This window comes from Camelus bactrianus, chromosome 2 (assembly GCF_048773025.1).
Source record: "Camelus bactrianus isolate YW-2024 breed Bactrian camel chromosome 2, ASM4877302v1, whole genome shotgun sequence".
NCBI classification, from domain to species: Eukaryota; Metazoa; Chordata; class Mammalia; order Artiodactyla; family Camelidae; genus Camelus; species Camelus bactrianus.
In genome coordinates this window covers 102,946,743-103,018,831 of record NC_133540.1, presented here as the reverse complement: position 1 = coordinate 103,018,831, position 72,089 = coordinate 102,946,743, and positions in this window count along the sequence as shown.

Sequence of the window (72,089 nt, the reverse complement as noted above, 5' to 3'; positions counted from 1 at the left end):
GAAAAGTTCCTAGACATGACTCGGAACCACTGTGTCTGTTAGGAATTTCCTTTTCTAATACAATAAATCTGTAAATTTCTAAGTTACTTTCTGTATTAACTCCTTTCAGAAAAACCTCTTGTCCCAGTTAAGTTATTTGATGCATACAAATTTAAAACTATGTATATGCTCATTATGCTTATAGCTGCTGTAAAACTATAAAATAGAAACATTTTTACATTAAATGCAAAGAAAACTTTAGGCCCAGTTAAAATTATGCTGCAAATTATTAATTTAATGTGATAAACTCTGAGGATGGCACAATATGAAATGATCTATTGAAATGAGTTTGGTCTTGTTTCAGTGTGCCAGATGAAAATATAATTCTGCCAAAATACATTTTATACTATAAATCCTTTATGTGATGTAGCATGATGTCATTTTGTGTGAAGGTATAATTTGCACATTTTGTCTTTCTTTTTTTCTCATGGTTATAAGACTTTATTAATCAATAAAAATTAAGCCAAATTCAAACACAAGCACCCCACTTCTAATTAATTTCTCCTCTATATTGTGGTTATCCACTTGAAAACAAATTATTTATCAAACTATGCAACATCAGTTGTCTATATGTCTATATATATATTACATGTGTGTAGATATATGAACTATATAGTATAGATGAGCATATGTGTGTGTGCATGTATATGCACATATATATATATATGATATATTTTTGGACTTATCTATAAATATTCTTGAGATTTATTTCACAACACATTTAATTCAAAGAAGTTTGGTCATCTCAAATCTTGCTTTTAGTCTTTGTGTGGCAGGGCCAGAGAAGGATTTATTTTAAAGCTAATTTTGCCCCATTACTGAAGCAAAATTTGTCTGAGTTCACTACTCAATGATCCATAAATTATGAGGTTTTTCTACTCTAACTGCTAGGAAAATACACTTTTCCTGGCCCTCAGGAGTTCCTGGTAAAGTTCTCTTTTATTATTTTGAGTGTTTCCTTTTTTCCCAGCCTTAGGCAGTTTCTTCACATACATGTCCTGCTCAGTGCTCCAATGAAGACTCAAGAATCCCGGACCTTCAGCAGATCTCCAGGGCTCTCTCTGTGTGTGTCTCTCCTCACTACTACTCTGCCTTATGAATGCTACCTGCTCCCCATCAAATGAGTAAAACCAAACTTCCAGTCCCAAGTTCTCAATACAGGGAGCCCACTGGCCTCCTCCTGTTTTCCCCTTCCTCTACTGCAACTGGAAGACTCTCCAGGCATTAACCTGGGACAATTTTAGGTCTCACCATATTCAAGTATCGTTGTCCTTTGTTGCCTGATACATAATCAGGAAAATTATTATTTCATATATTTGGTCCAGCTTCTCAGTTGTTTCAAGTAAGAGGGTAAATCCAGTCCCCTGTTATTTTATCCCAGTGGATGGTAGAAGTCATGTAACATCAGTTTTTAGGTGAGATAGGCAGTGTAGCACTGGTGATGTAACATACACTGGTCATCTCCAATACTAAACCTTTGGTATTTGCCCCTCTTGAATTATTTAAACTCATCAAAGCCAGTAACTACAGTTAATTTTATACCAAGATTTTCCTTTAATGTTTTTTGATTATAATCTTTTGACTTCAATGTCTTTCATTTCACAATTTTTTAAATATTCGATTAAGTGAAGCTGAATTAAACTCTAGACTAACCACAAAGATTTTGAATGGTGTCATCATTAGCATATGCTAAAATTGGTGAGAACCACATACGGATATAATAGTGTTTAGATACACAGCATACCCAATGTCAATAAATCACTCTGTCCTTAGAAGTAGACCAGAGTTCACCCACAAAGACAGAACAATCAACCATTTGGCAATGAATTATACTCGATCCCAGAAATGTTAATTCAGATTATTAGGTAGGACTCATAGCATAAATGTATGCATGACAAGTGATTTTGCTGAAAACACCATATTCTAACTACAGAAATGGTTCCACCTTTTCTAGAGAGAAAATCTAGCCAGTAAAATATTCAATGGCTCACTGAATGTATTAATAGTATTAACGAAATAAATGAGTATTAACAATAAAATGCCCGACGGCATTTTTACACTTCTTTAAAATGTGACTTTTATAGTGCAGTGATTCTATTAATTGAAGAAAAGCTTCATTTTTAAAGTTTAAATTCTTATAATACTGTTGCCAGAGATTAGGTTCTTGTCTCATTGCAGAAAGAATTCAGAGATGAGAAATGGAGGTCGAAAAAGTAAAGTGAGCATTTCTGAGTGATAGACAGTACACTCTCAAGGGGAGAGTGGGCAGGCTCAGGTGAGTTTCTTTGTCAAGTTGGTTACATAGAGTGTAAAAATAAATGGGTGGAATGTTCACTGGGGAAGGTGGGGTTTGAGGTTGTATTCCCTGATTTTCATCCAGGTCCACCTTCCCAAGGGGAGGAGAGACTTCTGCCCTTATTCAGTCTGGATGGGAAGTGTCGTGGTGTCAGTGCATCATGGGTACTTCTAATCTGCAAGGCTAATTTTATTGCAATGAGGGCACAATGAGCAAAAGATTACATTTGGAGGCTGGAGATTCCTGCCTTTTCCCACCTTGCTTTGGACACCTGTCACCTCAAAATGTGTGATTTCTTATCCGTCCAAAGGTTCCTGCTTTTCTCTGTCTGCCCAAGGACCCCTGCTGTTCACAAGATGTATGGTTTCCTGCCATTTGGCCCATGTCCCCCTTTCCCTGTTCACAGCCAGCTCTCTTCCTGCTCTAATGAAGACTTGTTCAAAGACAGTTGAAGTGACTCCATACAATAATATGTTTATACACCTATTACAATATGGGCACTAACTTGGTTGAGAACAGTGTGAAAATTAAAAATATATATTATATATTAATAATCTGTTTCTAGATTTTCATATTATTGCTTTCATTTTCAAAGTGACAGAATCTTCCATTGCTTCCCTGGATACTTTTCCTTGATAGTGACGATTACCTTATAATTGTTCTTTTGGTTCAATGTCTAAAATTGGGGAAGGATAAAACATCTTCAATTCTAATGATTTTTTTTTAACTAAGGAGCTTGTTTACTTTAGGAGAAGCTATCTTTTAAACATCTTCTGAGTTTTAATGGTATAATGTTGGCCATCTTATATTACCATAAAATGTGACTTACCTTTGACCTAGAAATTTTATTTCCAGGAGTAAATCCAAATAATAAGAGCTATCATTTTTTAACAATATATATCAGGTACTTTTGCAAGTGGTTTGTTCTATTTAGTATTCACCAGAATCCCATGAGGTCAATTCTATTACTTGGACATTCAGGAGAAAACTGAGACATGGAAGGGCTAAATGACCAGACAAAACTCACGTACAGAGCAAGTGGTGGAGAAGAGATTCAGTTACAGGAAAACCGAGACCAAAACTCAAATACTTAACAATATACTATGTTCCCTTACAAAGGATATAATCAGACAGACAGGTAAATAAGAATATGGAGAAGATAGACACATAAATAGATGGAGAGATTGATTAAACTAGAAGTGTGTAGATGCTTACTGCTGTGTTGTTTATAGTAATCCAAAATTGGGAAAAACAGTCTCACTACAGAGGCTTAGTTAAATACATTATACTATTCTCATCAAAGACCCACTGTGCAATCAATAAAAATGATGATAAAACAAGATAGACTTGTTGATATATATCCTTCATATATTCTATAAGAAAAATTAAAAATTACAAACAGTTTACATCATGTTAATTTATTTTTGTAAATATGTGCCAAAAAAATTAAGGAGCCCTAGAGTCCCAGAAGCTGTTTGCCAAACAACTCACCAGAACTCTCGAGATTTCTAGTTGTCTAGGTGGAAAGATCATTTATTTTCTTAGTCCTTTGTTAAATTTCATTTTTCTGCAATAACGATGAATAACTCTGGAGAAAAAACTTCAAAAACTCAGTTACCAATTTTCTTAAAATAATGCTGAATTTCAATATTTTTGAGATATGGTAAAATTTATTCAGAAGCTGATTCTATATCTTATACACTTTTTGAAGAAAATAAGTGAGAATTCAACACCAGATGTTAGAGGACAAAATAATTTTTCAGAAAAAAAAGGGGAGAAAATTACAAACATGAAATGAGAAAACATTACATTTGAAAACAACATAAAAATAGCAAACAAAAATTATTGAATGTAATAGTCTTAAAAGATAGACATAAACTTGGTTTAAAAAGGAAAATACCACAACAAAATATTAGGAATTTGAAGGAAAATGTAAAAAAAAGAGATATATGGTAGGGTGGTTAAGTGTAAGCATGGGTGCCAATTATGTAGGTTTGCATTTAGTTTCAATATATACGAAGAATGTGACTTGAGGTAATTTACTTAACCTATTTTTTCTTCATCTATATAATAATAATAATAATAATACCTCCCTGATGAGATTATTTTGAGGATAATATGAGAAAACATAAATAATGCTATCATGTATGCAAACAACTTGACAAACCTTGATGAAATAATTGATTTTCTGGAAGTAAAATTGATTCAAGAGGCAGAAGAAAATATTAAGAAGCAGATAATCGAGTTTTTAAAGATCAGTCTACTCCCCACCTTCTTGAAAACTCTTCCCTTAGCGTCTTGCCCACATGATCTCTCTCTTCCATCTCTGAATCTTAATTTAAGCTTTATTTTTAAACTACTCTTTTAATAGTTACGGTAGGTAGAATAATGGCCCTCAAATATGTCCACAAACTAATCCTTGAAAACTGTGACCATGTTACCATACATAGCAAACAGGACTTTGCAATGATAATACCGGTTAAGAACATTGAGATAGATTATCATGGATTATCCAAGTGAGCCCCATCTTACCACATAAGTCCTTAAAAGTGAAGACCCTTTTTCTTCTGATGTCAGATGGAGATGCACTTATAGGGGGGAAGGGTCAGGGAGAAACGCAGCTAATTTTGAAGACAGAGTAATGGAGCTCCCAGCAGCTATTTGAATATAAACAGCTTTAGAAGCTGAAAACAAGCAAGGAAATGAATTCTACCCTACAGCTTCCTGAAAGGAATGCAGCCCTGGAGATATCTTTATTTTAGCCTGGCAAGACTTCAAAGCTGCAGGACTGTAAGATAATGAATTAGTGTTGTTTTAAGCCGTTGTTGGTGATAATTTGTCACAGCAGCAATAGAAAACAAATACAGTACTATACTGTGATGCTCAATTGAAGAGCATGTGCAAGAGTTTTGCCTCCTGGCTGATAAGGCTCTCGGAAGTCAGGCAGAGCATCCGATATCCAATGACCCAGAGCATCTAGCATGTTGTTTTGCACATAGTTGGAAGGTTCAGTATTTACCTGATTGATCCACTGCACCTCTTCCAGTAGCATACTCTACTTCCTTCTCTCTGTATCCAATGAGCCTCAAGTAGTCAGTGGGAAAAGTCATTCAGGTTCATATTGGATAAATATATTCAAGTTTTTAGTAATGGGACTTGAGATTAGCACAGGCATCGGAAAGGCAGAGTCCCAGAGTCCTTCCCGAAATAGCTTCCCTTCAGACAGGCTCTGCCACCTGAAGTATTAATATAACAGCCATCTTTTTTCCTAATCGCAAGCATTTCCCCCTAATAACCCATGATTACTCTAGCTGCTTGCTTTAATTACCACATAGACACTACACGCCACAAAGAGATAAGAGGCATTGCACATAAACTACATCATTTCCTTCAGAGAAAGGCAGGGCTGACTGTTGTCAGAGAGCCAGTATTAGATATCGTACTGGCTGGGCTCAAAAGATGGACTATTGATAGAAAAACAAATTACATATATTTTGAACAGGAAATGTAAGTGGCAAATAGAGACAATAGTCATAGAGCTTTATGGCGCCTTTATATTCATTTCAAAAAAGGTTTGACATTAACATTATGTATATTTGAATAGAATGATCACTATTGTAAAATCTTTTAAACGTTTTAAAATTACTTTTCAAGCTGCTTTTAAATAAGAAAACAATTTGAAGGTAGTTATAATGTTTCCTAGTATTGAATGTGAAAGGTAATTTTGAAGTTCCTTTGTCCAAACATTCAGTTCATTCAGGAATTCATTCTTTAATATCTTGATCCATTGACTTGTTACTTGTTATTTGCCTGTTTAGTTTCACAAAAATTCCAAAAACTTGGAAATATGAACACTCCATAGTAGTTCAGACTGTGAACATAGGAATTGAGGAAGTTCAGAAAACAATCACTGTTTTTTCACTTTCAAGAAATTGTATTAGAAAATGTAGGGAGGGGAGAGCGTAGTAACTAGACACAAACTTAAAGTTACAGAAGGTCTGGGGGAGGTGTGAGACACCTGAGAATATTACAGTAGTCACAAGAGTTTGAGGTCCATCTCTGTCACTTGTTTGCTGTGTGACACAGGAAAGTCACTTATCCTCCCTTAGTTATGAGGTTAGAATAAAATTTAACAATGGAAGTGAGATAAATTTATAAATATAATTCATCTAAATAGGAGTAATTTCTCCACGATCTTTTCTCAGTTGTCAGTGTATAAGATTTACCTTTCTTCAAGTCATATTGGTTTATTGTCAATACTTAATTTATTTTTGAATGATCAAAAATACTTTGCAGAAGTTATGCTGAGTCTGCATTTCTTATTAAAGGAACATAATTTTAAATTTGGCATTTAGAAATCCTATGTGTGATTTTTCGAGAGCTTTTCTGGAAAATAATCAGTGAAAATAAACCTTTATCCTTTTTTTCAGTTTTTAATTGTTTTATAGACCTACTACATTTGTGAAAAAAAGAGATTTCCATTTTAAAATAATCTATACAATTTTAAATTGATGACAAGTGTTATAGTAAATTCAAGGCATTCAGAACATTAGCCACCTTAAAAATGACCAAAACTTTATCAAAATGTTGTGGTAAAGGTGAACCCACTAAGTCATTCACTAAGGAAAATGAACAAATTTGGAGCAAAAAATAATCTGTTTGGTAAACCAAAGAGCTCCCATGGTGGAGACGAACTGCAAGTCTAGGATCTAGGACAGGAGGAAAGGAGGGACCATGGAGATAAATCCAGACTGTGGGACCATGTACCCCCCCCAGGGCAAGTGACAATTCTGGAGAGATTCCTGAGAGCCTGAGAAGCAAAGCAGAGCGTCTGACAGGTTCATGCACATTAAGGACAAAAATTGGAATCGAGAGCCCACAGGATGGGAGGCTGTGGTAAACACTCCAGGTTTTAGTTCAGGATCCAAAAGGACTACATTTTAGGAATGAGAGAGAAAAGGAAATAGACCTTCTGACATTAAAAAGGAAACTTGAAAGAATGTAGAAGAAAACCACTAATGATAAGATAAACTAATAAAATAGAAAATAAAGATGCATTGGAGATGGATTTACAGTGCCAAGATCCTGCAAACACAATGTTGAGCAACGGCAGCCCCAGCCCAAATAGAACCTAAGGGATGATTCCATCTATACATTGTTTTAAAACGGACAGACCTAATCTATGATTTTGGAAGTCAGGACAATAGTCCTTTGGGAGGAGGGAAGGAGTATGGTTGGGAGAAGTGACAAATGGAGTTTCTGAAAGTAATGGAAATACTTTATTTCCTGACTTAGATAATAGCTAAGCAGCTTTATTCACCGTGTGATAATTCATTAAGCAATAAATTTATGACTTGTGTACTTTTCTGTATTTATGTTACAGCCAATAAAATTGAAAGAAAAACCTTTAACAACAGAGCAACTAACAATGATGTGTACATAATTCTCTTTAAAGATAACACTAGCGTCTTTCTAAAGGGCGAGTGATGAGTCTATTTGTTTTCTTTTCACTTCAGAATTGTAGAGGCCTGATTTATACAGAGTACGTTCTGCTCTACTCAAGAACAATGTTTTTTAAACACAAATCAGATCTTCCTATACCCAACTCAAAACTCCCAGGGACTTCTTGTCACTCTTAGAACAAAATCCACGGTGTGTAAGGCTGTTCATAATCTGGCCCCTGGTCATTACTCTGACTTCATTCCTATTTCTTGCTTCGCTCCAGCACTTTAGGTTCCTCACCGGAACTTAAATATACTTAGCAGGGCTTCTCTTCGGGGAGTTTGTGGTTTTCTGGTTATCCTGGAATGTTCTTACCCCAGAGATGTGCTGCTTTACTCTTTAGCTTTATTCATGATGTTACTGAAATGCTACATCCTCAGCAAGACCATCCCTGAACACCTTATTTTGATTCACACCCCCAGCCTTCTAGATACACTCTCTTTCCTTTCCCAGGTTTAGTCATTCTCTCATCACTGATAACTGGTATGATATTTCATGTGTATTTGTTTACGCGTTTGCCAGAACAAGGAATTTTCCTGTTTGGACATCCCTTCCTTGCTAATGTGTAAAACATGCCTGGCATGGAGTAGGCAATCCACATGTTGTTCTGAAATGACTGAATGAATAGACGAATTCACGCCTGAATGCAACGTATTCAAAAAAGAGTTGGCAAGAAGATTTGAAGACTATAATACAACTCGCCAATGTCAAGGCACTCTTCTACCCTGGGACCACCAGCCTAAAGTTTAGTAACAGGAAGGAAATTTTTTTTTTTTCACAAGGGGGAATAAAAGATGTGAAATTTCTTTCTAATTGAATTGCTATGAATTACAAAATACAGCAGCTTTTGTTTACAGTGAGATTAGCTGACTGCTCACATGTGTGGATGCAGCTTATAGCACACCCCCCACCCCGGGGTTGGGGCAGTGGGGAGCCATTCTAGGGGAGGACTCTGCACAGGTTGTTTACTAAACTTTATCTTCTCTGGGCACCAAAATCTTTATCCCCTAACCTAAGTGTCTGTATTAGTCAAAGTTCTCCAGAGAAACAGAACCAAGAGAAGCTATATTTCTATATACTAACAGTATTTAAATAAGAGAGAGACAGAGACAGAGAGAGATGACAGATAGCTAGGTTTACTATGAGGAACTGGCTCACAGGATTACGTCGGTCTATAAGTCCCATGATCTGCAGTCCACAGGCTGGAGCCCTAGGAAACCCAGAGCCCCAGGAAAGCCCGTGGTGTATTCCAGTTCAAGTCCAACAGCCTGAAAAACAGGGGCGTCAATAATGTAAATCCCAGTCTGAGAGCAGAAGATGAAATGAGATGCCTCACTCTGGCAGTGAGGCAGAATAATAAAAGGGTGAATTCTTTCTTCCTCTGCCTTTCGGTCTATTCAAGCCATCAAGGGATTGGATGATGCCCATACACTTTGGGAAGGGTGATCTACTTTACTGAATTCATTGATTCAAATGCTAATTTTACTGGAAACACTTTCACCAGAAAAAAATGTTTAATCTGGGCATCCCTTGACAAGTCAAGTTGACAATAAAATTAGCCATCACAATGCCCTTATATGATAATAACTGGTAGGTCTCTTTTAACTCAGGAATCTATAAGGAGATATATATATATATATTTCGGAGATTGGCAGGACCTAAAGTGAGACACACTATAACTGAGTATGTCTAATTGAGGCAAACTATGCTTACATACGATTAGTGCAGGAGGATATACAATAATTCCTGATTCCTGATAGAAGTCTCCAATGCCACATTATTAAGAAACAAACATTGTCCCATCTGAATTCTCTCTGTAGTGCACAGTCTTGCTGCAGACCATCAAGGGCCACACTAAAATATCTGCTTCTTGCTTCAGGGATCATCCAGGTTAATAATTATGAATGTAGGGTTTGGAGTTAGAACTGGCTTCAAGTCTGTCAACTGAAATAAAAAGCACAAGGTAAGAGCTGTGAGTTTAGGTTTTATCTGAGGACTTACTGAGGACGATAGCCCAAGAGACAGCCTCTCAGAGAGCTTTGAGGAACTGCTTCAAAGAGTGAAGAGGGGAGGACAGCATATATCTGATTTTGGAGAAGGGGGTCCATGCAACCAAGCACATATCTCTGTAGAAGGTTACTGCCAGTCACCAAAAAACAGATGTCTCAGTTAACGGTCTTAGTGCTTTTCTAAGGATGAGAATATGCAAGAAATTGAGTTCTTCAGATTTGCTCCTGAAAATGTCTAACTACTTGAAAGCCTGTTCTGCCTGTTTCCACAGAGCATCACGTGCCTCATCCCTGAGTTCTGCCCTGAACTCTTTCCAGGGTACTTTGAAGTTAGCAAGTGCAGCGGCTAATGACTCAAACCTTGTAGAGCCAATGGCCAATGACATTCTTTAGTTACCAATTCTCAGTCTTGAGATTAGTACTTGCATGATCTTCAGCCATTTATTTAACTTCTCTAAGCTCCAATTTGCTATTTTAAAAAATAGAATTAATCATTGTACATATTTCCTGTGATTTTCAATAAGATTTAAAAGCAATAATATTGTGAAATATTCAGTTCAGTACTTGGCATATAGTAATCACTGAATAACTATAAACTAGAATCAAAAAACAGAAAGAAACAACTATATACTTACAGAACAAAATGATTTAATGTATCAATTTATGTGCTTTCTCAGCATACAACTTAACTATTTGATCTTTATCTATTAATTCCTACGAGAGACTTTATTTTCTCTAGTATGGTCTGCAATCTTCTTTTACCAGATTGCTCTATGTGTATCTCCAGCCACTCTGTGGGAATAAAGTTCTTTATACAATCGATAATAAGCAAGAGTATTAATCCCCTTCAAGAAAGAAGAGTCCTTTGTTGTGTTTGGCAAAGAGCCTTCCCATGGTTCAGAGGCATTCCTGTGTGACACCACTAACCTTTCCCCCAGGGACCAGAAGTCAGGGGGCTCCCGTTCCATCCCTTCGTGCTCCTTGTCCAGGCTGCATGGGCTCCTATACACACCAAACATACTGTCTTCTGCTTGGGATTTGGTACTGAATTGCCGCAGGCTGTCACTACTCCATCAGATTTTCCCAAAGTCTCATATATTTTGAGGCTTGGAAATGGAATGTCAGCTCTTCAGTGCTAAAGGCACCACCTGAGGCTGCTGTGTGATTCAAGCATTTTCATCTCCTCCTGCTCTTTTGCTTTGAAATCAGTAAGGTTATGTGTAATCAAAGAATAAATATGATCACTCAAAGGAATTAGTGGCTGGTAAATTTAGAACTAACCCCTCATATGCGACTTCACACAGAGATTGTTTTTCATCTTTCTCTGCATGTCACAGAGCTCATCTAAATGAGAAGCACAAATGTTTTCAAAGGCAACTCCACACACAGCTCAAAACAGTAAAAATAAGGAGGAAAAAAATCCTTTGATGTATTATCAGTTCCACCCACCTGACTTTTCATTGCACTCAAGATATATTAAAGATGTGACTGAGTTTTTAATGACTTTTTATTAATTGGACAGGGTTACCTCATTTAGGAAAGAATATTGAATATTCCTAACTTTAACTGGTAAACATGCAGAATTAAGAAGGACAAGTTAATCAGCAAAATATTAATTTACTCTCTACCATACAAAAAGTGTTGTGATGGGTTTGGGAGGAATGTAAGAATGATGTCTTAGTCTGCTTGGGCTGCTATAACAAAATACCATCAACTGGGGAGCTTATCAAAGATAGAAATACATGTCTGTAGTTCTGGAGGCTGTAAGTCAGAGCTCAGGGTGACAGCAGGGTTCTGGTGAGAGCCCTCTTGCAGATGCCTAACTTCTCCTTGTGTCCTCACACAGTGGGAAGAGACCAGACAGCTCTCTGACTTCTTACTGTAAGTGCACTAATCCTGTTTACACGGGTTCCACCCTGATGACCTAATTACTTCCCACAGGCCCCAGCTTTAAATACCATTGCATTGGGATTCGGGTTGAACATATGAATTTTGGAGGGACACAACTATTCAGTCCATAGGAGATGACTAAAAATAGTTGCTCATCTCAAGGGTCTCACTACTGAATTGTAGACAAATAAAGCATAATTATGTAATTATAACCCTCAAGTTTCTTGAGGAAAATCCTACTCATTTTCCTGAACCTGGGCCTGCTGTATTCAGTGTGTCTGAGAAATATCCCATATTGACCTTTTTGCAAATGGTCACAACATAAGGTAGAAGAAAGGTTAGGAGGAAAAAAAAATCAGAAATCAACTCAAGAGGTTACACATGTAGACAGAAAGCGCTGCTCAGTCTCAGTGCTTTACATGACTATTCCCGACACTTGCAGTCTCGGGGGACAGAGACCCTTCCCACCGGCCCCACTTCCAGAGTCACTAGTGCACTTGTGACCCTGTTACGTTGTTAGATTCACACTGAGGCTCGTTCTTGCCTCTCTGGGAGCCATTACACAGACTCCCTTCCCTTTATACAGTCTCAGCTCCGCGTGCTGCTCATGTGAACGCTGCCTTTACACGAGGTTTGAGTCTTCTCTAGAGCATACTTTTATTCTTTGCCTCTGTCTCTTTTCCTGCATTATTAATATTTTCTTCTTCCCTTTCCCCTTTGCTGCCCTAGTGAAAAATGTAAAGCCCATCACCACATGAAGCCTTAGAAAATGCCTTTCTGGAGCTACTACTCATGGCATAACCGTTGGCCCATAGCCGCGGCTCTTATTCAAAGACTAATATACATAGGAAGAAACCAATAAGCCCCAGTTTATACAGATTCAAGTGAAATACAGCAGTATTTAAAACAGAGTTCTATCGGTATCATAAGAATGTGCCTGGGGCATTTGCAAATAATCGAGTTTGATGGTAACTAGGAATGGCATAAGTTTAGAAAAGAAAGACCTGTCTGTGTGGGGATGGGTCTAGCACCATCTCATGGGTTGTAAAGAACTTCAGTTAGTTTCTGAAAATGGATAGGATTTAAAAAGTGAAAATGATCAGGAAGTTTGTCCTAGCTGAGAGAAATCTGTGACTGATGGTTGTTGCATAAATGTAAGCTGAACTCCACTGGGAATTGTGGTGTGTATGCTGCTGAGGTCTAATTCCTTCAAAATTCTGTGTCTGGATCTAATTCCTTCTTCTTTGTTTGCCAGGTGAACCCCTTGGTATATGGAAAATGTACGTGTGTGTGTGTGTCTGAACACAAGTTTCTGCATAAGGTAGACAGAAGCTGTTTCCTTGTGTGCCTCTGTGCTGACTGTGGGGATTGGATTCAATTGCCAAGTAATAAAAGTGTAAAGAAAAGAATGTTACTATATTAAAGGATGGGCTTTCAAATATATTTCAAAGAACACTCTTAGGGGCTTAAGGGATATCTCATTTCACTTGCTAACTTTTCTAATGCAGGTCAGGTACATAACCTGTCTCCTGAGAGGATACAGCAGGATATGCTGAATAAGGTTGAGTGAGAACAGCCAACAAGAAGGAGAAAATGATGACCCTTCTTTTACCTTTTCGCATTTAGCAAGGATGCGAAGGCTAAATAGTCAGGTGTTTGTTGATATCATTGGCACTGCAGGTATAAATATTAAATGATGTGCTCACCTAGACTGTCATTTCTAGTTATTTTATGGATGTATGAGTGGCGGCTAAGGGCTACTGGTGCTGCATTTTGCTGGGGATTTTTCAGTACTTTGGATTGATCTAACTGATTTATAACTTTGCAGGGGACAGATTTCTCTTCTTTCTACTACCCAGGCATTCCAGCTCTGCTTTCCCTGATTAGCTAGTTTTCAGGTAACTTTTTTCCTCACTTGCTTTCTCTCCATTCCACCTTATAGTCGCAGATTTATTCACTGATTCATTTATTATTTAGTCCTTGAGAAAAAAATGAGAGAAGACTTCACAGAGAGAGGGAAGATAGTGGCGTCAGGAGAAAGAAGATGGGAAAGAAAGAAGCAATGTGTTAAAGATCCCTCTCACCCCTTTCTCTGGGCTCTAGAAATCTTAAAGAGCATATGCTTTCTGCCAGGCCTTCTAGAAAAGAAGTTTGATAGAAAACAAATGAGCTACTAATCACGTCAACAAAAACGTCGTGATTGTTTTCCTTACATAAATAAGAAACATGGAGAGGCCAAGCATCAAAGGTGGTGAGTAACAGAAGCAGAGTCAGTGCCATCAGAGATGAGACCCATGCAAGGTGGCCTTCCTCTCTCAGGAGCGCCGTCTTCCTGCCTCCATCGCTGTCGGTACGATGGGGGAGGGGAGGAAAGCTCGCCCCATCAGGACCTCTGTCTTTTCACATGAGTAAGTAATAGCCCACAGCATTCTTTCACCTCGTTTGCAGTGACCCTTGAGATCACAGGTGGCCGTTTTACATCTTTCTGCAGTAATCAGGCTAAGCCATAGCTGCAGCTCTGCCTGTAAATGACACACACAGAAGAGTCAGTAGTCGTAGGTGAATGACATTCTCCTCTGTGATTCTGTGGAGTGCGAGTTAGGAATCCCAACCAGTGGCAGCCAGGGCTCACGTGTGAATCATGGAAGAGACATTCAAGTGCATCAGATGATTGTACTTCTAACCTCCTGTCATAAGCCAGCAAAACAGGACCCTAAGAGATGAAGTGCTATAATTTAATTTCACAGGTTTCTTCCTGATTGCTGAGCTGAGACTTGAACTCGTCTAATTTTAATTAAATCTCAAGTGCTAGGCATGTACAAGGTCCTGGGTTCAATCCCCAGTACCTGCATCAAAAATAAATAAATTAACCTAATGATTTCCCCCATCAAACAGACAAATAAAGACAAAAGGAATTCCCCAAATTTAAATAAATAAAAGTAAAATGGATGTGTATGAACACACTTTTTAAAGTCTTAGACATTATTATTATAAGATCAATATTTTAATCATATTTTTAAAAATTAAAGTTGATATACTTTGAATACTTTAAAAATCAGTGACTCCTAAAATAACTCTTGAATAAGGAATACTCTAATTGCAGATAATTTCAACCATTTTAAGACACTCACGTATGTTGCCCAAACCCCAGTGAACTGATTTTAATTATTAGTCCATGATATGAGCAAAAGCACATAATAAAAATTTAAATGGATAATTCTGCCTTTCAACTTAAAATTTGCCAGTGGCCTCAGAGCAAAAAGCGTTAACAGGAAATGAAGTAAACTTAGCAAGTCATTTCTTGAGATATAAATAGATACAGAGAATTTCACACTTGAAATGTAATCTCATAACCACAATAATGACAACTAATAATTCCAATAAGGTTTATAAGTCTGAGTTGTCAATTTACCAGCAGACAAAGACAGCAGATTGTCCTAAAAGCGGTAGGAGTCTTAGACCCAGGCATCCGTGGCTTCCTTATGCGAGTTCTAGGATTAGGGCGTGTTACTGACTTTTCTGGCCAGGAGGGGAATGACGTTTCCACCCCAGGTTTCCAAGAACAGCTGTGTGTCCCTTAGGACACTTGGCCCTTCACCGCCTCTCCATTCTCTCCACCCAGTGGACGCGACGTGGCACAGCTGGTCACTTTGGGAGAGAGAGTCGCAGACTTGGTTCAGTTTCACTCTTTTATGCTCGCAAGCCTGTCCTCAAAGCCCACACTTTTTCCTCTATCCCTCTATGTTGTCCTTGATGGGAGGGTAAATCTTCTCATTTCTGAGATTTGAGATTAGGGGGAGTATTTGGCTGGCCAGTTGAGAGCCATACTTGTCAACCTGGTCTCTGGTATTATGTTGGCCTCCATTTTTATTTTTTTCTCGTCCTTCGGACCATACCAGGGTGCGGGGGGCAACAGTAACTGTGTAGTTTTCTGTCAATACCATGACAGTAAATATATCAGCCTGAAATACTGAAAATTAAAACCCAGTACAGCAGAGATGAACACAACATTGTAAACTAATTACACTTCAACAAAAAAATTTAAACAAAGAAGTGAAAGAAGAGAAAATTAAGACCAAAATGATGGAATCTACAAGGACCTACTCTATGGCACAAAAAAAAAAATAATATCCAATATCTTGGAATAACCTATGATAGAAAATAATCTGAAAATAATATATATATACACATATATATGCATGTCTATGTGTGTATGTGCGTGTATAACTGAATCACTTCTCTGTACACCTGAAGCTAACACAATATTGTAAATCAACTATACTTCAATTTAAAAAATGGTGGAATACATGGAGGAGCAAAGGGGTTTAAGGGTGTGTGGGTGGGCCTTGGTATTCTCACCCTGATGATTTGAAGAAGCCAATTTTAAGTCCAGATGAATTTTTACATTCCATCGTAGAGTAAATTGAAATATTTTAACCCAACCTCATAGTAGTTTTGGCTGTAGCAGATTATTGTAGCTGGTGTTTTTTGTTTTTTGTTTTTTGGGTTTTTTTTTGTCCAAAAGCAAATGGCTATATTCCCAGAAGCAGAGATTTAACCAAAGGTCCCTGGACTTCAGGAAAGGTTCTCAAGGAGGGATGTCAATGAGAGGGGGGCTGTGAGTGATGATTTGAAATGAGGGGCAGAATGCAGGCACCTCAGCAAAGCGGGGTGGGGCCACTCTGCTCTCAGCAGAGGTGCAGCTTTTGGCAAAGAACCAAAGCGCTGGGGCCGAGAAAGAACAGGGATCCAGCTTCAGGACACTGCAGCCTGTCTCCCTGGCAGACACAGCTTTTTCTTAGGCGAGATGACTGAGGCAAATGCTCCATTGCAAGGAATAGAGTCCTGGCCTCTTAGATCTTTGTGGGCCAAACAGTATTGGCTGCTTCTCAATTGCCAGGTAGTAAAGTTCTGCTTATGCCTCTAAGCACAAGTGAGATTTAGGTTTAAATCACTGTCGCCAGACACCTCTGGACCAGATGTGCTAAATTCCATTCTAGGTGTTGGGCCAAGAAAATAAGTGTGGGAGAGCCAATCCTGAAGATTGTCTATAAACTCAAAACCATTTCCCATTTCCAACAGTTTCCAGGTGGTATTAGATTGGCTCACCCCAGGCTGAGGGAGAAAACCTCACTAGGGAGGCAGGTTTCTTGGCAAGAAGCGCTGGAAATATCCACAAGGGCTCAGGACTGAAAACGCATATTTACAGGAGAATGTGCACCTGGAGCCTGAGCAGCCACCTTTGCAAACTTCTAAACTTCGTAAGCAGGCCAAGTGTCACTCTCAAGACAGGAGGCCAGGCGCGTAAATGGATTATCCCCTCAGAAATGTGATTGCTGAGAACCAGTTAACTTCTTGCTGGAAGAGGTCTCCCAGTTGAGTTTTTGTTTGTTTTTGGTTTTGTTTCTGATGGAAGTACTAGGGATAAAACCCAGGATCTCAGGCATGCTGGGCATGCACTCTACCACTGAGTTTTTACCCTCCCCCTTAGTTGGGTTTAAATCCACAAATCATGGATTTAGAGCATCTAGAACAGACTGAGTGGTGTCCTGGCAAGGCTGCTGTCAAGAACATTTTCTCCTTCACTCAAAAGGATTTTCTTCTCTGGTCTTTGGCATCATTAAATATCAAGTTCTAGGAATAATCTTTTTTTCTGGAATAACTGTTTTTAGAAGTAAGGATTGGCTTGTTACCTTAATTTGAGGAATATGATCATTTTGGTATCTTATTAACTCTTTGAACTCTTTACAAAGTGAGGCATTACAAATTGTGGTTGAACTAACAGCTTCTCAGATCATTAAAAGGCTTTGACTTGTTCCAGAAAGTAACAGCACAAGCTGTAGCTGTTGATAGAACCCAGGTCCGCCAAAGCATGAAGAGTCATTGTAGCCAGAACTGAACTGAAGAAGTTGGAGACAATGAATTCTGCACTTGTATTCCTTTAATTTTTATGAAAAGTGTAAGAGAACTGAATGTCTTGGGTATGAAAGTGGGCTGTATGTTGTGTTTTGATTTCTTTCTGAGAAGTTAATAGTTTGCATTCAAATGTTAGCATCTTGACATTGGCATCTTGGAATACCTTAACTCACTTAATCTCACTGAAGTCTCTCTAATATAGTATGTTATATAGCTGGGCATATTATTGGATAAGAAATCAAATACGAAGTGAATATGAGCTTTGGGAACTGAGTGGACTTGGAGTAAGTTTAATTAATGCATGATTTTAATCCATTTCAGAATTTTGGAGGCAAAATGCTTATGGTCCACACTGATCCTAACCAAATTCTTTAAAGAGAAGTAGTTAGTATACAGGAGAGACATCTTGAAAATGCGAGACCGTCCAAATACAATGGGGATCACTTCTCTTGGGAGACGATAGACAGACAAACCCTCATTTTGTTAAACACCACATGTTCATAGGAATAAAAAACAGGATGACTATTTTCCCCACTTCTGATTTCTATGAGGAGTAATTTCCCTTGATTTCTCCCCTCGTGCCCCCCATCCCTCCCCTGTTCTTCCTCAGAAGGAATGAGCCAAACTGCCTGTGATCAAGTCCTGCCAGCTCCTCTTGGTAACTGTTTGACGGTGGGCAAATTGCTTAACTTCCTTGTGACTCCCCTTCCTTATTACAGAATGTGGACATAGTATCCAATACATGAAGCCAGTATGTGGATTAAACCAAATACCGTATATAAAGTTTTGAGAACAGTGCTTGTCCGTACAAAGTGTTGGGTTTAAGTGTTAGCTATTATTTGTCAAATCTGTCTTCAAAAAATTTTAATGATGCTTGTTTAAACCTTTGAAAGTCGCTCTGCTCGTTTGAAATTATGGAAAAAGAGAGACCATTTTTTCTTCTGTTTGTATGCATCACTTTTCCTTAAACCACATCCTAGTATAATGGCCCTTTGTTCATAATCTGAATATGAGAAAAAGCAACCCAGAAAGTATCCTAGAACATTTGTAAGCATGAAACTATGGGAATGTTGTGGTCTCAATGTAACTACTCCTCTTTCAATTATCAAATATAAACCACTTAAGATCAGTATTTGGGAGCTGGTTCTAGATTTGGAAATACAGAACTGGATATGAAATAGATAACCAGTAGAGTGGTAAAATGTTGAATGGATTAAGAAACTCTAGTAGGATTTCCAGGTAGCCCTAAAGGCCTCCTTGAGATTAGTGTTCACAATAAAAAATGACAAAGAGGGTCAGAGGAGGTGCAGACCAGGTGAAGAGTTGTGTTTATCCAGGGCATGCATTTTGACAGGCAAGTGTAGTGGCCTCCACACCACCACAGGCGGGATGGAGAGTGGCCGCCAGAGCCTGGTGAGATTCTGGAAAACTCCCTGGTGTTCCTGGTTAATGCTGCTAGTAAGACTCCCACAGCTTCCTTCCAAATGTCGTAAATTAAATACCAGCAAATAGAAAACTATTAATATATCAAAATATTATTACACCATGACCAAGTAGGGTTAATCTCAAGAATGCTATCATAAAACCATCAACATAGTTCACTACATCAACATGGTTAGGGGTAAAATTAATATGACCATGTGACAAATACATATACATTCATTTTTAAGAAACTTCTAATAAAAATTATAATTACATGGAGCTAAAGAAAATTACATAAATAAAATAAAGACTTTACCAAAATCAACAATTATTGCCATAGATAAAGATACCAAAACCATTTCATTTAAATTTAGGAACTATCCACGGATGCTCACCATCACCATTATTAGTCAGTACTGCCTCAGATTTTGTAGCAAATGCAACCATACAATAGAATAACTAATATTTCTAATATTCATAAAATGAAATATTAGAAATAAGACTTGTGCATGATTTGATTTTTTTAAATAGATAAAAACAAAGAACTCTTGTTAAGAAATAAACTGATAGAATAAACAAGATAATTAATGGCCTACACATTTGATAAACAAAAATTAGCAATTCAATATTGTGTCTAATTTAGCAACAAACACCTAGCAAAAAAGAAGAAAAAAATTTTTCATTTATATTAGCAACAAAAATTGTAAAATGCATATGAATGAATTTAATAGTAAAGGCATAGCATCTACATGTGTAAAATCTTATTGTAGGACATAAAACACAATGAACCAATTAAAGCCCTATCACAGTCTTGAACAAAAGTCTTAATATCATGAATATGTTAGTGGTTCCAATATTAACAATAAATCTTAATATAATTATAATAGAACCCCAACAGAGCTGAACTTCTGGGGAAGGAAGGGTGGTGTTTTGAAGGAAATTGAAAAATAAAAATAAAAGACCTTATAGTTTGTATGGAAAAATAAATGTCTAAGAATCACCAAGAACATTTTGAAAAAGAATAGTGAACAGAAACTTTCATATCAGATATCATAACTCATTAAAAAGCCTATGTACTTAACATATCATTGGCCTTCATATGGAAAAATAAATCATTAAAACAAACTAGAGAATCCAGAAACAAATTCTAGTTAGTATATATGAGAACACAGCACCTGGAAACTGTTTAATAAATGCTACAGCCAGCATTACCATCTTTGTGATCATTATTATATGATCCGGGTTATCAGTATCATCATCCCACCCTCCCAGTACTTAGTTCCTGGCATTGAGTAAGCTCATATCAATATAGTTTGAATGGAACTGACACAGGAGTAAGGCATCAATAATTACATTATATAAGAAAAATGAATCTGGATAACTATGCGATGGTTTCTGACCAGTTATGATATGTTTATAGGCAAGCTGAGCAATGCATGTGAAAGCTCTTTGCAGATGCTAGTTATGTAAGTGTTATTTCTGACATGAGCATTGTTTTATATCCTGCAAGGTCAGAGGTCTAAGAAACAGTGATTTACAGCACATATGACACATGCATGTTGGTAAACGTACTAAATCAGTGTTCTGTCCCTAGGAATAGATAAGATAATCTTGCATTTCTGCATGTTCAGCCAAGCTTTTGTGGATCAGGGATGAGGAAAGGGGCACTGCTAACATTCTCAAGACCAAATCTCTTCTGGTAAAGCTCTATGGCCACCTACCTCCTATGAGAAGAGTCCTGAGAAGAGGTTTACGTTTACATATTTGACGTCAAGGAACATGCACGTTCGCACAAAGGGAGCCTGTAACGTGAGTGACGTGCTTTGGTTCCGTTTCATGTTTCTCATTTCACATGCATTTTCTCAGAGGTAACAAAACAAAGTGGAATCTGTTTTACTGCTGGTGCTAAATTACCCATTGTTGACTTCGTATAAGCCCTGGGATATTGTTTACAAGCTATGTTGAGCTTTTTCTTCCTGTCTTAATGGTCCAAAGTGTTCAAACATTTCATAGTCTAATTTACTTTGGTTGTTATTCTATTCCTTCAGAAGTCAGAGCATTAGGTTCATCATTTTATGTTTTGATGGGCAGCATCCACTATGGTGGTAAGGAGTGAGAAGTGGGGAAGAAGTTCGCTAGTGGTTCTCTAAGTGTCTTTAAAGTTTGTAAATTCCATATCTATATGCACTTACCATCGCACACTTTGGGGCATAACAAGAGCTTTGCTTTCCTCTTTTGCTTCTTTCAATGACGTGCAAAGACCTAATGGATCTATCATTTTGATGCCTGTCTGTCATCCTACAGGGGCAATACCATGGCTGCCGCTAAACATTCTGTGCCCTTCACCTTTGTACATAGACGTGCTCTGTGCAGTTGGCAATTGGGAAAAAAAGTCTTTTTATTAACAATTGTGACCCAGACATTAACTATACATTTTTTAAAAAACACATTGTTCTTTTATTGTGTACCTCTGCTTTAGATTGGCCCTGAGCTCAAAGAACCACAAGAGTTGAAATATAATTGAGTGGCTTCTATGTGTCAGGTGCACAATTGTGCCCACAAGTGTTGTGTCATTTAATTAATCCCAACTCCCTATCTTTAGATACTATTATCATCCATTTAACCTATGATAAAAACAGAGAGAATCAGAGGACTTTACATAAAGGTTCACAAATATTATCTACAATAAAGTCTCTGAAGTTTTTCCTTCATAAAAAGTAGAACTACAATCTGAGTTGAGACATCTAAAAAAATTTAGTGCTCTTTTGACATTCTCTACTTGAACTTTAAGAATTAACAGCCATACGTTCATGTGCTGAAGATACCCCTGCGGTGGGAGAATTGAACATGCTGTACAATATTCTACACAGTAGAATGTTTAATTGTTTGTGGGGGCTCATTGGCAATGTCTCTGCAAACCTAGCTTAGGAAAAAATGATTCAAATAAAACATAAGTTTAAAAATTTCTGTAAATCTTATTTTTATAACAAGGGAAGAAAAATAATTCCTTAAGCTCATGTTTATCATTTTGTTGCTTTTTTTATATCATCACGTTCATCATCATCATCCATTAGAGTAACTGAAATCATTAAAATATTAACTACAAGTGACAGAAACATAACAAAAATTCATTTGAACAACAACAACAAAGAGTTGTTTGGCTTATATAACTGAAAAGTTCAAGAATAGTTTTCAAGTAAAGCTGAATCCAGAGTTTCAAAAGCCATCAGCCAGGTCTTAAAATTTTCTGTCCATTTTTCAGTTCTACTTTGTTGGCATCATTCTCCATCTGACTCTGTCCATGGAGTAGCTAAGTTATCTCCTGGAAACTGAGACTTAAGTGGTCCTTGGCACTTTCATCTCAGAAGAACATTTCTTACACATTTCTTACCACGTCGGTCTCCATAATATGATCTGAGCATGAGCCAAGGACTTGAGTTTCTCTGATGAGGCACCCTAAACTTCATGGCCACTTGAGTGGAAAGTTATCCGGTCTGTTCCTGAAACAAAAAGAAGAGAAATAGATCTTAGACAGAAAAAGCAATGTTCCAAAAAATTATGAAAGATGCAATACATTTGAGAAAAAAAGGAATATTTGATCTATTTTTATAATGTAAAATTTAAGATACAGGTGCAAGATTAAATCCTCAAACATTATAATTTTGCATTCCAAATACCTATGCCGCATTTCGTTTCCATGTGTAAATATATTTTAGATCTAACAATGCAGGACGTAATGAGTAAATCTGGTGAACCATGTGTTGGGAGGGAGGGAGGAGGAGTTGGGAGACAAAGGTCCAGGTAGTTAGTCACCAGTGAAAATATATTTAAGTTAAGTGGTCCATTATAGAAAGTTGAAGTCAGAACTGAAACACCCACTCAGTTCCATTTCAGAAGTGTGCAAGGAAATAAATGTGAATCTGGAAAATCATACTGCGCTATCTAGGAAAAAAAAAAACAACTATCGGAAAATTCAGTGGAGTTTAGTAAGATGGTAGAGGTTTAGTGAGAAAAATTATGTGTCAAAGAAAGCCATTTAGAAGGATCTGATTAAAAGAGATGCGAAGTCTAACTTTGGACTTCTCTTATCAAAAAGAGAACATAAACTTATTTAATATTCATAAATAGAAAAAACATACTGGGGTATAATCAGAGGTGCAGTGCTTAAATGCTATTATTAAAATAAGTTTCTTGTCATTATAATAAACACAGGAAAGAGATCTCTAAAAGAAAATATGAGGGCTCATTCTCCAATATTGACCTCTTTTTACCTTGGGGCTTTCTTAAAGACAGAATTAAATTTTCAGTATCCTTAAAGTTTTTAATGCATCTTAAAAGTAGAATAATATTTTTCTGAAGTAATATCTTTTTTTCAAAACTTTTTATGATATCATGTAAACACAATAACACTAATCACTCAAAGAGAGATCATTTTACTATTGTACAGAATTTGGTAGGAAACTTTCTATATAATGGAGATGCCTTCACAAGAATTTGGATTTTAAGACAAATCTGAATTCTCTGAAGAGTGCCAAAGCCTCTATTTATTTGTGATCCAAAACTTAATTTTGTGGCATAAGTGGGGTATAGTTAAAATGCAAAAATTAGCCATAAAACTTTGGATTTTTAGCACATTGCCTAGCATATGTGCCTTGTTTTTCATGTTTAGGAAAAAGTGCCAGAATTTTGATAATATAATTATCTCAGATATTTCAGCACATGATTTTAATGAGCAAGCCCATGGACCTAGTGGAATTATCAACCCTTATCACAAGTAATGGAGCTATTAATATTCAGGGGTTTTTTTAATCCAAAATTTTGTCTGTTTAAGAGATTGGCAGTTGTTATCACAGTTTTAATGATAGAAAGAATCTCTGAAACTTTACTTTTAATTTACAGGTCAACAGCTTTGTAATTTACAAAGCCCTCTATTTGCAAATTGAAAATAATAGGAACTGTTTACATCCTTGATCGTAAAGAAAGAATAACATGTCTTAAGCCTTCTGGTCCTTCTGGTCTAGATTTATCAATTCCTTCATTTCAAAAAGGTTTTTTTTTTAAAAAAAAAAACTACTATATTCCCAATACAGATGCCTACAAGTGTTACTTCAATAGACCAAACTAAGGGAAATTCCAAGGCAAATTTAAAAGGGAGGATGCTCAGACTAACTTCCTTTCCTCTCTTCTGTCTTCCAGGTGAGAAGAATCCTTCCTAATAGCCAATTTCTTCTTAAACATTTTCATTTCCTTATCTTAAGAGTAAGACCATTGGTAGCACTTTGCATGTTCTTTTGACCCAAAGGATTTTGGTAACTTTCTATATGATGCAAATCAAGTGTATATAATTTTTTGTTCAAGTTGTGAATTTTTACCTTTCTTCAATTGGCTATGAAGGATTTACATGAGTACACACTCATATTTTGATACTTGTTCCCATGATATGGGAAATACCTGGTCCCCTGGGAGCACTTATAAGTTGCAGAATCTCCAGGAGTTGCCTGTAATAAGAAGCCAAGATCCCGCAAAATAAAAACCAGAAAATAAGATGAAATTCCCAAAGACAAATGTCAAAAGCTCTTCCTATCTGTCTTTTATGACACTCATCCTAAGAGTCTGTTTCAGGGACTGGTGGAAGGATGAGATAGGAAGGTGACGTACAAGACACTTTTCTCTGCAGAGGAACACAGCCTGTGTAAGTGGAGAAAAGGTCTCCTCTTATAAATTGGGCTTGAGGTGTGCAATTTTCTGTCCCTTGGATGCTTAGTTGCCATTCAGGTATCTATCTTTATCACATTAAACCTACTAGCATCACAAATCTTAATGTGGATGGACTCTGGGAAATAATAGTGCCTGTAACAGAATTATGTGCACAAGTAACTACAAAATAACTGATTCTTTGGGAATTAGGAAGGCTTATAAGAGGAAGTACCATGTTGTTTAGTGATCAGAAATTTACCAAGAAGAAATAGCAAGGAGGTCCAAAGACCTCATCTGCTAAGTGCATTAAACATATAATAAAGTCAAATTAAAAGATAGTAAGTTTCTAGATGAGCAAATTATCTACATTTTCTCCCATGAATGCAAACTGAAACTTCACTTTCAATACAATTTTTACCAACATACCAATGGAAATTGAGTGGGGAAAGTTTGGATGTTTTCATGCAGTGCATTGCAATTGTTAAGGGAAAAAAATCAAGCAAGCAGTGGGGTAATTTGGTAGTCAGGTATCTCACGTCAGGGTCTCAAAAAGGAGGACTTAGTTTTTCCAGTTTTCTTAATAAAGTCCAGTGGAAAGGTGAATTGGGGGGGAGGGGGGCTTATTCGCTTAAGAACTGTGTTCACCACTCTCACATTCTCTGGTAATTAAGACCCTCTTGCCTTCCATGCCATCCTGTAGCCTTGAACTTCATTTGCCTGACTTGTCTGACTTCATTTATACTGTGTTCACAGTTGTGTCTAAGCCCTGGCCCCAGTCACCTATCTGCCCTGATACACACCACTGCTTTTTACTTACCTGTGGAGAGTTTTTCCACTTCATCGCTTTGCCTTTGCATTACGTCTGCTGTGACACTTACCTTTAGGACCCAGTGTTTTCTATGGATCACTGTTTAACTAGGACAATAATCTAGAGAAAGGCATCCCATACGATTCAGCAATTATCCTCCACAGAGTATAACTAACGGCTGCCTGTAGATAAGATCCTCCTCCTGTAAAGGCAACTATTTTTCAGGCTTATTACAGATTATTAAAATGATTAAAATGCGATACTATACTGACCTCTTAGGGAATGACAGTTCAAACCATCCACAGGAATGCAAAGCATATCGGACTATAAATTTCTATAAGAATCTCTCACTTACTTGTCTCTTGTGTTTCCCCTGCTGTGATTCTCACTCCCTTCATGATAGGAGAATGTGTAATCATAAATCTGTGTTGGCTTCAGTGTCAGAGCACGATTACACTGAGGAAGAAGCAAGTCCCTGCTCTATTGGAGCCGACAAAGACGATCGCATCAATCTGACCCTTTTATAACCTCATCCTCCAGGCCTCGCTTCTCTCATCTCTCATGGAAAGTGTGTGCACATCCACCTATCATGTTTTTGCCTAGGAAAGTGGTATGTGTTTGCAGAACATCTTGTTTTTCTCTTATTCATATTTTGACTTGGCATTTATAGCAGTTGGGTGAAAAAAAAAAAAAGAAGCCACAGTCTGATTTGTCTGCAACAGACAGTCTAATTAAATTGGAGGGGAGGGACAGATGCACAAAGCTGCTGAACTACTCATAATACAAAACATGGCAGCTTCAGTTTGGAAAAATGTAGCAAGATGGTGCCAACAATTTCTGCTCACTGAACTAGCTGAAGTATGTAATTATGTTAAGTTCTCTTATTTCCATTCCAATTTCACGTATATCACTGATGCATTTGAAAAGAGCTTACAAGGCCATTATTTGGGCTGTGATAAAAGAACGATATACATCCGATTCACACATGCTGTAATTTTTTTCCGAGTCAGATTTTTCAATACTAAAAGTGTAATTTTTACCAAATAAATATTTATGCATATGGCTTTTCTCATCTTTAATTTTTTTCCCTATACGATTCAAATCAGCATCCGTTTTTTGATACTTACGAACTGCATGCAATCCAGAGCGCCGACTGCTGTCTGTAATACTGAAAACCTGAAGCCAACATTTATGAACATGAACTCTCATGAACAGAAACACAAACTGTCTGCATCACTAATGGCAAATCCTCTCTGTCAAGCTGTTTTACAATCTGTACTTCCAGGACAATGTCATTCTTTCAAATTGCTGTGGGCATTCCTGTTGCTACTGTGGGATGCTGATCTCACACTGATCTGCTTGTCTCTTTTATCCCATCCCACCTCAAAAGATACAAAGGCTGCAGGCATCACCACCTTTCAGTGTGAAAATATGTTTACATATCTGCAGATAATACATGTTGCATTCAAAATCTATTTTTTTCAGAATAATTTACAACATCCATGCACCTATTTGAATGCTGAAAGTTTCAAGATACAAGTGTTACAAAATCATCATTTTAAAAATTCACTGAAGAGCTGGCAACACAAAGAAACTTGACTGAAATAAAGTCCAAAAAGCACCAAGCCCTTTACTAGAGAGAGATGTTATTTACGTCTGTTCCATCCTTAACAAAATCAAGCAAAGAGCAGCAACAACAACAAAAGGTAAGAAAATGTGTTTCATGATCAAGAGAGGAAATAGCCAATGAAAGCAGACATAGAGATGGACCAGATGGACTCTAAATTCACCATGATAAAAATCTAAATTCTAATGAAAAAGTATACAACATGCATGAAGAAAGGGAAAAGTTCAAGAGAGATCCAGAAGCTATAAAAAAGGAAATGCTATATATGATAAAATCAAAATAACTTATATGAATAATACTTATAATACTTTTAATACAGTTTTAACATATAATAAAAAATATATCCTCAGTTAAGAAAATGGAAATAAGGCAAACTGGCATGATTTATCTTAAGCTGTTATTCAAATATAGTAAATTTAAAAAATAGAATTATGTGACTCTTGGTTCAAGATGACGAATGTTAACACAAGAAGTGTCTCCCCTACTTCTTGAAATCTCATTTTTAAAAAGCTATTTTTAAAAGAGAAAGTAAACCCAGAGAACAAAGACAGAAACATATTGGAAGCTGAAAGCAATTTGGAAAAGCAATAAGTGATTTAGTAGATTCAAGAGAGCCGAATCCTAATCCAATGATGAAATGTGAGAATTTCTAGGATGACCCAATGCATTCCAAAGAACCAGTGACTCAGGAACTGGCAGTATTGGGTACATATGGAGGTTGGAATAAAGGTGGTAGAATAAAATCAGGAAAAGCAGTTCAAAGTCCATTTAAACCCCCAGATTACCTCCCTTCCTCTGCATAGCTAAGTAAGCAACTGCTAACTTCCTTACTCACTGGGCAGGTGAATTTTGACATATTAACATGAGAAGGCAAATTGGAATATCTATGATCTGAGCTGAAGATCAGAGTACTAAACTTTAACAAGAAAACTGGAGAAATTTAGATTCTGAATATATTATCTCACCAGGAGCCCAGAAATGAAAGCCGTAATTGTGTCCTATAAGCCACCTGAAAGTTTTCCCAGGAGTCTGACCAGCTCACAGAAAAGTACTGAAACTAGTAACATCAAGGGTTTCCCCACTAAGCAGCATCGCTATATTGCCCCAAAGGGAAGCCCACAGTCTTTTCCATGTACATGGAAAACCCACTCAAATTTTTAGTGCTCCTCTTTTAAATATGAGTCTAGAGTCACAAGTGAACAGACATTTGAAGCACATCTCTACCAAGAAAGACAAAAGCCAAGAGAAACAGAAACACGTGGCAGAGAAAAGAGATGACAAAGAGAGGTGAAAATCACACACACACACACAAGTATACACACTCACACAAACTTAAATAAATACCTTCAGAGAAGTAAGAGAAATAAGAATATATTGGGGAAAAAAGGGACATTCAGCAAACGAAGAAATGAGTCCTTGGAAAATAAATCTATTATATTAGATATGAAGACATCAGTAGAATAAATGGAAGATAAAGTTGAGAGAATTTCCCAGCGAGTAGAACAATGAGATAAAATATAGGAAAGGAAAAAAAAAGCTAGAGGATCAACATAGGGTTTTTAACATCCACACAACAGTGATTCAAAAAGAGATGACAGAGAAGTGGAAAGAGAGGAAGAAGAAAAGGCAAAACAATTCAAGAAAATGTTCTAGATCACGGAGTCATAAGACTCCACATTGAATCCAGTGCCAGTGCCATAGAGGAAAATAGTCCCACTCAATGTGATTGTTTTATATAGTAACACAGGTTGTCAACTGCACAACTTTAGGGGCAGCATTGTCATCGGCAATGTGAATGAATTTTCTTTGACATGTGCCTTTTGCAAGTGTGCCCTGGATTTTTGTAGTGCAGTGGCCCTTCTCAACAATCCATGCCACTGGGAAACTTTCAAAAGCAGGATAAAGAGAAGATCCCATGACATTTCTGAAAAGGGGAGGAGGTCTCATGTGAAGATATTTAATTTTTCAACAACAATACTGAAAAGCTAGAAAACAACGAAGGAACATCTTAAAAACTCTGAGGGAAACATGCTTTTCTACTTAGAATCCTATAAGAAGCCAAGCAAATTAAGTGTGAGTGTAAAACAGAAACAAACACACAAAGATATTTTCATATGTCAAGTCTGTTAGCAGGTGTGCCTCGACCCGGGTGCTTGGGGAGCTCCTGAGTATCTGATCCAGCAAAATTGGGAAGGAAAACAGAAATATGGAAATCATGGGATCCAGGAACTGGGCCATCCAAGGTAAGAGAGAGATTAACAGAATTTGTAATGTGACAGTGTCAGGAGACATCAGACCTAGGGATAAACCAATCTAGATGGGAACAAGAAACTTCCGGAAAGGATTTCTTCAAAAATGTGAAACCAATAGGATAACGTGTTTAGAGAACTAAGCAAACATTTAAAAGGGTAATTATTAACTCTAAGGGAGACAAAAATGCACGGGAATGAAAAGTAATCATGGCATACCACATGGCTCAGTTGAGAAGGCAGTCACATAATCATAATAGTTACAATAACAGGAATATTAAATATTGATCTTACCAAAATTATGATAGAAGGATAATGGCAAGATGGGGAGCTAGAGAGGGGAGATATGATGGGGTTATGCATGAAAAAGAGTAAATCTTTCTCTCCCATACTATGAAATTGATTGATAAAGTCAAAAAGGAAAAATGTTAAAGTAGTAAGAATATATACATGGTATCACTGAATCACTTTGCTGTACATCAGAAACTAACACAACACTGTAAATCAACTGTACTTCAATTAAAGAATAAAAGAAAAAATCCCACTAAACAGTAAAAAAAATAAAAAAGGTGATAGATCGAGATGTAGAGGGAATACTAAAAGAATAGTAAGAGTTGCACATGGTTGCATCTGTGAAGTGGGACTGTGATACTGCTGCTTCTAAGAGGTCTGTGGAACTGTTTTTCTCTTTAAATTGTATGCACAATATATGAAAACCTACACTAGAGATAGTATGTGAGGTCTTCTAATTGGTCATCTGTTGCACACCTTGTATCAGTATTTATGGTAGCTATATATATGTGCAAAGACTGCTTCCTCAGTTCTTGATAAGCACTTTTGTTTCCTCCTGAAAACTGTCAACTAGCTGGTCAGTCAACTTGCTTAGTCCTTACTAGTCCCAGTGCCTGGGGTTAGATACTGTACCTTCAATACACACAAATCTCTGGGCCCTATTTGCCATTGGTCTATCAGGAACCACAGTAATGATACTTTAACTGATTTCAAGTATCGCCCCTGCCTAGAATTACATAGTTTTCTGAACCCTGTAATTTGGACGATGGTGGTATAATTTCGTAGATCAGATCTATGGAGTGGATTAGAATCTGCAACGGAGCTGCCTGGATTTGAGCTTTGGCTCCAGAACTAATATTTTCTATGACATTAGGTCATTGCTTAACCAAGCTGAACCAAGTTTATTGATTTATAAAGTGAGATTAATAGTACTACCTACCTCAAATGATTAAAAGTTAAATGAAATAACACGGAATATAGTTTATTGCAGTACTTGGCATTTAGTTAGTTCAAAAGAAGTATTACCTATTATTTATTATCTTCTTAGCTCCAAGCTTAAAAATCTATCATTCCCCCTAAACTCCTTTGCTTTTTCAGTACCCGAGGCAACTTAGTTTCCAGTACTGCCAATTCCCCAGCAGCTTGGAGCTTTGAGGCTTTTATGCAAATGAAACTAGCAGGGCTGTCTGTGGCTTTTTAGACATCTTTGAAACAAGTATGCAAATTGCATTTAAACAGCCAGCTTGGATTACATATGAGCAAATGATTTCAACACTCACAAACATCTTCTGTAAAAAATAACAAAAAGACAAGACCATGAGCAAATATAATGAAAACAAAACAAAATTCCAAAGGTATAACTTTGACTTTCAATTTTTTAATTCCAAAGGTATAACTTTTTGCTTTTATAGAAAAGCAATGTCAAAATAAATATATTTTAAAGATGTATTTTGGTCCTGTGTAACATTCAGAGAAAAACAAACAAACAAACAAAAACTGAAAAGAAAGTAAATATAGAAAGAAAGTGAGAATAAAAATTCTGCACTAATCTGGAAAATGGGAATGAAAATAAACATAAGATTTTAAGAATAAACATAAAGTTTTCTATCTATTAGGACAGCATAAGTCCACATAGATAATTAAAACACTCACTAATAATCTAAGATGTGGCTGCAATTGGATTGGACCTGGATCTTCAGAATCTTAAAGTTCCTAAAAAATTAAAAAATATCTGTGTTTTGCTTCTAATTTCATTTGATCATTGCTTTATTTAAAACAGACACTTGAGGGCAAGCAGTGAGGAACTGCATAAAGGAAAGGATGCTATGGATCTTACAAACACAATTTTAACTTTTGTCAAGGTGTCTCAAAGGGTATTTTGGCTTCAAGATGCAATTGCAATTCTGGATGATGTACCAGTAAAAGATGCATTATGTCATTTCAAAGTTGAATTGCAACTCATTTGTTTAGTCATTTAAGCCCTATGCTTATGTAATAATAAAAGCATTTATTTGATAAAATAATGAATAATACTTTCTCTTCTCCCCTACTCATTGATTGGAATCCAAAAATCAGCCTGAGATGAAAAGGGTACTTAGACTGCCATCTAGTATACATTTTTCTGTATAGCATAATTTCCAAAGCTGTTTGAGTAACATCCCTAGCATTGGAATAAATGCATGCTTAAGCACAATTGCTTTTATATGTATTGAAAATTGTATATGAACCATCCTTTCACTCTTTGACCTAAATTCTTCTCCTAAATATTAATCTGTGAGTGTTTCAATCTGTATGTCAATTTATTAGTACTTTATTCACTTGGCCCAGATATAGAATTTTAATCTTTTAGGGATTTCCTTCAAAGGCCTCATTTGAAATATTCTTAATAACCTGTTATTTTCCTTCTCTAGAAAATATACAAGGATTTGAGCCAGGAGTCTCTCAGAATTCCACATGCTGTATAAAAATATTTACCTTGTTCAAGGAGAAAGCATTATTTCACTGGCACAAGAATAGTCATGCTGGTGATTAAAATTAAATGGAAATATTTCTAATAATAGTTCTCCTAGACTATGTTCTGATATCTAATTGCAAGCCTCCCGCCACTAACCATATAGGTCCACGTCCACCCTAACTGTAACAGAAGGGGGATACACAAACTACCAGGGGCTGGAAAACACACAGGGTGCCCAAAACTGGGTCTGAAATGAGCAAAACAAAGCAGTATCTCAAAACTTACATTGACAACCTTTAAGATTAGCATTAAAGCTTGATTGGCAAATGTTATAACTTGACATCAACTATGAGTAGGCTAGAATCCCAAGGACATTTAAGAATAGATCAGAAACCCAAGCCTTTTCCACATCCCTGGAACTCCTGCAGAAAATATTCATCTTTGCTCCAGTATAAAAAATTTGACTGAACTGTCGACAGGTAAATCTCAGGATATTGAATTCAATTTACTTGCACACATTTTTATTGCATTCCCACTGTGGGCCTAGAAGTAGACTTTGGAGTTACAAAATCAAATAAATCATAGTATAGCTCATGAGCAGTTTACCATATGTTGATGATAAAAATGTTAGGATTTAGGAAACTTTCAAAAGGCTAAGTTGTGGTGTAGTGAAAAACCTGTCCTTGAAGATTTTTTATTGGAGGTTGAATAATCACACATCAGTTACACAGTAGAAAAGATTCCTCTATTGGGAGGAAAGTTAGATATCTTAGCTTTCATTTTAATGTATAATTCTCTATTTTGTTATAAATTGGACATTCTGATACTAAATAAATAGTCCAAGAAAATAGAACACTGTATTTCATTTGGAGATGCAATAGTCCACTCCATGGCAAAGCTTAATTATAAAGCACCTTAAAATATTAATGAATCAGGAAATTAACTTAAATTATTTTCAGTAATCTCTGCATTATAGAAAAGCATTGTAAAAATAATGCCAAAATTATAACTTAAATAATTGTGAGATAACTTAAGAATACTTAACCATTAATCCACTTCATCCCTTAATGTGTTAGGTTTCTTTTTTATAATTTTTAGCTGATCTAAAATTTAATTTGGGAAGACAAGTTCAAGATAATCATCCTGTTCTATGCTGCCAAAATGATTCTAAGCAAAGCCCATTCCATTTCTGCAGGACCATCATTAGCAACTTTCATTCAGTTATAGCTCACCTCATGACTTATTTTAATCTAAAGAGTTTATGAGGATTTGAATCTTAAAAGAAACAAAACCAATTATTTATGCATGTTTCAAAATGTAGAAAATCAGCTAAAGCTAAATTCCCTCCCAAAACCCACAATGGTTTAAGTGTGTTTCTTAGCACAAAGAAAAATGGGAGTAAAACATTCAATTTAATAAATATAAATTGAATTGTCCTATTATTCAATTCCTCTATAGTGTACATTTTTATGAAATTTAGCTTCCTTGTCTGCAAATTAGGTGCTCTTTTACATTGATGTAGACAATTTCTCGTCTTGAGAAAGAAAATATTCTTTGTCTTCTTCTGCTTCGTCTCCTCTATGAAGTCCTCTTTCCAGGTGAAAATCTCTTAATGGCAGAACACTCAGGTCAGGCCTCTTTGGACTGTGTTTCCAGTTGTCTGCTGTATTAGTTTGCTCTGGGTTCCATAACAAAGTACCAAACACTAAGTGGCTTAAAAAATAAAAATTTATTTCCTCAAAATCCTGGAGGCTAGACATCCAAGATCAAGGGATCAACATGGTTGGTTTTTTCACAGTGCCTCTCTCCTTGGCTTGTAGATTGCTGTCTTACTGTGATATTTTCACATGGTCTTCCCTCTGTATCTGTGTCCTAATTTCTCCTTGTTAGGACACCGGCCGTATTGGAATAAAGTCCACTTAGATGATCTCATTTTACCAAGTTACCTCTTTAAAGGCCCTGTCTCCAAATACAGCCACATTCTGAAGTACTAGGGGTAAGGACTTCACTATATGAATTTGGGGGGACCTAATGAAGCTTATAACATTTGCTTAGATGTAGTCATGACACTAACATTTCCCTTTTTACTCGTATTGTTTATTTCTGAATTTCTTATATTGTTATTCAACTTTCTTTACGTTATCTCTTACCCAATATATGGTAAACCTCTTGAGAACAAATGTTTAGCTCCTTCTCTATAATCAACAGTGTGCCACGCTGCGCTTTATGGAAAGTAAATGCTCAGTAAATAGCAGTTGATTGGATTTTCTGTGACTGCTAATGCTTTAAGATCTTCAGTCCTCTTCCTCACTGTCCAGTAATCCAGAATCTTAAGGTAAATGTTCAACTTCAAGGGAGAAAGTCATTTATAAAAGAAATGTGCATAGGTGGTTAGCTTTATAAAAAGAAAGGAGTTTTCTGAAAACTAAATAGTAATTCTTTATCTGTTTTTCTGATCTGTACATTCTCATTTCATGCTTTCTTAAGGATATTGAGAATCATATCTAAAGTGATTGCTCCCTTCAACAAAAGCACTTCTCTGCAAGTAAAATCTGTGGACTACTATGAAATGTGAACCAATTTGTTGACTATGGCTGTAAAACAATTTATCTTGCTTACTCATTTACACGTCCTATAATTAACTTGAGCCTTGTGAACTATACATTTCATTGCAAATACACATGTAGAAACATTCATTATTCCATCTTTCTGAAGAAGATAATAGAATCACTCCTTGTCCACCATGCATAATAGACCAAGAAAGTGAACAATTAATTTCAGCAAATGATTTCATTGTAGAGCCTGCTCACCTGCTCTACTTAGATTCCAAAGTTCCCTGTTCTGTGTATTCTTCTAATTTTGACAACACGTGGGTGCATTAAAAACAATAATAATATTTTTAAATAATAATAAATTTTAAATTTTATCTGTGTTTAAATTATTTTTAGCAAAGGATTTATTCAAGCACCTGGTAGTCCAATAGAAATTTCTTATTTGAAGCATGTTTAAATCTTATGCTATTGAGCATATCATGGTTAACGACTCAAATAATTTGATGGCACAAGGGGTAAAGTTAAAATTTAACATTATTATTAAGATTCTTGAAACTTACTATGGCCTTACTGTTCTTCATTTTTTAAATCTGAAACATAGTTATGCACAATCGGTCAAAATGAGAAAGTGGTTTGCACTAATTCTCGGAGATTGACAAATATGACATGACTAATTTAGTTCCAGTAATTTCCAAGCTAGAATTATTCAGACTACAGAACATCCATGTTCAATAAATAATTGAATATATGTGGTTTCATTTTTATAGAGTTATATATGCAATAAATAGTTGAGGTTATTATAGCCATGACTGCTTGGTTCATCCCATTACCTACATGTCATCATAAGACATAGAATCTAATCTAAAGATACTAGAATGCTGAGCAAGTATATGTGAGTGTGGGTGTGAAATAGCTGTCTCAGACTGGTGGTTGGATTTGCCTTAAATGTGTTTCTTTTATTTTGAACTAAGATAAAAAAAGAGAAATATTAGAGGCCAATATTTATTATTTGAGATTTTACACAAAATTTTATATCTGTGGTTTCTTTTGAAAAATTGATTATCTTTGCAACCAAAGGCCCACTTTCCCACATGGTGACTGTCATACGTCACTGCCTTGTTTAGGCAGGACAAGCAAGCACCCATGTCACCACCACCTCCACCACTCCCTGTTACATTACCCCTAACGCATTCTCTCACCTTCATGGCCATGGGGGCATTTATATTTGCCACACTTCATATTAAAGGAGAAAGATGGAAAAGATTCAGAATTTGAGGTATTGAGGCTTGGGTCAATTCTTGAAGAAGTGGAGAATATTGTAAGACACATCAATATTGAAAAGGAAGACTAGGAGAAAAAATATCCACATTCATGGTCAAACTATAGAAACTCATTTTTCAAAGATATAAAGAACTAGAACGAAAAAGAATGAATTTATATGGAACTTTTTAATGTTAATTGTAAGGTCCTTCTGGTGTGTTTTGATGTCAAAAACATTCAGAATCTTTTACTATTAAGTGTGTTTTATTGATTTGTAAGTCTTTGAAATGATGGTCCTTTTAGTTAAAATAAAGCAACTTATTATTGAGTAAAATATACATTTAATTTGGAAAAAACATTCCTTTCAAGATTTGTTTACAAAGAATACAGTTTAAAATGGTTTACACATCCCCAGTGACGTGGGGTCTTCACAACTTACATCTACATTTGTAACCTTTACTAGTGTTAAATTCCCATCCACTCTCTAAAAATTAAAATAAAATTTTTTAAAATAAAATGGTTTACACAGTTTTTAAAAATCCTTTAAATTATTCTTTTCCTAAGCTGCTTATGAGTTGTTTATATGATAAAAGTGTCACAGGGAAGGATAATAAACTGTATCTTATGCTGTGGTTAAATTATAGTGATCAAGTCCATGATGTTATCAAGTCCACTGGACAATATTATGATTCAAGGTGAAAGCCATCTTGTCAAAACATTGTTTTCTTTAGCCTTGAAGTGAAGACCCATCTAGTATTGTCAAAACAATAAGATAAGACATGAAACTTCTCTTGCTATTCATGTTTATTCATTTAAAAAACTTAGATAGAATTATTATTCAATGACTAAATGTTAATGTTAAGAAACTGGAAACTTAAAATAGATTTCTAAAAGTAATTATTTAAGGGGAAAATTCCTTTGTACAGCTGATAAGGAAGAAATGAGAAAAGCTTAATATCTAAGCAAAAGATTCTTTGTAGACCACATTCTTAAGAATCTGATTAAAATATACCAAAATGACAGGTACATTTAGAGGAGAGAGAAATTTATTTTCATCTGTGTTTTAACTTTTGTTGATCAAAAAAGAGTCCATAAGAGAAAAGAGGGCAGGAAGGCGAAAAGAAAGAAAAGAAAAGAAAAGAAAAGAACAGAAAAAGAAGGAAAGAAGGAAGAAAAAGAAAGAAAAGAAGGAAGGAAGAAAGGAATGAAGGAAGGAAGGAACGGAGGGAGGGAGGAAGGAAGGAAGGGAAAGAGAGAGGAGGCAGGGAGAGAGGAAAGTAGAAGGAAGAAAAAAACAAAGAGACAAATTATGAGACATAGAATTTCAGTAGTAAAAGTTGTCAAGAAGTCATCACCCTCAGTGACCTATCCAGTTAATTTGTTTTTTTATTTATTTTTCATTGAAGTAGAGTCAGTTTAAATGTGTCAATTTCTTGTGTACAACATGCTTCAGTCATACATATACATACATATATTCATTTTCATATACTTTTTCATTATAGGTTATTACAAGATATTGAATATAGTTCCCTGTGCTATACAGAAGAAACTTGTTGTTTACCTGTTTTATGTATAGTAGTTAGTATTTGTACATCTCGAACTCCCAATTTATCCCTTCCCATTTTCTTTTCCCCTGGTAACCATAAGTTAGTTTACTATGTCTGTGAGTCTGCTTCTGTTTTGTAGATAAGTTCATTCTACGCAGTTAACTTTTTTAAAATGCTTTTTTTTAATGCTTCTTAAAATGCTTTCTTGAAATAGTAAGGGCATTCCTAATGAAGAAGAACATACAATTGTAACATAGGTTAATAAATTAGCAAATGCTAACATTAAGCCAAAATCTGCCTTTCTTCGCTTTCTACAGGTCAGCTTTACTTTGATCTTTGCACCTGCGAAAATAGTGATTTTTCAATTTGCACTTTATAATGTAGACATAACTTCAAAAAGAATGCAGTAAGCTTTGTTTACTTACTGTTGGAGTAAGTAAACCATGTAGGAGATATGACGTGGTACCTACCAGGCACTCTTTGTCTTCTGGAAGTGTTAAACCTTTCACTCTAGCTATGACTTCTACCAATAGGAATCACTGCTACTAAGTCTCCAAATTATTCAACTACCTTTTGTTTGTTTGTTTGATTTTTTGTCCACTCCTCCTTTCCCAGCTCTGCATATAATCATTCCATTCCTCCTTTCAGAGAGGATATGATTTTTAAAAAAAAGTTTGGCAAGCTTTGAAGTTAGTGAAAATTGGTTTAAACCAAGTTTTGTTAGATCACACTAACCTTCTAACTAGTACACCACCCTTTCATGTTGACCAGAAAGACAACGTGATAAATATATTCACAACTCACTTTCAAAGATTAAATTATCATTGCTACTCAAGAATTTTCAAATACATCCAATTATCAGGAATTTCCTTACTGTACATCTAGATATGTCATTCAAAGAACCAGTATTTTCCATGGAAGTGTTCACAAATGCAGCAATTCAGTAAGGCAGCAAGTTGTAAGGGAAAAATTTTCTTTTTTGGAATGTCCTAGCTTATGTAATTTTTTTCAAGACTATTTGCCAAACGTGTTGAACTATTCTAAAAGAAAAATATTACTTTGTTTTTTGGCTATTTGCCCAGGAAACATAATCTATGGGTTGGAACCCCTAGAAATTTTCAATATTTCCTTGCAGTTATGTTTTCCAGTGGAAATAGTTGTAGAGTGAATTATCATTCCCAGTATGTAAAGCCTCACCCCCCATTCATAATAGTTGGTTAACACCTACCCAATGTGATAGGACTTGCTAATGAATAATGTGGGAAGAATATATATCTCAGCCTTATTGATTTTGGGCTTAGCCATGTGATATACTCTTGACAATTGGATGTCAGTAGATGTGCTGTTGATCATGTTAAGCAGAAGCTTTAAAATTATTTTAGAGTCTGTTTCAGGCTCTCATATTACTATCTTATTCTATGAGAATAGCATGTCTCAAATAGGGGCAGATCTTTCAGCCTGGTCCTGAAATGAGAGGACATGTTGGTGCAAACTTTCTACTGGTCACCAGCCTGGATTATAATCACAGTATCCTTACAGACTTCATGACACTTGAGCAAGAAATAAATTGTGTGTGTGTGTGTGTTGTAAATCCTTAAAATCTGGGAGTTGTTTGTTACATAGCATTATCTTGCAAAAACTGATTAATGTACTGGTCAGTAACTTTGATCTCAGTCTCAAAGGAGGTTGTTATCCCAAAAAAGGCCAATAGTTACCGTTACATAATGTGCCATGATGGCACAAAACTTTGGCAATTCTCTGCTATACTTCTTCATAATATATTGTCAAAGTAGATCATTCAGCCTGCAGGTTCATCTTAGGAAAAGATTTTCACATGAATCCATGATTATCATTTAGTTTACCCTCATGCTATAGACAAGAAAATTACTCTGGTTCTTAGCCTCTGATTTCTTCATCTAAGTCTTACTTGTTCCTTCCTGAAATCCTCTTTTACATCTCTGGAGTTCTAATTAACAAAAGTTAAGAACTAAAATGCTGTTATTATAAAAATTACATTCCAGTCTTTTCCAAGCACTTTAAAATATGAGTTGTCCTTTAAATATTTGAAGAGTACATTTGTTTCATTTTCTTCAATTAGACATTTTTGAAAGATGTCACATATGCTGCTTACCTGTCCTATTACTCAATATCCAGATTCCTGAAATTTCTGAATTTATATGATTTGTGTGAGATATGAAGGTTCATAGAGCAACTCTTAACTTCAATGACATATTGAGGTTCAGAGACGTTAATGGATATAACTAAGCTCACACAGCTTGTCAATGGGAGAACTGGAACTTTAACCTAGGACTTTTGTCTCTTAATCTGCTCATCATTGTTGTGGAAATGTGCTGCAATTTAAAAGAATATAAATAAGTAACCAATAGACTGATTGATTTAAGCATTGAAAAGTAGGCAAAATTTGCAAACATCCAGGAATATTGTCATTCTTGATAGAACCATACAAAAACTTAAGATCAGGATTGTCTGAAGGCTTGAAAGGTAAAACTCTTTAGAGTACTAAGAAGTTTCCCAATGACTTAATCTCCACTAATTGCTCTTTAATAATTCTGCTAAACGTGTCCTAATTCACTTCTGGATATGCATTTGATATATGATAAGTAAGTATAAATATATGGCTCAAAAATATAATTCTCCTGCCCCCAAATCAAATATATGCATAGAAATTTCTAGGAATATATTTTGGAGATCAATCACCGCTTATATCTACCTTTGTGCATCGTTTAGTAATAAAAAAAAAAAAAAACCTAGTCAGTCAAGTTAATTCAACAAACAGTTTTTAACTACTTAATATATAACAAGCCCTCCATTTTATATGAGAGATATCAAGATAAATATAGTCTGGCATTTGTTCTCAAAGCATTCACAGTCAAAAAGAAGCATCTATCGGTCTGGGAGATAGTGCAGCCCTTTCACTGTGAAAGCATATAATCTAAATTTTTAATTTATATAAATGTCATCATGAATATTATAATACGTCATTTTCCCTTCATGAAACTCGTACGCATGACCACTGCTTCTCTTTTATTCTGAAAGGTCTGCAGTTAGCGCTAACCCCGAGCAAGTCCTATCAGAGGCCGTGGCCTTAGTTGCCAAGGGTTGCATCTTTGTATTGCTCTGAGAAGTTGAACGTGATTTTCATGTAAAACATACTTAAATGTTATAGTAGCATTCCCCCAATGCTTCCCCTTTTCCTCTGTGTTGATAAGCATTCAAATATGTTCACTGAAGAGATTTTTACATTATTTCTTCAAATGGGAGAAATTTTCATTTAGCAGGCAATTATTTGGAGTGAATGGAAGCTAAATAAAGTGCCTTTTACCTAATTTCCTCTGGTTAATATTACTTTCTAGCTAGTAACTGCTTCAGCAACTGCCAAAACAAAGGAACTCACGGCTCCCCATGCCTCCCTACCACACACACTGGCAGTGGTGCTGAACTTGAACTGCCATCCTCCGGGAGAAGGAGAGCAGAGACATCAATGAAACATTCTGTTCCCTTCATGTAAAATATGTCTTGTTTCCTCATAGGACTCTCAAGAATAAAGGCAAACAGCAGGATTGAAACGATTGATGGCTGAAAATTTCAGGAAATGATAAAAGATGCATGTCAAAATGCCAGATCTGTGATTCACTTCTGTTACTTCTTTTAAGACATGGCCCACAACTCACCTTTTTAAGGAAGGTTTCCTTTTAGCCCATCTGTGAGTAAGGTGACCTTATAGTTTATTGCCTGACTGGAACACTGTTGAGAATGAAATGGAGCAATAAATAATAGGGCTGAGACAAAAGGCATCAACTGTACTGTCCCTGTGAAACTGGGGTGAATGGCCACCATCTCCATGAAGCCAGAAATATCCCCTCAAGATTCTAATAGTATTTACTGCAGGTTTTACTTATTTGACATTCAGCATGTGCTACAGGGGCTTTCTTCTATTTTATGTGTATGTTCTGTGGCCTTGACTTGGTTAATAATATCTTTTGAGAGCAGAGAGGATAACCTTTATTTTTTTTTTCTCTAGATCCTAACACAAATCCTACACACAGCATGCACGCATGAGGTATGTTTAAGGCAGTGCACGAACAGAGTCGGTGCTTAATTGTTTGTTGAAGCAATGTACATTAGTCAGCGTTCTCCAGAGACACATAGCCAGTAAGGTTCTGATATATTTATGTGTGTGTGTATTTATATATGTGTGTGTGTAAATATATATATATGTATATATAGATTTATTATATGGGAATGGCTCATGTGATTACAGAGGCTGAGAAGACCTGTAGTTGGCAAGTTGGAGCTCCAGGAGGACGATGTGTAGTTATAGACCAAGTACAAAGGCCTGAGAACCAAGAGAACTGGTGTAAGTTCAAGTCTGAAAGCCAGCAGTTTCAAGACCCAAGGAAAGCTGAATTTTCAGTTGAGTCCAAAACCAGAAAAAGACTGATGTCTCAGCTCTACAGTCGGGAATCTCCTCCTACTCGAGGAATAGTCCCCCTTTTGGTTTTATTCAAGCCTTCAGATGATTGGAGAGGGCCACCCACCTTGGGGAGGCCAGTCTGCTCAGTCTACTGATTCAAATGTTAATGTCATTTACACACACCACAGACACACCCAGAATAAAGTTTGATCAAACCTCTGGGCATTTTGTGGCCCAGTCAAGTTGACACATTAAATTAAACATCATAGACTATACTCAATTAAAATAAAAATTAAACATCACAGAATTCAGGGCATGATATTTGTAGTGATAGTGACTTTTGTTAATATTATCATATCTTTACCTGTACAACTTGATTTTAGCTAAGTGTATAATGGTTTATTTCTACTACGAGATGATAAGATCTTTGCTTCCACTAGATTTTCCCCAAGTGCCTAGAATCATACTTGTTAACTCTATTAATGACAACAACTTAGGAACTGGGAAGATACAAAGGTGAATAGGGCATGGTCGCTGCCTTCAGAGACCTGAAGTTCTTATTTCAAGGAGGAGATGAATACACATAAAAGATGATTCACAGTAGAGTCAATAAATCATGTATGTCTGCAGTACAAATGGAAAATATAGAAGAGTGTAGTGGAAAGTGTAAAAATTTGCAGTCAGAAACCTGTGTTTGAGTAACTTCTGTATCATTTCAGAAAGACCTGTATTTGAATCCAGCTTTATGAGTTTATAGCTGTGTGAGCTTTGACATTCAGAACTTCATTTACTCCACTGTAAACTATGAACAGTAATAAACTTTTGTCATATAATTGTTAGAATTAAATGAGTTGAGGGACTAGTACGTAGTACTCAAATCCCTATTGTAATAACATCGCCATTATGAACACTATCTTTGTTATTACATCAACAGCTCTGATTTTGAGCCTTTCTTTTCATTGTTATCATTAAATATGAAGAATACTAAGCCCAGATGATTATTATAAAGGGTAAATGATATGATATATGTTTAAGGTTTTAGTTAATTTAAAACAATAATACAATTACTAACTGGAAGTATCATTGGCATTTCTATGACACAGAGTGGAAATGTGTCACAGATGGTATAGCCGTGTCTATTATTCTACAACTATTTACAATTGAAAATTAATTGGGCCAACAAACAATTCAAAGAACTGTTCTCTAAAATGTTTTCATTGTTCTGCTCTATTCCTTTCCTATATTCTTTTTATAAGAGCACATAATTGGATATGAAACAGAAAATTTCAAAATCTGAGGTAGCAACATCCGGGAGAACGTGGAAAAATATAAAAAGTAAACATAAACTTAGGGAGATATTTTCAAATGGCTCTCAAATAGGAAGATTTTCTCTTTTGGCCAAAAATCAGAAAGGTCGGTATAAGCCTTACTCTCACCACATGACTTTCAGAAAAGTCATTCTTTCTCATGGTAGAAAATAAAATAGGAAAAGGCACAAATGCAAGAACTGAGTTTGTAAAGACCATGCTTTAGCTAAAAAGAAATAGAAATGCAAAAACCACAGGTATTTAGTTGAAATTTCCTCCCTGTAAAACTGAACTCTGAGCAGATCCAGACAAAGAGGCTAAGCATGTGAATTAAAACATCAGGCCCAATACACACATGGGATAACTTAAAGGCAGACTCCAGACGCGAGCAATGTAGAACTAGGACATGAAAAAAAAGGATCCAAAGATGACCTGAGTGTCTCAATGTGAAAGTCCAATTCAATCAAGATCCAAAGTATAATTAGAACTGTAGGTAAATTATAATTCGGTGTGTTCATATTTATACTTAAGTGTACCTGAAAAGATGCTTTAGAAATCATGAGAGCGAAAAAAGAACAAAATCTTATGGGCTTTTCAAATGTATGAATCTTATTTCATTTGTATTTTATTTTAGGTGCACGTAGGAAAGGCATGTGACTGATCGATAGCATCTAGTGATGGGTTATCATCGCTCATATTTCCCTTTACACATCTTGTTTTTCAGAGTTGCTAACATTTTATTTCAATTAATTTTAATTAATTAATATCAATTCCATATCAAATAGTTTAGAGTCAGAAAGATCTAATTTATCTAAATTTATAAATTTAAATTTATAATTCAATATCATACTTCTCATATTTGTTTTTGATCTTGAGCAAGTAATTTGGAAAGAAAACAGTGCCTGCTTTGTAGAGTATCATGGGTTTAAATGACATATAAAGAGTTTAGCAGAGCAAGTATGATTTCATAATAAGGATTAGTCATGAGCAATTTTTATAATAACAGATCCTCAATTCAAAGAAAAACAATAAGGAAGACTTTCATCCTTCCAGAATGTTTTTCTCCCTTTTTTTAATCTTTTCATTATGTTGTCTTGTTTTCTTCTCTGTCCTTTACTTCTTAGCACTATTAGAAAAAAAATAAAGGAAGAGGAAGAGGATGATTAAAAAAGAGCTTTATCTAAGATTGTTCAACCTTCACATTATGCAGTGGTGCCAGAGAAAGAGAAGAAAGCACAAGAGAAGTGTATGAAACAGCTGAGTGGGTAGAAGGTAAGGGCTGTAAGTTGGGTCAACAGAAAGGTGTGATAGAAAGAAACAGTAGCTAACTGACAAACCATTCTTTGCCATAATATCCAGGGTTGACTTAGCCCTTAGCTGGGAGCCAAATATCTTTAAAGTACCACCTGGCCCTATAAACGTCACAATATGTCTTCACTTCTAGTTCTTGGGATTCAGGTAATGGAAGCTTCTGTAGTAGAAAAGAACATCTTCAACTTTCCATGGAAAATGATTTGGCAAAACCACAATGGTTTCTTTGGACAAAGATCATCATCTGGAAAGGCATATACATGTAAATGTGTTCTGTCATATTTTTTGTTATTTTTAACCATTAGAATGTAATAGTTGAATTCAATGTGGAGGAAAAAAAGTATACATAGTATTATATTTGTTCAGCTATCAACTATCAATGGAGACGTGGTCTAGTCATTTCAATTTCAGGGCCTTGGTTTCTTCATTTGCATAATGTAAAATTGTAACATTTTTCCATATTTCTATGATTTTTCTAATAGCAATCCAAAACTCATCCGTATGAGATATGAAAATTTGTAAAGGGTTTGGTCACTCAGTCTATGGCCAGGTACTCAACAGTAGCTAAAACACCATGCTGCTTTAGTCCTGAATTAACAAAATGAACAATTGTAAACCTTTACATTCGCTTGCTGAAAGCCTCCTTAGAATCATTCTGCTAGAATAGTCTTCATTAACACTCATCTGTTAATTAGAGTAAATTCCTTGTGCACTTCAATGCTTAGGAAATAGATGGGCAAGAGAGAGTGAAATGATGGATATGATTTGCTGTTTATACTTAGAAAATCCTTTTGGTTTCTACCACTTCCAGAAATCAAAAAATTATTTGTTCCTTAAGTTAAAGCTATACTCAAACAAACAATTTTAATGTATCCAGATTCTTACTTTAAAAGTATATACAAAAAAAAAAGAAGTAAAATCTTTGTAGTGGGAAGTTATTGTTGCCTGAGAGCCATTATTTAGAAGATGAACTTTCATTGTGCAGTTCATGTAGCTATGGTAGAAAATCAAGCTGACACTGCTTTGATGCTGAAGATATTTTCTAGACATAACTTTTAAATACATTCCTGTTATGCTTGGCTGTCAGATTTGTTTCTTCAAAAGCAGAGAACAGGAAAAAAAATTCAGATTCATTGAGAAGCGATGGTTTCATCTTCAATTCGTTCACACTTTCAGCCGCACTCCTTTCAAGATCTCCTTGCATCATAGCAGCACTCACTGGTGAAAAAGAATGCAGTTTCCTGATACACCCTATTCCAAGTAATAAACTTAGCATCTAGTCTCTAGTCTTCATCTTCAAAGCACTTGGTAAACATTAAATAATTAATCCCCACAACACATTTGGGAAGAAGGCATACATTATTATCACCACGACAAAACTGGAGGCTCCCTGAATTTAAATGAGTTGCCTGAGGCTGCACATCAAGTTATTATCAGAGTTGAAATTACTTGCTGATTCCCATTCTCATTTTAAGACTTCTTTGGTCTCCTGTCCTAAGAAGAACCCATGCCCACTGTCTGCGTAATTTTCATAAAGGATCAACAGTGTGTTGCAAATATAATTTGTGTATTTGCATTAATAAGTTTGGACATGGTCATTCTAAGTGAAGTAAGCCAGAAAGAGAAACAAAAATACCATGTGATATCACTCATATGGGGATTCTAAAAAAAGAAAAAAAGAAGACACTAATGTACTCATCTACAAAACAGAAACAGTCTTGCAGACATAGTAAACAATCTTATGGTTACCGGGGGAAATGGGGTGGGAAGGGATAAATCTGGGAGTTTGAGATTTGCAAATATTAACTACTATATACAAAAATAGATGAAAACAAATTTTTTCTGTATAGCACAGGGAACTATATTCAATATCTTATAATAACCTTTAATGAAAAACAATATGAAATCAAATATATAACTATATTTATATATATAACTGGGACACTTATTTATATATAATATATAACGGGGACATTATGCTGTACACCAGAAATTGACATATTATAACTGAATATACTTCGAAAAAAAAGAATTATTACTTACAATAAACTATATATATGTGGTTTCATCTGCATGTCAGGGCAAACATCTAATACCCAGCATCATTATTCTTCATATTGTTTTGTGAGTGACCCTCCGGTTCATGAGAGCCCCAGGCTCCTATTCCAGTCCTTAGCTCAGGATGGCACATAGACCTCATTTTACCTTTTTATCTTTTAACCTCCCATGTACGTGGGGTCTCTGGCCCTATTGTATATGTGGGTTTCCCATAGAAATAAAATTAAATTTGATTTTCTCCCATTAAAAATAATAATAATTTTGGACATGGTAAATTCAAATGTAGTAACCAGTAAGCATATGAAATCGATTTTATTTCAATTTGTTCTGACAGTGACCAAAGAATTTCACCTTTAAACAAGACATCAGCTAATGGCTGTCCCGGAAGGAAATGATGCTATCTTCAACAAGATAGTAGATCTAGGCTTCAAAAATCCTACTATTAAAATGGAATATATCACATTTTTACCCTAATAGGTAAAATGGACTTTTGGCAAGAGCAATGGATATGCTCTAAGGAAATACTTGGTGAGGTTTAAAAGTGAAAGAAGCATCTTCATTAGCATTTGTTGAACACTGAGTCCTTGCTAAGAACTGTATGTGGCAAAGAATTAATCATAGTCTAAATCTCGTGGGCTCAGGTGATAATGTTATTAATATTCACTTGTAAGTAGCTGCAGTTGTACTTACTAATAAAACCCCAAATGAAATGCAGGTCATTCCTCCAGCAATCCCTACACTCAGTATCTCAGAATGTGTACATTCTGTATCTTCCAATTTAGGGAGCTCTGCAAGACAGAGCCGTGACCTGACACTTATCACAGAATTAGCAGAATCTTAACCCTCATCATGTCCAGCTGATAAACAGCCTTTTGTGAGCTGAACTCATGTTGCTTCTCTGCTAATTGTCCAGTTAGATTCATATGGCGTTGCTGAGCCTCTAAACAAATTAGGTTAATTGGAATCAGGAATGGATCAGCAACCTCGGTCCTCAATCTGTTTCGTGGTTCTCCTCAACTCATTACTTTCCTTCTTTCAACTCCTTGTACAACCAAAGTCCTGCTCATTCTCTCTGTCTGACTCTGTTGTGACTGTATCTTATTATAAAAGTGATTCAAAATGAATTATTTGGGGAACAAGCGGCAAATCACAACTCAACAGCGTCAACAGAATCAACACCTTTAAGATGCACCTTGTAAATGTTAATTTCATGTGATTTTCCAAGTATGTGTGTAATCCTTCAGGACTTTTCATCTTGTTATTTGAGGTCCTCTTTTGATAGAATAGAACCTGGTCCTGAAAAGGACCTTAACATGTCCATCTGATCTAGCTCCTAGTCAGAGATTATATTAAATCCACTTTACAGGTTAAGAAACCCTTAATGGGATAAGAGAATTTCCTAATTTTCCATAATTAGGGCATTAGTATTTTGGTCTTCTGCTTCATAATTTATTGAGTTTCAGCTATGACATGTTCCCTCCATACTATTTCTAGTAGCTAATATTTATTAAATGATCACTATGCTCCAAAAAATGGTGAAGTGTTTTACAATGCATTACATTAATGAATGCTTACAAGCTTTAATTCCATTTCAGAAGAAGAAAACACCCTTCATTGAATTAGCCTGATTGCAAAGTCCCTACTACATATTCAATAACAGCTATTTAACAGAAAGAATCTGTAAACAATTTCAGAATTCACCTCCTACCACTTACCTCTCTGAATTAAAATTGGAACTTTGAGAGATAGCTCAGTGATTTAGGAAAATGGTGTACATCCCGTTCAGACTCTGGCAATGAGGAAAAGTGAGCCCTAATACCCATCAGAATCCCACTGAAGAGTATGTTCTTGCCATCCCAGATTCATAAAAAAATAGAAGTAATAACAATGTACATAAGGATGAGGATTCTTTTATTAACTTCAGAAATGAGAACTTTACAAGTTTTAAGGTACTTAGGATTCAGTTGGTCTTCTTGGTGGGAAAAGAGGCAACTACATACACAATGAATTCCATAATAACCACGTGTTGGGGCTCCGTATACCGTCAAGACTCCTCTTTCGACACCGTGACATCCCATCCTCTCACTGTTCTCTTGACACTTCTCTGTATCCTTCTCTAACATCTCTCCCCAAACTCCCTGCAAGCCCCGATCCCCTTGTTCTTCTCAAGGGTGTTAAATTAATAAGCAGAGATATGAAAGTGTCAGCCCATGTATCTTCTCTGCCCCTTGCCATTTTCCTTTCCACTACACCCTGATTCCTGATCGAGAGGAACTCCAGAAGGAATGGAGTGATATTTGCCACACAGAGCCCCAGCGGTGGGTTTCTTATGTAATTATTTCTGATGTTTTTCCAGCATGTAAAACTGCATAAAATGCCAAGCAAGTTTACTTGTTTATTTATCCTTGAATACATTTTATCATCTTCCTGACCAAATAATTCAATTATTATTCATTTTTTGAAAAACTTTTAAGCTAAAATTATGACATTATTAGGGGACTTAAAAGATGCTCAATTGACTATGTGCCAAAGGTGAAATTTTTAAACCTTCTGACCATTTTAAGGCCTGACTCTCAAAGCTTGTGTGCAAAAGAATGAACTGAGACTGTTATTAAAATTGTAGAAATTTCTGAATCCCACAACCAAGAGTTTTAATTAGGGTGGTTTACATCTGATAGCATCAATCTTTTTAATGCATTTGAGAGTTTTTATTTATAGAGAAGACTTTTCATAAATATTTTGATTTTTAACACTAATAATGAGTTTATTGAAATAATGAATTCAGAAGTGCAGATTTCTCTTAAGACTTTAAAAATAATTTTTGAAGTACAATTGACATATAATAAGTTGCATATGTTTAAACCGTATGTTTGATAAATACACGTGGGGATTTTTGATTAGATACCAGACATTGTAAATTTTACTTTTAGGATGCTTAATACATTTGTATTCCAATAAACTTCTTGAGCTTTGTTATGGGAAGCCACTAGGTAACTTGGAAGCAGTCTGATCCTTTTAGATGTGCTTAAAGTTTGTTTGACAGAATCAGGGTATAGTCTAAGACTAATTTTTCCCCAGTATTGATGCAAAAACCTTCTTAGTGATCTACACCATACCCTGTGATTTGCAAGGTTTTCCATTCTGGCTGTTGGGAGCAGTACTGTAATCGACCCTGTGTGAGTTCCAAGTATTATTGCCTCTAATCTTTTCAGATGACACTTCCTCAGCCTTGAACAGGTTTTGCACGTATTTGCACTGATCAGAACTCAGCTGAAAACTCCAGGGAGTCTCTCTCAGGGCGCCAGTTGTTCTTCCAGGCAGCACTTTTTTTTTTTTTTATTGAGTTATAGTCAGTTTACAATGTTGTGTCAATTTCCAGTGTAGAGCACAATTTTTCAGTTATACATGAACATATATTCATTGTCGCATTCTTTTTTACTGTGAGCTACCACAAGATCTTCCAGGCAGCATTCTTTTCTCTAGTATTCTGCCCTGCAAAATGTAGCTGCTTTGGTCACCTTGGACTCCCAGTTGTGTCTCCTTAACCCAGGAAAAAGGCTTGGATGTGCTTCCCAATGCACAGCCTGGAAACTTTCTCCTGGAAGTAACCTGGAGCAATCAATCACAGGGCTCACCTCACTGGTTTCTCATCTCAGGGCTCACTGTCCTTTGTCACCTAATGCCCAATTTCTTTACAACTGTTGTTTCACATTGCTTGCCTCGTTTTTTAGTTGTTTCAGGCAAGAAAATACTTTTGATCCCTATTATGCCAACTCAGTTACAATTAAACTTCTTAAGTCAACTTACAACCTTTTTCTCTAATTATAAATCCAGTGAGCATTTAACAATCACTTTAAAGGTGGCTTTTGATTAATATTTTGCCTAATTTGTAACTACATTTAACCAAAACATTTCATCTACCTGTATCATTTTAAATATTCAATTTTTATCCATAATTCAGCTATCTCATTGAGAGCATTCTAAATGCAGATATGAAAGCATATTGGTGTGTTGTGCAGGGATTACAAAACTGGTTGATGTCCTAGGACTTCAGGATGATTGGGTGGGATCTTGAATGCCTGGAGCATTTGTGTCCATATGTGCATAAAATGGAAAAGTTTGGCAAAAAACTCACCTAACAAAAATCTCAGAAATTCTTAAGCATTTCTTTCATACCTAATAAATCACACATAAATATAGTAAATATGAAACTTTCAAAATTATTCCCATGTTGTTCTCAAACAGTAGATTTACATTCTTATTTTCAAATTAAAATCTCAACGTATAATTAATTTCTTCCTTAAAGGCTTTAAATTGAAATTACAAGTTAGATACTCTAATATAACAAAAATAAATAAACAGTACAAGCACTTTAATTTACCAGAAAGTACACAGATTTTTTCTCTTAACATAAAAGTGCTCATATTGCATGTTTGATTTGTTTTATCATATTAACCTTTGATAAAACACATTTATCCAATAAAGAAGCCAGTATACTTTCCCAAGCAAACTGAGATTTTCATGTCTGAAAAATGAAGTTGTATAATGACTAAAGAAAGGTTTAGCAGGGAAGTGGGTTTCCTTCCCTTTCCTTTCTTTTCCTTTTTTCTCCCCAGACAAAGCTGGAAAATACTGAAATGCTCACTAAACAGATTCCATAGTTACAAAGGTGTGTGGATTTACAATCCTCATTCCTGAAATTCAAGTTACACATTAATGTAATTAGTCTGTCAGACTTGAGTCATCCACCTACTCATCCAACTTTAGTTTTCCAGTTTTGCATATCTTTGGCTTTCTTTGAAACATTTTATTTTCTTCAAATCTGTCTCTGAAGGCTCCAATATGACATGCCCTTTAATTGTTCATGCAATGCTTCTAAATTGTGAATTTTACAATCTGAACTATGTAGATGGAATTCTCTATTCTATGCTTCTTTTTTTCAGGGTTTTTGTATGCTTAAAATTAGTTCCTATTCGATTTTCAGTGACACCTTGGCTTTGTCTGACTCTAGGATATTATACTAAAATTATACTGGCCACGGTCCCTAAGAAACAATGCATTTTGAAGAGTATTAACTAGCGATTCCAAATCTGATTTTCCTGATGTCTCATGACTGTACTTCAAATCAAACATGCATTAAATCCTTAGAAATACTGCTGGTTTCATAGTGCAGTAATATGACTGACTACTTTTATATATTGAATATGTATAGTTTTAATTAATTATCTTCATGACAGTTTGTATGAACAATTTTCAGCTGTAGTCAATATTGTATAAATACCTTAAACAATCTTTGTGAAACACAGATAACCTCTCTTACAGTTATGAAAGATCAATAACAGTAAGGAAAGTGAATATTACATTCAAAAATCAACTAGGTTATAGTCACCTGCATCACACTAAACGTAAGCAGCAAGAATTAATGGGGCCCTGTGCTCAGCATCATATAGAAAAAGTCAACAGTATATTAACTAATGTGCCCTAATATTTACTTAGATTGCTTTTCCCTAAATAGAACTCAGAATTGTAGTAGTATCTGTAAAAGATGACTGAATATGGGTCTATGATTAAAAAATCAGTCTGGGCTCGGGGGAGTAACTCAGTGGTAGGGCACATGCTTAGCTTAACATGCATGAGGCCCTGGGATCAATCCCCAGTACCTCCACTTAAAAAAACCAAAAAGTCAGTATGTACTGACATTCATAGAGCACAACCCAATTCCGAAAGGTGACTCCACGACATTCTTAATCATGCTTTCAAACATTAGAAAGCTCAGGTAATGAGTAGCTAATATAGCCACTAAAAATAAATACCAAACTAGATTATCTCCTAGAGAGCTTTTCGCCTCTGTTGAACTTCATCCTCAAATACTCACAACGTCACCTAAAAAAGACTTGATTCACATTTTGATGATTGATCATAGAAATGGCTGCAGATATTTTCAAGAATTGAAAAAAAACAGCTTGACTCTTCAGGCAATGTGTACATTGCATGTCTCCTCTTTCATGAATTTTGCAACAGAGAAAATATTACTGAGGGAAATACATCTTGGAGTTTGGGGGGGATTAGAGTTGTTTTGTTTTATTTTAACTTATAATTCTTTTCTTTCCATCTTCATATAACTACCCCTCTCTCAGATGGGAAAAAAAAGTGCAGATGCACTTTCTCCTCTATCATTTCCAGCTATCTTATTTCTTCTATCATATTATATAATTCATATTATATCATATTCATTTCCATATCATTTCCTCTATTATATCCAGCACAAAGCAAGACAGTAGGAGCCTGAAATCAAATGAGGACTTAAAGATATTTTATAGCTGTACGTTTAATGGAATTACAGATTTAACAAGCTATTCACTTTAATAATTAATATTTATCATGTTACAAATCTTTGTAAATAAAGTTCTTGGGTAACTTATAAGAAATTTATTATGGTAAGAACTCACAGTATACCAAATGTCTTGGCGTGTGTGTGTGCATGTATATTTTTCCTTAATTTTGAAAATATTAATTATTTTAACTTGATTCACCTGTCTGCCAAATTTTAGCTGAGTCTCTTCTATAGAAAGTACTCTGCAAGAATCTGTGATGTGAAGGGGTTAAAAAGTCAGTCACCTGCCTCAGGACCATCTTATCTAGAGAAGACAAGAGGAACAAATCTGGAAAACGTAAGAATAAAAGTAGTTTGTGATTAAATTCCAAATGAGTGGTAGAGTCATAATTCAGTTTTCTTTTTTATCCTATAGTTTGAACAAAATAGGTCACTGTAAAATAATTAATATTTAATAATTTAATAATTAATTAAACTTACTTAGTTCATCGGGGGGTTATAAAGACAAAATATGAAAATGCTCACTAAGCCCTTAGTACTGTGCTTACTACACCTAGTAGGTATTCAATCAATATTAGCTGTTATTGTTGTCATTTTTATTTTATATTTTTCAAAAATCACATGTATATAAATGCATTTCTGAAAAGATGATTTTCCTAGAGAAGATCTGTAAAATTTCTAGGTAATTCCTAAAGAGGAAATCTAAAAATGTGAGTATTGGCAGCATTGTCATAACAAGTGTGTTGCATTTCCCAGGCACCTGTTCAAAGGAGAGTGGTTTCTGTTAGTATTCGATACTTTTTAAAACATCTGAGGTAAGACTAAATTGTCTTGTCATTGTGCCTGAAAGCATTGGCGGGTTAACTTGACGTTTCTGTTGGGAGAGCTGGAATGTTAGTATAATATCCATCTAGTCCACGTCTAAGTCACTATCTCTAGTTCTAACCTGGGACTCTCTCTGAAATGCCAGGTCCCCAAATAATCTTCCTCGTCCTTCTTGCAAATCTGCTCCTTCATGTCTGGATACTAGACACAGCCATGCATCTAGCTCCACTTCAGGAACCCTAGAGTCATCTTAGATGTTTTACTGCCCCATGCCCTGTTTATCATCAAATCATGTCCACTCTGCTTATTTATCCACTCAAGAAATGTTACATGGGAGGGAAGGTATAGCTCAGTGGTAGTGTGCATGCTTAGCATGAATAAGGTCCTGGATTCAACCCCCAGCACCACCATTAAAAAAAGTAATAATTTAAAAATTTAAAAAGAAACAATATATGAGCACCAGCATTGTTCCAGATTTTTCTTCATTCATACTAGCAGAACTTTGATCAAAGTTCATCAAATGTACCACTATATACTCCTCATTAATGTCCCTTCTTTTCTTTTCCCTCATCCAGTATTCCCACGACACCACCACCTTTTTAGCATAAATACCATGTGCCTCGATGCCCTTCTTCACAGATCTCATGGATGTTCATTCTTGAGAATTCAGCTTATGTCATTTCTTATGGTCTTTGTGGCTATACTATCAATGAAACTGCCATTTTGAATTGATTCTGTATGCAAGAATGGATTATATTTAATATCTACACTCTCTTGTCTAGGCCCACTAGGACCAAACTGATATATCTTTTAGAACCTTGGCTCTGACTGGAAGAATTTTTTGAATTAAAAAATAATGTGAGTTTATACATGGTTTTGTTTAAATACTGTAGGAAGTAAATTGCATCTCAGAGTGATTTCACATAGAGATCATATAAATTCAATATGACTAATTTTTTAACCAATATTTTTAACAAGACTAGGAAATAAGGATGACAAAATGCCTTTAGCTTAGATTAAGGGTCCCAACCACTGCACTGTTGACATTTTGGAACAGATCATTTGTTGTGTGGATGGGGCGGGGAGGAGGCTTTCCTGTGTATTGGAGGATGTTTAGCAGCTTCCCTGGCCTCTACCTACCAAATCCCAATAGCACTCCCTACCCCAATTGATAATAACCAAAATTGCTGGCAAACATTGCTAATGTCCCCTGGAGGAAAAATAAATCACTCCCACTTGAGAACCACTGGTCTAGATAGCCCCAATTCTCCAGGTTTCCGAGATCACCTGTTTCCTTGTAAGTATCATCAGGGCTCAACCCATTAAATATAAAGTTTACTTGGTAGTGGGGCTTTAAGTTGCTCCTGTTCCATCCACGTGGCAATCTAAGCCTGCACTCTTACGTGGCCCCTGTGATTGCCCCAGCTCTTAAGCTTGTTGACACTCACTTCTTCCATTCTAAGGCTAATGTGTTTGTCAGATTTTATAGGGTGTTAATATATATAGATATATAGATACAGATATAGATATATAAAGAATAATGACATCAAAAGGCAAGAAACAATTTTACATTCAACATCAATCATCACTGTGTCTGCAAAATTATGAGTATTTTCTCCATCAGGAATGTCTCAATATATCATTCTCTGTGCTTCTTCTAGCCCTCTGTTAATGATAGGTGCCTCATCTCATACTCAGGCCCTCCTCAGGTATTTCTCTTCCACGTTTTTCCTTTATTCTTTCTCCTCACTTCACAATCTCAAAAATCTTACATTGCCAGGTAAACCAACTATGCTTTGATGCTTTTTCACATTCCCTCATTTGATGTACTTAACCAAAAAAAAAAAAAAAAAAAAAAAAAAGTCCATTGAGACCTATCATTGTGTTTTTCTAAAAATTACAACCAATTGACCTAGAGATGAATTATGGCCCTGCCCTAAATGTTTAAACAGCATCTCTCCCCATAGAACATTCCACTGAAACTCTTCACTTAACTTTTCTTTTCATCGTCCAGGTCTTATTTTAAATATAGTTTACGGGGTAACCTTATCTGACTCCCTGACCCCAAACAAAGTAATTCCCCAACTAGGCTAGTCTCTTTCCTAGCAGCCAGCCCTTTTACTTAGTTACTCTTATCAGAATCTGTAACTACATATATATATGTGTGTCTAATTCTTTATTTATGTGTTTTTATTAATCTCTAGACTCTACGAACAAGCATACATTTGGTCTTTTCAACAATGCCCAGTGTCTAGTGCTTAATAAATGCATTTTTAATATGAAAGAAATGAATGAATGAATTTTACAGAAGATTGCAGTGGAAAAGAAGGGTCCTGTAAAATATACTCAAAGATTAAATATAAGGTTTAGTACAGAATGAGTGGGCTTAGAATATGAATTAAATGAAGACATTTCTAAAGTGGCCTAGAGAAAGGAAGATGAAATAACCATCCAAAGGAATTTCAACAGTGATACAGGTACCATCCCTTAACTGCAAAGAATGTGATGAAACCTGCAGTGCATGCTCTTTTCCTCTGTAATTAATTACTAGGTTAGAAATCCTTGTTAGTTCTAGTGAGATGTACAAGGGAGATTTCTATAATTACCTATTTAAAGAAGCAATGATAATTCTTTAAGAAATAGAAGTGATTGAAAATATAAACAATAATTCTGTATTGTGTAGACTCCCTCTGAAATTAGTGTTTAAAATTTTTCAAAATGTGAGTGAATGCGAAGGGTGAAAAGAGAGAGAGAGAAAGAAGGGAAGAGGCAGCCTCTTGGACTTGCCCTGCAGGGAAATTAGGCTGGGTAGAAGCCTCAGGCTCCCCCAGAGCCAGAAGAGATGACAGATAAATGTGCAATAGGGCTTCTGTTCAAACACCCAGTCAACAGTATCCCCCTCTCACTAGTATGTTTCAGATAGCTCTGCCAACATAAATAAATAGATCAAAGTGAAACTCATTCCAAAAGAATCATTTAATTTCAACACCAAAAATTATGTCTTCTCTAAAGATAAATTTTCCTTCAGGAGCCCCCACATATATACACAACACAACATGGACATACAGGCACACACACACAGACACATACACTTTAACTCAGCAGTAGCTAACAGTGCCAGCTCAAGTTAAGCTTCGAAACATAGGCTACTGAAGCTACAAGTCTCTATAAGGGATTTTACTTGTTTTATACAATGCCCTCAACTCTTATTTTTAAAATGAGGAGAAATTGGGCCTCAAAAACTTGGAATCACGTATGCAAGATCACTTGCCAAGACAAAGGACATGCTAGCATGAATTAGAATCCCAAGCTTCCAAATCCTTACACATTGTCTTCCTACCACCTCAGCCCTATTTCACAGAACTGGAATAATAATTCTAAACTTTGTATGGAACTACAAAAGAAACAGAATAGTTAAAACAACCTTGAGAAAGAAAAACAAAGCTAAAGGTATCATGGGCCCTGACTTCAAACTATACCGCAAAGCTATAGTAATCAAAACAGTATGGTACTAATATAAGGACACACAGATCAATAGAACAGAATTGAGAGCCCAGAAATACACCCACATATATATATATAGACAATTAATTTACAGCAAAGAAGCAAGGAACATACATTAGAGACAGGATAGTCTTTTCAATAAATGGTGCTGGGAAAACTGGACAGTCATATCCAAAAGAATGATACTAGACCACTATCTTATACCACATATAAAAATTAACTCAAAATAGATTACAGACTTGAAACAAAAAGATAACTAGAAGAAAAAATAGGTAGTAACTTCACTGATGTCAGTCTTAGCTATGTTTTTGTGGATTTGATTTCCAATGCAAGGGAAACAAAAGAAAAATAAACAAATAGAACTACATCAAACTAAAAATCTTCTGTACAGTGAAGAAAACCACTATTAAAACAATCTACTCAATGAGAGAAGATATTAGCAAATCATGTATCCAAGGAGATAATATCCAAAATATATAAAGAACTCATAAAACTCAACAAAAACAAAAAACAAATAACCAAGTTTAAAAAAAAAGGGCAGAGGATCTGAGAAGACATTTTCCCAGAGAAGAAAAATAGATGGGCAACAGGCACATGTAAAGATGTTCAACATCATTAATTATTAGGGAAATGCAAATCAAAGCCACAGTGAGATGTCACATTACACCTGTTAGAATGGCTATTATTGAAAAGAAAAAAAATAACAAATATTGGAGAGGACTTGGAGAAAAGGGAGCCCTTTACACTGTTGGTGGGAGTGCAAACTACTGCAGCTGCTATAAAAAACAGCATGGAGAGTCCTCAGAAATATGAGAATAGAACTGGCATACGATCCAGTTATTCCACTTCTGGGTATTCATTTGAAGAACATGAAGACACTAGTTCAAAAAGATACATGCATGCCAATGTTCATTGCAACTTTATTAACAATAGCTCAAGATATGGAAACAACTTAAGTGCCCATAGATGGATGAATGAGCAAAAAAAAAAAAAGAGAGATGTGATTGATCTATCTATCTGTATGCACTATGGAATACTACTAAGCTATAAAAAAGAATAAAATCCTGCTGTTTGTGATGACATGGATGGACCTAAATGCATTATGCTAAATGAAATAAGTCACACAGAGAAAGACAAATACAGTATGATTTCATTCATATAGGAAATCTAAAAAAAAAAAGAATAAACAAAATATAACAAAAATAAATTCACAGATACAGAGCATAGACTAGGAGTTGCCAGAAGGAAAAAGGTTGGAGAGTGATCAAAATGGGTGAAGGGAGTCAACTATATGGTGTTGAATTACAACTAGACTTGTGGTGGTGATCACTTTGTAGTGTACACAGATGTCAAATTACAATGTTGTACACCTGAAACTTATATAATAAAAAAAGAATGTATATAGAACCACTATTCTTAATAGTCAAACATGGAAAAAAATACTCAGATATCCATTAACAACTATTGGAAGCATATATTCATTGGAGAGTATTTGTTCAACTAAATCATACATAATGCATACATCACTCTTATATTCAACAACATACATTATGTTGAGTAAAATAAATTAGAAACAAATAAACACAAATAAAGTATTATTCCCTTTATATAAATTTCCAAAACAGGCACAATTAGTTTATGGTAATAAAAGTCTTGATAGTTTAATAGTGTTATCTTTGTCGGAGTTAATGACTGGAAAGGACTGTGAGGGTTGCTTCTGGGCTGATGTTAATGTTTTATATCTTAAACTGAGTTTTCATTACATTGATGTGTTGATCACTTTGTAAAATTCACTGAATGCTATATTTAACATTTTCTCACCTAAATATATGTAAAAGCTTCCAGAAAAAGATTGTACTTTATATGATATATAAGCATAATATGCGCATGTAGCTACTATATATAAATATGTATTTTACTATAAACCTTTTATGTATTTGTCATTCATTGTGACTATCTGTCCATGTCAATAAATCCACTAATGATAATATCAAAAACTGTCATATATGTTATTTATCCGTCTGGTTAAAATTTGAATCAGTCTTTTAATACCAAAGTAAATGGTACTATCTTTTAAAAAACAAAAAATTAAGTGGAAATATATAAAGCAAATTAGCCATATTTTTTATGAGTTCTCTTTGAGATATATTGGTCTCAAGATTCCTGGAACATAAAGTAAATTCAATGGAATGATTGTAAGACAATTCAACTTCATATTTTTTTTTCCTTTCTGGATGAGTCATTTATCTTTAAGGTAGGAATGGCATCATGACTTATAAATTATTAGCTGGTAGTGGAAAGTCAGCTTTTATGAACTGAAGACAATTAAGACTTCAGTACAAAGGCTGCTGAATGTTCTCAGACTAGAGTTTCTGGGTGGAAACACAAGTTGGAATAAAGTAATATATTTAAGTAAATGAATTGAGACATTTTCTTTTCTTCCTATTCCTAGAAAAGTTACTCCTCCTTCAAGACTGTTACATTTGCAGCAACATGGATGGACCTAGAGATTATCATACTAAGTGAAGTAAGTCAGAGAAAGACAAATACCATACTTTATCACTCATATGTGGAACCTAAAATATGAGCCAAATGAACTTATTTACAAAACAGAAACAGACTTACTTTGGTTATTGTTAAACCAAAGAGGGAAAGGGGTAGGGAAGGGTAAATTAGGAGTTTTAGATAAGCAGATACAAACTACTATATATGAAATAGATAGGCAACATGGCGCTACTCTATACCAAAAGGAGCTATATCCAATATCCTATAATAAACCGTAATGGAAAAGAATATGAAAAAGAATGCATAGAGAGAGTATATACACTCTCTGAATCACTTTGCTGTACACTGGAAACTAACACAACATTGTAAATCAACTGTACTTCAATAAATAAAATAAAATAATAAAATAAAAGGACATTGCTTAAATGATACCCTTTGAGCACCAATCCTGCACAATGATGCACATTCCTCCTTTCAATCCTACTTTGGACAAAATCGATCAACGCCACTGCTGCATGCCTAATGACTGCGTTCTTAGCTTTATTTTAAAGATCTATTGTTAGTTGTAAGTATCCATTTCTCCTTATTAAGAATGTATTCAGTGAAAGGTATTGAGCTGTATAGGCAAATTTGGGAGATTCAGGAAGCTGTATCTTATCTTCCAATATCCTCTCTCATTTCATCAGATTACCATTTGCTTGATATTTCACAATTACTAGAAATAATTAACACAAACATCATCAGAATTGAATTTAAATTACGTCAAAATCTTTCCTAAGAACTGGTGTGGGCAAAGAGAAGGTGGGGAAAAAGAAAAAAGCAGCAAGCAAGAATGTAGCATGTGTGGTAGACGGGGAGAAACATGAACTGAGAAAGTCTCTTAGAAAAGGATACAGTAGAAAAGCATTTAGGTAGGAAGGAAACTAGTGTTTATTGAGTACCTACTATACATCAGGGATTCATCTTCATAGATCCTTATCCTACAGGTGATGAAACTGAGGCCAGAAAAGGCCAGCAATGCGCTAGAGTTCCACCCAGGTACCTAGAAATTAACAGGTACCTCTAAACTTATCTGTAAAGCCCATCTTTATTTTTTACGTGTTTAATTCACACCTAGAGAAAATAAATGAAAAATATATGATGAAGAGGAGACAGTTATTTGAATCGTTTGTTGTCATTTTTCAAAATGTGCCTCAAAACATGCTATAGTGATTTTAAGCAGTGCCTTTTTTTGAAACTTATGAATGTAGTTATAAATTCAGGATGAAGCCAGGACAGACTTGGCACATGAAAAATATGTTTATTTTTTGCAGAGATCAACTGGGGATAAGACAGCAGCACACTACCTAAAAGCATTTACCAGGACAAAAACTGGGCCACTTTTGCAATGTTACACCCTCCCAGATATTTCTGCGCCACCCGTGGATACCCCAACCCATAAGGACCAGCTGCTTTAAAGACCCACTGTCCCTGGAACCTTTGTAACTCAGTGTTTGTGGCACAAAGAAGTTTGAAAACCACTGCCATAAAAATACATTCTAGAACCTGTAATTCAATTTTGTTTATTTCAAAATAATCACCTTTAACAGCCTGCTACACATTTGGTCTGATACCTTCAATGCTAATAAATTTTCCAAAAGCTAATTTAGGTTTCAGAAAGAAAGAATAATCATTCAGAACCATTTTTCATTTGTCTCAAGAGGCACGTCCAAGATGTTGATTTGTTCTTGTGGCTGGAAAACTAACAGGAGGTAATTCCAAGAAGTAAGTCCGGCCATGAATTGAGTAACGGCCACCTCTTGGAACTTCTGCTTCCTTACTTTTGAAAAAAGAATAATAGTGTGTACCACAAACAGGTGGCTTGTGAAGATTAAACAAATTAAATAAGATAACAAATGTGAAATAATGAGCAGTACTTCAGGTATAAAAGTTGTGCTCAGTCAACTATAGGTGGAGTGGAAGTTTGATACAATTTAAGGGTGTATTATACATAAGAAGCATGGGAGATCTGAGGAAAAGCCAAACTCTTTCTGTTCAGACAATTCTAGAGGAATCTAATCAGGTTATGACATAGATGGTGAGTGATTCATAACCCATTACTGATGAAAGAAATGCACAAAATAATGGTTAAGAAGCTTAAGATGCTATAAGATATAAAAAGTTATAGTTTTATTTCTCATGTAGTATCTCTAGCATTCTGAACTATGGTTGCTTTTGTCTCAAGCCATCAGGATTAGAACCTCAAGAACCTCTGATTTATATACTTCTCCTTCAGCTACCATCCCCCGCTCCCCACCCCACCACAACCAACTCATCGCACTGTTATGTGTCTCCAATACCTCCAGCCTGTTTTGTTCCCTCTGTTACCAGCCTCATTCAGGCCCTCATTGCTATCACCTGGATTACTAGAACATCTTCTGAGAGATCGCCATTTACCATCTCCAAATTGTTCAACTCGTATCATAGTGTCACATTAATCTTCAAACAGTACAGCAACAATCATACCACTCCTTTGCTCAACGACCTTCAGTGCAATGCCTTCCAGTTCCCAAATAAATCAGCTTCCAATTTTTCACTGTGGCATATAAGGCTCTCCAAAGCGCAGCTCCAATTTGTCTTTCTGGCCTTATCTTCAACTGTTTCTACACAAGTATTATAAATGCTGACTCTACTCTGACTTTCAACCTACATTCTCATTTAACTCTCACAAGAGCACTGATCAAGTGTTAGCCTTTCCAATTTATAGAAGTGTAAAATGATATGTATTTATGAATGTTATTTAATATTACTTATAATTATGTAAACTATATATATACCTTTTTATATATCTTTATATTTTTATAATTAACATTGACTTGACCAAATCTCACATACAAAATCATTGCTATGATTCAGATTTAGATTTTCTATACCAAAGTCCTTGGGATTTCCAATAAACCTGAGTACTATCAAGTCAGGACACACTGACAAGATATTTTAACCAGATTCTAGGACTTGGCTTTCAATTTTATTGGCTGGTGAATAAAGCATCCCTTTTCCACACATTGTCATTTATATTTAGAACTATATGATTTATTCATTAAGATTCTTTGGGTTACAAAGAGTAGACATTGGCACTGGCTAACCTAAGCAAAGCAGAGATTTATTGGAAGGACACTGGAGTCACTCTTAGAATTAAAGAAAACAGAGTCTCCAAGCATCATAATCACAAAAACTAGGGCATCTCCAAGTATCTTAGCAGCAAATGCTACCATATGAAGACTCAGTTTCAATCAGCTCTGTCTTTACATGTTCCCATGTGATTTTTCTAAAATCTGAAAGGTAGATTCTGACTGGCCTAGCTTGCATCATAAGACTGAAGCTTGTATCAGTTAACCATGCCCAAATAACAGAAGTTGCAGTATAAATACAGCCTGTTTTGAGCCAAGCATTTGCCCAAATTTGTGTCTATTACAGATGTTGGCTCTGCAAAGAGATAATGCAGTCAACATCTTTCATCTCTCTGCATCTATTAATTATAAACTTTCAAAGGAGATTTATATAGGAAAATCTGTGGGATCATAGCATACATTTTCTTACTCTAGATGTTATAAATATATTTTTTAAAATTTATGAGACTGAGTTTATCCCTACCAAGGCCAAATAAAAAGAAAATCCAATTCTTTCATTCAGTCTGCCATTAAAATATATTTACTGGTTTTGTCCTGAGGATACATTGGTGTCTATATAAAAAAAAAATAGTACTATCTCCAGAAAAGTAATATGGATCAGCAAGCTGGACTTAACACCGGTCTAGATTGTTAAAGGGCTTTCTCTGTGTGTGTGTGTGTGTGTGTTTGTGTGTGTGTGTGTGTATGTAGATTTGAATTTGTAGCGGAACACATCTACTGGACTACAGCATGGACATGATCCAATAAAGACAAATTCAGGGTTAGTGAGAATGGAGCTCAGCAACATGAGATTGAGAGGTGGTCGGGATCCCTTGACTAAGTGGTTCAGAAAGTTGAAAATTTCTGGGGAACTTCTAGATTTTCAAATGACTATCAGCCCCCACCATCTGTAGCATGACAGACTCACTGGAGGAAATGGAACAAGAAGGTTAGGCTTGGGGGCTAGGAACTGCAGTCAAGAACTATGTCTGAGTTCTCCAGCACTTGGCAGGGATCAATCCACAAGGAGGCCTGAATCAAGGGTACAGAAATGTCCCCAGAGAATCTCAGAAATATTGGGGGATAGGACTCACTAGGTAAGATAGAATTTTGCTGATAAACAGGTAGTAACTCAAAACTGTTGAGATTTGGTGTGGTAATCCACATTATCTCATTTGTAACCAACACTGATGAAGTTTAAGGCACACCCATAGATAGTATAGACCTCACCAAAAACTCCACTGCTGTCTTCTCTATCCTGTTTTTACTGTGTTCTCTGATTGCACTGCTCTATAAACCCTGGCCAAGAGAAGGGATTTTTCCATTAAGTTCACTTCACCAGCCATCTTCTTCGTAGCTTTGCTACAAAACCCACCACCAAAATATAAACAAATACATCATTTCAATTACAACTGCAAATTAGCCCAGGCACTGTTCTAGGAGACACTGTGTACTAGGAACTTTATTTGTACTGTCTTTTCCTCCCTCTTATTTTTAAAAGTCTACCTTGCCTTGGGTTCACTGTGATTTGTTTATTTGTTTTATTCTCTCTTCTGCACGGTGAACTCTTTCAGGACACAGTCTGTCTTGTTCATATTTGCACTGAATTAAATGAAATTGAATGTTTGCATGTATGCAGACCTGGAGTAGTGAGGACATTTTTCTGGAAGGATGATTTGAAAGCCTGGCAAAAAAAAAAACAACTTATTTTCAGGATACCAAGAAAAAAAGACATCATAGAGTTATTACTCTATGTGAAGAAAGCCAAGAGGTTTCTAAAGAAACTCCCTGGGAAAATCAAGGTAGGCAGACCTAAGGCTTTGAAATGTGTGCTCATACAGAATATATTTTGGGAAATGAAAAATTAAAATGTCTTCATTGAAAGAATAAAATAAAAGTGACATTAATATTGTAAGATTGAAACTTTGTTGAGGAAAATTCTGAATAATATGACCAAGAAATTCTTTGAAGAGAAAACTCTTTGACCCAGACTGATGAGTAGTGGTGAAAAGAGAGGCCACAGAGTAGGATAAAGTATTTTCAGTCCTGAACTGCCCTCCAAATAATCAAGTCTTTGTTTCTGGCTTGGCAAAGAAACAAAGGGGAACTAAGCTAAGGCAGGATAGAAGCAAGATTAAAGGCCAACAAGTAGACGCCTTCTCTGAGATGGAAGAGAGAGAAAGATGTGATGTGATAGACTTAAAAACAACTCCCCTTCCCCCAGAAGTATCCACGTCAGATCTTTGGAACACGTGGATGTTAGCTTATTTGGAAAGAGAGTCTTTGCAGCTGTGATTATGCTAAGGATCTTGAGATGCCGAAATAATCCTGGATTTTCTAGGTAAGCTCCAAAGGCCATCACAAATGTCCTTATGAGAGAAAGGCAGAGGGAGATTTCACACAGACACATAGAGCAGAAAGCAAAACGAAGACAGAGGCAGAGACTGGAGCGTTGTGCCAAGGAAATTGGGAACCACCAGAAGCAGAAAGAAGCAAAGAACAGATTCTCACCTAAAGCCTGTGTAGGGAGTTTGGCCCTACTGACACTTCGATTTTCGACTTCTGTCCTCCAGAACCATGAGAGAAGTTTCTGTTGTTTTAAGTCACCACGTTTGTATGTGAGCCCCGGGAAATCAATGCACATGAATTAAGCGTTGTGTAAGATCACAGGTAAAGGAGGAAAAAGTTAAAAATGTTATTACACCAGAAATTGACACAACATTGTAAACTGAGTATACTTCAAAAAAAAAAAAAAACTTCCCAGGAAGAGAAAAAAATAAATAAGACATCTTTGCTCCAAAAACAAAAATCATAAGAGTAGATCTATATGTGCTGATCTTTTTTCTTTTTTAACATTTTTTATAGAGTTATAGTCATTTTACAATGTTGTGTCACATTCCAGTGTAGAGCACAATTTTTCAGTTATACATGAACATACATATATTCATTGTCACATTTTTTTCGCTGTGAGCTACCAAAATATCTTGCATATATTTCCCTGTGCTATACAGTATAATCTTGTTTATCTATTCTACATATGCCTGTCAGTATCTATAAATTTTGAACTCCCAGTCTATCCCTTCCCACCCCCTCCCCCTTGGCAACCACAAGTTTGTATTCTATGCCTATGAGTCTGTTTCTGTTTTGTATTTATGTTCTTATTTTTTTTATTCCACATATGAGCAATCTCATATTGTATTTTTCTTCTCTTTCTGGCTTACTTCACTTAGAATGACATTCTCCAGGGACATCCATGGTGCTACAAATGGCGTTATGTTGTCATCTTTTGTGGTTAAATAGTATTCCATTGTATAAATATACCACTTCTTCTTTATCCAGTCATCTGTTAATGGACATTTAGGCTGTTTCCGTGTCTTGGCTATCGTAAATAGTGCTGCTATGAACATTGGGGTGCAGGTGTCTTTTTGAAGTAGGGTTCCTTCTGGATATATGCCCAGGAGTAGAATTACTGAGTCACATGGTAAGTCTATTCCTAGTCTTTTGGGAAATCTCCATACTGTTTTCCACAGTGGCTGCACCAAACTGCATTCCCACCAGCAGTGTAGGAGGGTTCCCTTTTCTCCACAGCCTCTCCAGCATTTGCCATTGTGGACTTTTGAATGATGGCCATTCTGACTGGTGTGAGGTGATACCTCACTGTAGTTTTGATTTGCATTTCTCTGATAATTAGTGATATTGAGCATTTTTACATGTGCCTATTGATCATTTGTATTTCTTCCTTGGAGAATTGCTTGGTTAGATCTTCTGCCCATTTTTGGATTGGGTTGTTTGTTTTTTTCTTATTAAGTCATATGAGCTGCTTATATATTCTGGAGATCAAGCCTTTGTCAGTTTTATCATTTGCAAAAATTTTCTCCCATTCCATAGGTTGTTGTTTTGTTTTACTTATGGTTTCCTTTGCTGTGCGGAAGCTTTTAAGTTTCATTAGGTCCCATTTGTTTATTCTTGCTTTTATTTCTATTACTTGGGTAGACTGCCCTAGGAGAACATTTTTGAGATGTATGTCAGATAATGTTTTGCCTATATTTTCTTCTAGGAAGTTTATTATATCTTGTCTTATGTTTAAGCCTTCGATCCATTTTGAGTTTATGTTTGTGTACGGTGTAAGGGAGTGTTCTAGCTTCATTGATTTACATGCTGCTGTCCAGTTTTCCCAACACCATTTGCTGAAGAGACCGTCTTTATTCCATTGTATATTCTTGCCTCCTTTGTCGAAAATTAGTTGACCAAAAGTTTGTGGGTTCATTTCTGGGCTCTCTATTCTGTTCCATTGGTCCATATGTCTTTTTTTTTTTTATACCAATGTATGTGCTGATCTTTATGTGCTACAGAATGATATAGCTAAGTTACAAATTTCCAGTTTGCAATTATATATATGTATGTGATATATATGTTTCCAGCATGGTTAACTTTGCTGACTAGGACTGCATATGTTGAAGAACATTTTCTTTCCAAGTTAAATTTTTCCACACTTTGAAATGTTTGCTATGTATGACTTTTTACACTTAATTTTTAAATATTTAATTAAACATTAAATTCATGACTACAAAACAAAATGTTCTTACCAGGTGGTGTGATTTCTTACTGAAATAAGAGTCAAGTATTAACTGAGTTTTGCAGGATATGAGAGCCTTTTGGAGAAATTGGGGAAGAAATGACTAAACATAAGGGAAAAGATGTGTGAGAACTCAGAGGTTGGAAATCATGAATGTGTAATATGTTTATTGTCATCTCTTGGGATCTGACAATCAGCATCAGGGATGCTAAAAATCAGACAAATCCTTCCAGTCTCATGGCTGAGTTCCGGGGCTGGACCAAAGATCACGGCAGGGACTGGCAAGAACAAGGCAAGTGTTTAATTCCAAGGAGGGGATATATAAATTAAAAGGGCATTACCATACAAATGCACAAATACGGACTCCTTCTAAGAGCTGAGAATTCTAAGGGATGTCAGTGTTCTAGAGGCAAAGCAGAGCTTGTCTAACAAGGCAGGGCACCTACTGATGACAAACCAGCATCAGTCATTGCTTGGCATAGGGGTAGCATCAGCTTCCGTGCCTCAGCTCAGAAGGAATCCCAGAAAGCAGAGTCAAACTGAATTGAATGTGTAAATGAGGAATCCAACGGCTGATTTTCTTTGCATAACTAGCATTTCGGACTTCACGCTCTTCTTGCATTTTTTAAAATCTATTTTCAACTTCAATGCTCTTCATTTTCAGCCTAAAGAGTATCTGGGAATGAGGGGAGAGGAGACAGGGGGCAAGAGAAGGGGAGGAGGAGGAAGTGGAGGATGAGGAAATATCTTTACAAATATCACCTCATACAAAAAAACCTCAGGAGTATATAATGTAGGTGTTATCAACCTTATTTTACAGAGAAGGAAAATGAGATCTGAAAAATTAAATAGCCCAAAGGCACACAATTTGTAAAAGATGAAGCTGAAATTCAGACCCAAGATGGAATGATTCCAATGCCAATGCTCTCATTCAGTACCCAATCATTTTATGCCAATTATTATGCTTATTTTTCAAAAATACACTATATTTTTAGAGAAATTTTAGGCTCACAGAAAAATTGAACAGAAACTACAGAGAGTTCCCATATACACTCTGTTTCCACAGGTGCACAACCTCTCCTGCTATCAATACCCAGACCGCAGCAGTGCGTTTGTTACTACGTTGTTATCAATGAACCTACATTAACACGTTTTCACATTCACTCATGATGTACATTCTGTGGATTTTGAAGACTATATGATGAGATGTATCTACCATCGTAGTATCATACTGAATAATTTCACTGCCCTAAAAATCCTCTGTGCTCTGTCTATTCATCACTCTCGCCCCTCTATCCTCTGGCAAACACTGATCTTTTCACTGTCTTTATCATTTTGAGGTTTACAGAATGTCAGATAGTTGGAATCATACAATACGAAGCCTTTTCAGATTGTCTTCTTCTACTGAGTAATATGCATTTAAGTTTCTTCCATGTTTCTCCATGGATTGATAGCTATTATTTGTTGCAGTGAATAACATTCCATGTCTGAAAGTATCAGAGTTTAACCATTCACCCAGTGAAGGGCATCTTAGTCGCTTCCAAGTTTTGGCAATTATGAATAAAACTGTTATGAACATTTATGTGCTAGTTTGTATGTTGGCAAAGTTTTCAACTCATTCGGGAAAATACAAGGAGAGCAGTTACCAGATTGTATGGGAAGGTATGTTTAGTTTTTGTAAGAAACTGCCTGTCTTCCAAAATGGCTGCATCATTTTACATCCAACAGCAATGAATGACAGTTCCTGTTGCTTCCCATCCATATCAGCTTATGAAATTGTCCGTTTTGACCATGCTAATAGGTGTGTAGTGGCATTTCATTGTTTAATTTGCAATTTCCTAATGACATATGATGTTAAACATCTTTTCATATACTTCCTTGCTGACTATCTTCTTGGGTGAGGTGACTGTTCAATTATTTTGCCCATATTTTAATTGGGTAGCTCATTTTCTTATGTTGAGATTTAAGAGCTCTTTGTATATTTTAGGTAACAGTCCTTTTTGAGATGTATCCTTTGTGAATATTTTCTCCCAGTTAGTGGCTTCTCTCACATACTCTTTACATTGCCTTTTGCAGAGCAGAAGTTTTCAACTTTAATAAAGTCCAGCTTATCAGTTGTTTCTTTTATGGATCATGCTTTTAGTGTTGTATCTAGAAAGTCATTACTAGAGCCAAGGTTATGCAGATTTTCTCCTATGTTATGTTCTAGGAGTTTTATACTTTTGTATTTTACATTTTGGTCTGTGATTCACTTTGAGTTAATTTTTGTCAAGGGTGTAAGCTCTGTCTCTAAATTCTTTTTTTTTTCCACATGTATGTCCAGTTGTTCCAGCACTGTTTGATGAAAAGACTCTCTTTGCTATTATATTTGTCAATGTTTTTTGTTTGTTTTTTGGTTTTTTTTGCCAATATCACACTGTCTTGATAATTGTAGCTTCTCAGTAAGTCTTGAAGAAGGGTTGCATCAGTCTTCTGACTTTGTTCTTCTCTTTCAAGATTGTATTGGCTCTTGTGGGTTTTTTGCTCCTCCCCATACACTTTGGAATCAGTTTGTCAATGTCCATAAAACAACTTGATGGGTAGCTCGATTTGGAAAGAACTAACTTCTAGACCATATTGAGTCTTCCTATCCATAAACATGGACTTTCTCTATATCTTTAGTTTTTTAATATCTTTCATCAGAGTTTTACAGTTCTTCTCATATAGATAAAAGGGACCTATCTCAAAATTGTTCCTTTTTCCTTCTTCCTTCTTGGAAGCACGAGGGAATTTTTCTCCACTATTCACTGTGAGAATCTAGTGGAGCACCAGGAGGTAAAACTCACAAAAGTATGGGGGCCCCCTATGACTAGGTCCCCTTGAAGATTTATCTCTCAGTCTTGTCCACACTGACTTCCAGAAATTCATTAATTACAGCTCAGGTTTCCCTACCCCAGTGCTGGTTCCTATGGAGTTTTAGCTCATGGGGTTCTGCTCTGGTCTGTGTATCTGCCTATCTGCTCTCTGATTTTTAAGGGTAGTGGCTTGTCCTGTGATCTCACTCTCTGAGATATCAAAGGAGAGTTGTGGATTTTTCAGTTTATTCAGCTTTTTACTTGTTGTTAGGGTGGTGTGACAATTTCTAAGTTCTTTAGGTACTAACCAGAATCACTTATGCTTACTCTTTAAACTAGCATTTTCAAATCTCTCATACTCTTATCCTTCTTTTCTAATCTGCCTCTCCAATTATCACCAACTAATTAAACCATTCATTAAACAAAAGTTACTAAATATCTACTAAGTTTAAAAAGTCTCTCAGCAACATGGGTGGACCTAGAGATTATCGATTAAGTGAAGTACGTAAGACAGAGAAAGACAAATGTCATATGATATAACTTATATGTGGAATTAAAAAAAATGATATAAAAGAACTTATCTACAAATCAGAAATAGACTCATAGACATAGAAAAACTTATGTTTACCAAAGGGGAAAGGGGTTGGGGAAGGAATAAATTGGAGTTTAGGATTAATATATACACACTATTATACATAAAATAAACAACAAAGACCTACTGTATAGCAAAGGGAACTATATTCAATACCTTGTAATAGCCTATAATGAAAAGGAATCTGAAAAAGAATGTATATACATATACAAAGAATTGAGTCACTTTGCTGGACACCTGAAACTAATACAAAATTGTAAATCAAATATACTTCAATAAAAAATTTTAGAGGTCTCTGAAAGTTGAAGGAAATCAAACAGTAACTTGTAACCAAGATACATATTGTGCCTACTTTCATGATTTTATATCCTAGTGGAAGAAACCATAAATGAATTTACTCCATTTTTATTACCTGGCTGTTATATATAGTTAATAAGCCACTTTGTGTCCACATAGAATTATCTTTTACAGTCTGTACATGGTATCATGTAAGGAAATTTTTAAGTTTTTAATTAAAATTACTTTCAGTGCTATGTGAAGCAAAATTCCATGTTGTGCCCCATGGAAGTAATTTAACTTATAAATTTTAATAAGTTTTTCAACAGTTACAAGTGGGAAATATACAAGCAATAGAAGGACACTGCACTGGGGACAGATGATTTAAAGCTAGAATTCTGTACTAAAATAGCATATTTTCTTTTAAATAGAAAGTCACTACTTCAAGTCAAATCTAAGTTTCAGGCAAAACAGCCTATGATATTTATTTATGTACTGAGAGGTAGGTAAAACGCAAAAGTAATTTTAGATTTTGCTATGGTAAGAAATGTGAAATTACCATAATAGTAGGATGAAAGATTCAATCCTCTGGTAAGAAGGATTACCTATGTTTGCCAAGAGGTGCTGCACTGAGACTAATTTCAAGTATTTTAAATAATTCTACCTAATCAGGTAGGAAGTTTACAACAAGAGAATAAGACACAGTCTTTTCAGAAATTACAATATGCTAAAAAATTGTGATACATCTGAGTATTTTCAACATCAGTATTTTCACAATTCAACGTTACTTCTCTTATTATTTTCCAAGTTAAACATCTTCCAT